Source organism: Tenrec ecaudatus, chromosome 9 (genome assembly GCF_050624435.1).
Source record: "Tenrec ecaudatus isolate mTenEca1 chromosome 9, mTenEca1.hap1, whole genome shotgun sequence".
Classification (NCBI taxonomy): domain Eukaryota; kingdom Metazoa; phylum Chordata; class Mammalia; order Afrosoricida; family Tenrecidae; genus Tenrec; species Tenrec ecaudatus.
In genome coordinates this window covers 127,420,672-127,492,760 of record NC_134538.1, presented here as the reverse complement: position 1 = coordinate 127,492,760, position 72,089 = coordinate 127,420,672, and the positions used below count along the sequence as shown (strand labels likewise).

Genomic DNA, 72,089 nt, shown 5'->3' with positions numbered 1-72,089 from the left:
GCAGGGGAATGAATCAGCAGGAAGCATTCTGGTACCATCGTCCCTTAGCCTTTACAACAGCCCGAAGCATTCAGAAATGTCCACGGGTGAAGGAGAAAGTAAACAAAGGAACTGTTGGGAGACACAAAGAAAGGAGGAGAAAGTGACTACAGCTGTATCTGCCAGAGACCGTGCCCTCATAGTAACTGTGATTCTCAATAACCTCGGGCCCGGAGTCACCCAGGCTGCTTGGCATCACTCAGATGAACTGTGCCAGGCTTTCCAGCTTGCACAACTTCCTACACTTGCTTAGCTCCTCCTAATTGCCAACACAAGGGCTCTGGGGATGACTGGCACTGGATTTCCTGCTCCGGGTTTGCGTAGTACACCAGTTGTGTAACCAATTGACTTGGCAAGGCAGGCCTCCTGTTGTGCTTAGTGTGAGCGAGTAAGACCATTTTCAAATGAGGAGGAAGATAACCATGTATTCTGTGCTTTCAGCTGCAATTGCAACCCCTTTGGGAGTCTGCCCTTCTCGCCCTGTGAGACGGATTCAGGACAATGCTTGTGCCAGGCATTTGCCACCAGACCACATGTGAAATGAGTACTGTATGCATTTGTCTGTGAGTCCTCTTTTCTCTCCAGGAATGTAGAGTTCTGCTGTCACTGCCCAGAAAATCCATGGTCTTGTTCATTGTTCTCCTTAACCTACTGTTCTATTTCGTCTCCAGCCTCAAGCTCCCTACACTGGACTGCGAGCAGTCTTGGTCTTGGTTGAGGTACGATGATGAGAGGAAAAGACTAATTAATTTCTCTTCTCATCAGCAGAAAGTACAGAAATTAGGGGACTGACATCTTACCTCCCAGGTCCTTTGGTCCAAGGAAGCCCATCATTCACAGCCCATTTCAATGGCCCCTCCTCACGGTACATTTTCTAATCTCTTGGCTGGGGTGTCATTGCTCTGTCCCTCCCTATAACATTTTGACAACTATCATATTCTACCTTACACAGCCTACTGCCATTATCCGTGTCAACAACATACCCCCCACTGTTGACCACATCACAAACTGCCTTCCATTTCTTTCTTAGTGGTGAATACAATGAAAACGTTGAATTAGAGAAGGTACACCTGTCAAAGAACATTGAGCATTATAAGGGTGTATATCTGTGTGTGTGTGTGTGTGTGTGTGTGTGTGTGTCAGAGAGAGAGAGAGAGAAAAAAAACACAAACAGTTAGCTCATACTGGCTTTCTAGAGCTGATGATCAAACTTTGAGTTATTTTGTAAATTCATTGTCAAAAGCAATCACCATTAGGAATTAAGTTGTAACCTTACAATTAAATGAAGTATGTTTTTAGAAGGTCCAAAGTGCTCACAACTGATCACTTCCAGGAGGCTTTGCATTGGACTGTCCTTTCTGGGCACGGATGTTCTCTTTGTCTGGTGTATCTCTTTGGTAGAACAACCCTGTAATGGCAAACTACTGCCTCATCTCCTCCGAAATTCTCATTCAGTGACATCATGTGGATTGCTTGAAACTCGCCACGATAGGATTGAAGAGAGAGTTGGTTGTTAAACATTGACCAGCATGCCATTGAATTGGATGTAACACCAGCTCAGACAGGAGATATCTGTAGGTTTAGTCATTGTTTTCTGAATGTATTAAGCAGTCGAATAAAAGGGCATTTATCTTCCTTTTTTTGTTTGTTTTTTTGGTTAGCCAGATGATGAGATCTTGCTGTTTATCTCTAGCACACAATCCTCTGACCACTCTTACCTTTCTCTGCTTAAAAGTATTTTGCATAAGACCTTTAAAAATAACAATGTAGATAGAATGTGGAGTCCTGTGGAAGACAAACATTTGAGCCTGTAAACTCTAAATTAGTAGATAAGCCACGTCTCACCCCTGGGAAATGTGTCCTGCGATGAGGGCATTCAAACCCCGTCTTTCCTTGGTTCTCCAGGCTTGGCGGCCCAACAGGACATTTCGGAAAGAGAATGGAAGCTTAGCCTAATAAAAGAACAGCGACCTCGATGCGCCTGAGGAAACGTAGCTGACAAATAAGAAACCCATGCCTCTTAGACAGCTTCAGAAAAGGAGGCCTGGTGGCATAGGGGGCTATGCACTGAGCTGCTACTCCCAAGGTCAGCAGTTCAAATTCACGAGCTGCTCTGAGGGGGAAAAGATACCTTTGTTTTAAAAAAAAGAACAAGCATCTAGTTCCACGCTAATATTTTAGTCAGTTTTACTGAAAACCTATTAGGAGAAAGCGGGGGAGAAAGGAAGAAAGGAAACATGAAAATGATGTTCCGTGGTACAGTGGGCAGAGCGCAGAACAGAGCATCTAGAACAGCGGTTCTCAACCTGGGGGTCGTGACCCCTTGGGAAGTCAAAGGACCCATTCACGAGGGTCACCTAAAACCATCGGAAAACACATAAATATTTCACAATATATAATTACATATTGTTTTGTGATTCATTCCTATGCTTTAATTATGTTCAATTTGTAACAATGAAAATGCACCCTACCTATCAGATATTTACAAGACGATTCATAACAGTAGCAAAACTACAGTTATGAAGTAGCAACAAAAATGATTTTATGGTTGGGGTTCACCACCACACGAGAAACTGTATGAAAGGGTTGCGGCGTGAGGAAGGTTGAGAACCACTGCTCTAGAAGTTTTACATAAAGAAGAGAGAGAGAGTGGGCTGGCTCTCCAAACAGCAGGGCAACCCTGGCAAGAGCTTGGACCTGTGCGCAGCTCCAAGAGGAATGCACAGGTAGGTGATTAACAGGATCGACGCAGACCCTGAAGCTGATCATTCCAGAGTCCAGGTTGTGTGTGTGTGTGTGTGTGTGTGTGTGTGTGTGTGTGTGTGTGTCAAAATATCTGGGATTTCAACAATCGTCACATACACAATTCAGTAACATTCCTTATGTTCATTGTGTTCAACCATCATCCTTATCCACCCCCAAATTATATCACCCTCCCTTATCAGCAGCTCACTATCCCCTAGTGAGCGTTGGTCTCCAACACATCTCTATTCTAGATATCTCTTCCCAGTGGGATCCTACTGTGGACCCTCTTGTGACTGGACTGACTTCTACTCTTCCGGAATTTTACTCATCCTCGTGATTTTCCCATCGGCATGTTAATTGTCCCGTGTGCAGTGTGCAGACTTGTTTGTGTTGGCAGGAGGAAATGAATGGGCTTGGGCAGCCCAAGGGGACTCTGTCCCTCCTGGCCGAGTTGAGAGCATCTGCCAGGACTGCCACATCCACATCAATCAGGGTGTCTCGAACCTGCCCCAACATGACCATGGCCTCCAGGGAGTTTTCTCAACCACATCCCGAATAAAAGAGTTCCTGTTACCTTTTTCCCACTCAAGTTTGGTTTTTGGAAAGGAGAAAGAAAAAAGGAATTCTTTATAACATTTGGTAACTGATTGCATCACATTTAAATGTTCAAAATGAATCATTGTGAGTAAAATTTTATGGAGATAACAAAAAAATGGATAATTTCATACAACAATCCCAAATAATAGTTTTGTGCCCATTAAAATCTAAATTTTATCTGGTTAACTTGAAATTTAAGGGGGGAAGTCTTTCTTGAGCATGTTATACTAAGTAATATCAAACTGGATTGGGAGGGAATAGTTGTTTATAGTCACCAGCTGTTCATATTGAATAAAGGTCAGGATGTTGCAATGATTGGAAAACATCTCCAACAACGGAGCTGATTCTCCAGCTGGGGCCCCATGATGTCAAAACAACTAGTTTAATAACAAAGAACTCTGCTATTCTGTGATATTCATATAAAATGTCAAAATCCGCTTAAGTGATTTTTCTCCCCAAAATTATTTCAGTGAAATCTCAGGGATTTTTGTGGTAAGAGAACCGGTCAGTTTTATAAAAGCAGTTGGAAACCCACTGGGAGAAGAACTTCCCGTCAGACAACCTTAAACAACCCTGCTTGAGGATATCATCGGCTCTGCCGGTGTGACATCTGCACAGACAGCTCTCCTGGCCCCTTCCGATCAGGTCCTGGGGGTGGGAGTCCATCACCATTAGTGGAGACCGGAAAAGCTCCCAAGTGATTGTTGAGCTGGTTTGGCTATTTGATGTGCGTCAGTTCAGGGGTGGTGACTTCGCTGTTGTCCTTCAGACCGACAAGCACTCACAGTACGTTCTCGTCACAGGTGGGATACTGGGGCCTGGGGGGTTCGCCCTGTGACTGTGACATGGGAGGGGCATATTCTAACCTGTAAGCCAGTCCAGTGAGTTCCGCATAGGAGCACTCTGAGTTGCCCTCTGCATGGGTGAGAGGTTTTGTTCCGCACCAAAGAGCACTGATAAGCAAAGATCTGGAGACAGTAACTACGCCCCGTGGGTTCATTTGACTTCAGCTCTTCCCAAGGCTGAGGCCAGCAATCCAAAGGTGAACTGTATCCCATAGGACTTTTAATGGCTGATCACCCCACCCCGCACCCCAAGTAGATCGTCAGGCCTCTCTTCCAAGAGGTGTCTGGGTAAATCAAAGCTCTAGCCTTCCAGTTAGTCACCAAACGTTTGCACCAGCCAGAGACACTGAAGTGTGTAGCTGCTGGAAAACACGTGACTCGCCTACCAAGGACTTCAGTCTGCTGCCATACCCTCACCAGTCCCGGTTTTTCAGAGCAGAGTCAGAGAGCTGCCGAGGGAAGTGGCTACGTCAGTTCCCAAAGCCGGCATTCCATTTCTCAATGGCAGACCTGTGTAGCCCAAGGCCTCTCAGCATCCTTTCGTAGAAAGATGGTCCTTCTGAGAATTGGTTCAGCCTCACTGAGCACTGAGGTCAGCACTCCACCTCCTCATCTTAACCCTTACCCCTTCTCCCTCCTGCCCAGGCCTGGATTAATTAATAAATAAGGTCAGCCTGGGTTTATTTGTGCTTACTTACTAATCTGTAGTGAACATGTTCACATGTGAAACTTGCTTACTGGGCACTCTGTCCCTGTCCAAACAAAAAAAAATCTCACTGCCATTGAGTGGACGCCAACCCACAGCAACCCTGTAAGACAGGGCAGCTTCTAAAATCGTGAGTAGTCCGTGTGAACTATAACTCTTTATAGGCGTAGGCAGCCTCAGCATTCAATCTCGGGGTGGGGTGAGGGGCGGGTGGGGAGCCGCCGGTGGTTGTGAACTGCTGACCTTGTGACTGGCAGCTGAATGCATGACCAGGATGCCACCAGGACACCTCAGTCCCTGTCAGCGATCGTTCAGCTGAAGGGGCTCTGATTCTGCAGGAAGATCCTGTGGGGTTGGCGGGGACGTGCCAGCCATAATAGAAGCAGAATGTCTGATGTGGTGGGAAACTGAAAGCGTTAGCCACAGGTGAGTAAGTAAGCCCATGCAGACCTTGTATCTTGAGTAGTCCACTCTTGTTTCTTCCTGGGTCCACAGTGGTTCTTTTGCTCCCTCAGGTGTTCCCCGGAGGATGGGCAGTGTGAATGTCCCCCCCGCCACATCACTGGCCGCTGCTGCAGGGAGCCAGCCCCTGGCTGCTTCTTTCCAGCCTTGAACATCTATCTCTATGAGGCCGAGGAAGCCACACCAGTCCCGGGGCTGGCATCGTTGGTTCGTATTTCACTCACTCTCCTTACAGACTTCGGTCGATACAGCCGCGGGAAACACAGATGGCACACTTGAGATCAGGGGCAAGAGACCTACTAATATCTTTGTTCCCACGCGTAGGTGCAAGGAGGGCTTATTACTTGGTGGAACCACAGATGGTACAGCTCCTTGAGCGCAGAATCTGGGTTGGGTCTCTCTTTGAATCCTCTTGAGACCAGCCCAGAGCCTGGGACCTGGTGCTGTAGGACAGAATTGCGGCCCGGATGGCATTGTGATAGGACAGACACCCCCCCACCCCGTTTGCCCTTGAAGGCATCAATCAGAGGAAATGTGTTTACTGGGGATTCATGGGTCTGTCTCCCCATGAACAGAAACCGGATGAGGGCAGGGTGCACAGGCTCACGACTGTTGCACTAGTGCCTAGCACAATTCCTGACACAGAGTAGGAACCTAGGGAGCAGAGCAGTGTAGACCGTGCGCCCCGGCCTCCTGGTGTAAGCCCCGCTCATCCCAGCACTTCTGAGTGGAGTCGGTGAGGGTCACAGGACTGGGTGATTGCAAATGCTACTGAACCCTCTCCTTCGTGTCCTACAAGCCACGAGGCCACGAGAGGTTTTGCCCGAAAAGGGTGTTTCTAAAGCTGTGAGAGGAGCAGGCAATCATCTAGGTAACAATTAGAGAAAATACTGAAATACTTGTTGAGATTTCTCTAAGGTTCCCAGGCTTAAGGCCTCCAGCCATGACAGGAACATGGAGAAAAATATGGTAAAATGGTGTGTGTGTGTGTGTGTGTGTGTGTGTGTGTGTGTGTGTGTGTGTGTGTGTGTCTCGGGAGTTCTTCAAAAAGAGAAGACGTGTGACGTTGCGTCTGCAGGTGGGCATTGCACAGATAAGGAAATGCATTCCAGGCTCGCTCTCATGACTGTTATGCGGGCGGCGGGAATGACCTTCTCTATCAGAGCCTGGAGCAGGAGGGGGCGGGGAGGGTTGTTTTGTTTTATTAGGGGCTCATACAACTCTTATCACAATCCATACATACATCAATTGTGTAAAGCACACCTGCACATTCATTCCCTCATCATTCTCAAAACATTTGCTGTCCATGTAAGCCCCTGGCATCAGCTCCTCATTTTCCCCCTCCCTCCCTGCTCCCCCCTCCCTCATGAACCCTTCATAATTTATAAATTATTATTTTTGTCATTTCTTACACTGTCTGACATCTCCCTTCACCCACTTTCCTGTTGTCCATCCCCCAGGGAGGAGGTTATATGTGGATCCCTATAATCAGTTCCCCCTTTCGACCCTACTTTCCCTCCACCCTCCTGGGAGCGGGCAGTATTTATGAGCCCCGTGAGGGTGCATGGAATTGAAATGAAACTAGTTTATGTCTAGAATATTGGTATTCATATCTAGGCCATACAGTAGTTAGTTGTTATTGTTTTAAGTAAGAAAACATGACAGTCAAAGGAGATCAAGCGTACTAGTCACTTAGAGACAGATGGGACTTCTAAGACTCTTAGGGGTCAACTCAGTACTTCACTGAATTACAGTCATCAAAAGGGCAAACCCCAGGGAGCAAGGTCGGAGGGCTAGGGAGGAAGGAGGAAGGGAAGGAGAAACACAGGGGACAGGGTGGGAACGAAATGTGTCTGAATCGTGTGACGGAAAACTGCTGTTCTGCTCTGTAAGCTCTGACCTGATTCACAAGAGAAAGTTTACAAAAACATGGGGGGAAAATGATGATCTAAAATCATCGGAGTCCCTGAGTGATGCAAACAGTTAATGAATTCAGCTGCTAAAGCTAAGGCTGGAGGTTCCCGTCTACCCGGACATGTCTCCAAGAGAGGACTGGCCATCTCCTCGCCAGGCTCCACCGTTGAAAACCGGTAGAGCCCGTTCTCCGCTGACATGCGCAGGGTCGCCAGGAGTCACAGTCAACCCCACTGCAATGTGTCTCACTCAATACTATCCCATGTGTCATGTAGGGTGAGTGGTGACGAGCCAGCCAGCCTGAGCGTCGGAAGAAAGAAGGCTGGTTTCAAAGGCGAGGGCATGGGGGGGGGGGGCTGCTGGCGTAAAGGTTGCCCTTTTTGGACACGCCACAGGGCAGGTCTGCTGTGTCTTGTAGGGTCACTACTGGGCGTCGGTTTGAGGTTTGATGATGTGAGTCCATGGGGGTGGGGGTGGGACGGGGAGGATGTCCAAGATAGGATTGAGATAAAGGAGGGATTGAAAAGGTAGATAAAGTGAATAACTTAACTCCCCTCCTCCCCTGACTTGATGGCCGCACAAGGGGCTTCTTTTGGTGAGCAATTCATCTAACAAATATTTATTGTGTTCTCACAAGGCTGCCGCTGCTATGAACAGGCATGAGCAGTGACTTCCGTTTAGTGATTGTCGGGTGCTTAGCACCTCACACACATGTTCTCCTTCCACTCTCCACATTTCATCTCTGCTTTCCCGCTGTGGGAAACCGTGAGGGGCGAGAGACTTGTCCAAAGTCATACAATTAGCAGGGGGTAAGGCTTGGTTTCAAACTCAAGGGCATCCAGCTTTGAAGCTCTTGCCCTTAGCCCATCAATGGTGCCCGCCCTTGTGTATAACACAGCCACGTGGGCATGCTAAGGTGATATCAGAAGAGAAACGTCAGTGTCCCGGCCCTCCAGCAATTTCATTATGGCTAATGTTTTTGCATAGACCACTCAGGATGAGAACTGTAGGGGGCAGTACTATCGGACATGGGCAGGCAGTACGTGTGTTAGGACTTCAGAACCATGAGTGATCCCAAAGGACAGGCTAGCCACAGATTAATGTTAATCAGGTTTGAAAAGAATAAAGATTCCCATTGGCAGATGAGGTGAAATGGAAGTGTAGCCAGAGGAAGTCAGAAGCAAAAGCTGAGGGGAGAAACAGGGCTGGTGTTTTCACAGTGGAGCTGGGAAGCAGGACCGGGAAAGAATATAGGGCCTCCTACTAAGAATACCAAGGGCTCCAGTAAGCACTGGACTGCTAACCCCAGGGTTTCTGGTTCAACCCCACCAGCTCTCCTCAGGAGAAAAACGAGGCTGTTTACTCTCATAAAGATTTATAAAGCTTTGGAGACCCTATATATGGTCCCTATGAGTTAGATCAATGTATCAGCCAGTTGGGCTTTTTTTAACTAAGGAAGTCATCTGTCAGTTTGTCATACTGTGATAGTTTGTATATTGTTGTGATACTGGAACTGGATACTGGGCCATTGGTAGTTTAAATACCACTAGGGTTATTTCTGGTGGACAAGTTTCAGCAGAGCTGAAGAAAGACTAGGAAGAAAGGCCTAGTAATCTACTTCTAAAAATTATCTGTGGAAACCTGACAGATCCTAGCAGAACACTGTTCTACTCACTTGCTTTGGACTCATTAGCAGGAGGGCTCTATTTAGGAGGAGGCCATTGTGTCTGGTGAATCTAAGGCCAGTGCGGGTGAGGGAGCTGGATTGGTACAATTGTTTCGCAATGTTCTATGATTGTGAGGGCAACTCAGGATTGTGCAACATCCCATTCTGTTATATGCAAAGTCACCATCAGTTGGAGTCAACTTGTTGGCAACTCCCTCTCTAGCTACTGCTGTTGTTGTTAGGTGTCACCGAGTCCGTTCTGGCCCCCCGGCAACCCTGTGCACATGCACAACAGAACGAAACTGTATGGTCCTTTGCCATCCTCACAAGTGTCCCTATGTCTGAATCCATGGATGCAGCCACTGTGTCAGTCCATCTCGTTGAAAGCATCTAAGAACATGGAATTTTATTCTTTGAGCAAGGAGAACTCTTATAAGTTTTCTTAGCAAGAGCAAGATGTGATAAAAACTGTCTTCAGGAAAGCTGATGTGCCCTGCTATTCAAAGATATAGTGCCTGGGGTCTTAAAGGCTTGCAGATAAACAAGTGGCCATCTAGCTGGGAAGCAACAAAGCCCCCATGGAAGAATTGACAGGGTCGGGTATCAGAAGACCCAAAACAATCATATCTGTTTGTCATCCGTAGACAATTGGACATCACCTCACAAGGAAGGGATGAGGTCGCAGGGTGCAGCGTAGCACTGAGGAAATGTACAGCATTCCTCTAGTTCTTTAATGCCTCCCCCCCTCTCCCTATCACGACCCCAGTTCTACCTTACAAATCCGGCTAGACCAGCGCATGTGCACTGGTACAGGTAAGAGGTCTCAACACACAGAATCCAGGACACATAAACCCCTCAGGAATAATAATGGGAGTAGTGATACTATGAGGGTAGGGGGAAAGTGGGGGAACAAAGGGGGAACTGATTACAATGATCAATGTATAACCCCCCCCCAACCCCACCTAGAGTGACAAGCAACAGAAACATGGGTGAAGGGAGAAAGCAGATGGTATAAGATATGAAAATAATAATAATTTATAATTTATCAAGAGTTCATGAGGGTGGGAGAGGGAGGTAAAAATGAGGAGCTGATATCAAGGGCTAAAGTAGAAAGAAAATGTTTTTAAAGGATGGTGATGACATATGTACAAATATGCTTGACATAATGGATGCATGGATTTAGACCCCAATAAAATGATCCCCCCAAAAAAGACTGTCTTCAGTAGTTCTTGTCACTTAATCTAGTAGGAGTGGAGCCTGATGGGTCCTTCTTCCTAGTCTGTTTTAATCTGGAAGCTCTGTTCTTCCCTGTCCACCAGGAATGACCCTACTAGTATTTGAGATCCCTGTGACACAGCTTCCAGCACCACAGTGACATACAAGCCACCACAGTGTGACAAACTGGTAGATGAATTCTGGGCAATAGGCCAGATAGAAATAACTAAGGCCCTATCCCTGGGGACACTGCCAGCTAAGCACTGGACTGCTAACCTCAACAGTTGTGAGTCCAAACCCATCAGCAACTTCTCAGAAGAAACTTCTCTGTTGGCACCCGTAAAGAATTACAGTCTTGGAAATCTACAGGGGCTGTGCTACCCTGTCCTATGAGTCAGTATAGACTAGATCTCAGTGAATTTGGTTTTTTGGTTGGATGGCAGAAATAGTTAAGCACTCAATATTGGTCAAAAAGTTGGCAATTCAAACCTTCCCAGAAGAACCGTGGAAAACAGGCCTGGCTATCTGCTTCTTGAAAACCACTCTGCACAGATGAGATCACCATGTGCCCGAATGGACGCAGTGGAAACTGACCACACACATGCTTGTATAGGAATATCTGAGGAGGAGACTAAGGAGATGATGTAAAGCAGAAGCCTTAAAGAAGCAAGGCTGTAAGGAACCTGGAGGTGCACGCTTGCCTGATTCCTGTGCTTGCTTTCTGGCTGGTGGAATTTGCATATCTTCGTTTAACCTTTTGTTGTTGCTGTTGTCTGATGGCACCACGTAGATTGGGACTCCACGTGACCTCATGTCACGGGTCGGATTTCTCTCCAGAGGGCTTTTTGGGGGCCTGAGGGGGCAATGAGTAAAGCTGAGTAGCGGCTAACCGAAAGGTCTGTGGTTCTAGCCCATCAGAGACTCTTGGGGAGAAAAAGCATGCTCATCATCCCCCTATAAATACTACAGTCTAGGAAACCGTGGGTTCCGCTCCGGTGTAGAAGAGAGCTATGAGGTGGAACTGACTCGCTCCCCAAACCAATAGAAATCATTACAGAAGCAGGTCTTCCTCTTGTGAATCCACTGGATGGATTCGAATTGCCAACCTTTTGTTAAGCTGTGGAGCTCTTACCCACTTGAACCAAAGAGGCTCAACGCAGCCTCTTGTGGGGACCTGGAGGCAAACTGTAGAACCCTACTGACCACTCAAGGTCAGCAATTCGAGACCACCAGCCACTCTACTCCATGGGAGAAAGATGAGGCTTTCTACTCTCCTGAAGAGTTACTGTTTCAGACACCCACAGGGCAGTCTATCCTATCCTGTAGGGGCTGCTGTGAGTCAGCATTGACTCAATGGCAATGAGTTTGTTTCTAAGAATGAAGAGCAACTGTTCTGGGTTATAATAGCTAACCCAATGGTAGTCTAGCCAAGAAAATTTGTAATCTCTCTGCAATGCTCACTATTGATTTCTCTTTAACTCTTCTCCAGAGAGTGCTCATTAAAACCTTACATTTAAACTCCAAAGCAACAGCACCATAAAACCAGTAGATAAGAATTCAGTTCAGTTAAGTATTTTCTCAGTATAAGCTTTCACTATTAAAACATCCCTTAAAAAAAAATCCCTTTGAAAGGCATTTGATGGTGTTAGGTCCACCAACATAGTCCCCTTTTCCCGGAGAACTAAATCATAAAAACTTCCTGCATTTCATCTTCCTGTAGCATGGTAAGATACCATGGCTGTTAAATATGCAAAATTATTCTCTTTCAAATCATAGTATAATCTGGCATGGTGCAAACTTTTGCTGATTACTGTTGTCCTGGCTCAAAAAAGCATCCGGGATTCCAGTCCAATATTGAAGGTCCCCACAGCAAATCAAAGAAGGAAATCGTTCCAATGAGAAGAGTCCACGGTGTGTCTGTCCTGATAAACTCCTGTGTGGCTCTGCCGGGTCATTCAGCAATGACAGTTTGACTCCTCTTACACCGTCAATCACTGTAAGCCAACACAATCCAAATCCAAAGGAGGACATTATATCAGAGCTTCAGTTGTGCACACCTGGGCTGCAGAAGACTATGGAAGAACTCCATCTGCAGGGCCCACACATGGACTAAGCCTCCCGCGAGTCCCCTCTGGTCGTGGTTGAGGGATGTGAAGAGCCCTGTTATTAGACAGAGCATTTCAAAGTTGATGGTGGCAGACGTACTGTGGTTAAAATGCAATATCTTATCATTTGATCTCCCTTTTGTTGCATTTGAGAATTGCTTCTGTTTTTTAAAAGGTGTGTGTGTGTGGGGGGGGTACACGTGGATTAAGCTCTGGTGGATCATCTCTGACCATGGACCCAGGATGTGAACAGCCTGGTTATCGTGCAGAATCCATTGGGAAGTAGATTGTTGCAGAGGCAGTTAAAATTTAACACCTCACTTTTGACCGATTTTCAGTCTGTTCTCCCTTTTCACTATTTTCTTTGCAATTGAGGCTTTTCTCTGTTTTACTTCGTTATTGTTGTTAGTTTTATGTTTGTTTTCTTTCATTGTTTTTCGGTATATGCAGCCCACAACAGGTAAATCTATAGAGACAGTAACTGGAGTAATGGCTCGTTGGGGCTATGGCAGGGGACGTTGGGGAAACGGGGAGCTAATGTTGATGAGTACGAGAACAAAGAAAATGTTCCACAATGGACTGAAGTGATGATTGTGCAGCTCCTCTTCATCAGATTGAACTACTGAATTGCATGGTTTGCAAATTGTATGCCAAGAAAACTGCTTTTAAGAAATAGACTTTTAGAACAGAAGAGATGGGCATTAGTCTGGAACAGGTCATTCACACTGGAAAGTCAAAGATGGGCATGAAGAGAGGACACGTGGACCCGCACACCGGTCCTCTGCGCTTCGGTTCCCACTGGGAGGGGCTCCACGTGGCCTGATAGGTAACCGTCGGGAAAGCTCTCTTGCTCTAGTTTTCCGTTTCATCGATTTTAAGAGAGTAAGTTGGCAAAGGGTTGTTTACCCTTCAGGCCCTGACGTGGAGGTCACAGCATGTTCACACGTTATCAGGAGCCTCCTGTGGAGGTTGCTCACAGATGGTATCGTGAGAAGCCAATTGTAGAGAAGCTTTGCTCCTTACTCACGCCCCCTCCAAGTGCCGGATCCACACTGCCTTAGTTCCCCTGTGCGGCTGTAACAAATGCCACATGTCGGTGGCTTCAAAAAACTAAATGGATTTGTGAGTTCTCTGGCTGGCGGGCAGTTCCCACAAGACCCCTCTCTCCTTCCCAGCCCATGCTTGCACCTCAGTGTCTACGCAGCTCAATAGATAGAACTCAGAAGGCATCTGTTCTTTGGTCTTCCTCGTGCGTTCTCCAGCTTTCCCCTGCTTTTTGAGGCAATTGAAAACCCCAGGGCTTTCGACAGGCACACCGGAGCCCTCAAAAGGATACTCTGTATCACTGAAAAAAAAATTTTTTTTTTTGCAGTAAATTTGCCCAATGCAGTGTGCATGGTTTCATTTCTGGGCATTGGTGGTGGTGCCAAGTAAAAGAAGCGTCTGTCTTTTCTCTGTTTGTCGTGATGTTGCTGACTAGCCCACGTAGGAGAGTTTTTGTTGTCTTTATGTCGAGATAGCATCCATACCAAAGCTGTGCTCTTCGATCCTCATCAATAAGTGTTCCAAGTCCCTTTTCCTTGCTGCAAGAAGGGAGTAGTGCCCGCAGGTGGCAAGTTGTCAGTACGTCTCTCTCCAAGACGGAGGCCACCTTTCTTTGCACGTAGCCCACTTTCGTCATCGCTTACTCAGTAGACAGTTGAGTTGAGCAAACATGGTGAACGGACACAACCTGCCTCATGTGAAGCCACACCGGATGCCTTTGTTCTGTCTGAGCCACGGCCTCTGGGTGGTCTGTGTCCAGGTGTCCAGTAAGCACAGGTAAGGGCATTCTCTTCTCCTTTACAGTGTGGCCCACAATTTGCTCTGACCTGAACACATGACTAGCTTTACCCAGTCAATGAAACGCAGGTCATCGCCTTAAACACATCTTTCCAGAGGACACAGTAAAATCCAGATCTATTTCTTCAACTGTCTTTCCCCTTCGTTTTCAGATATCAGCGACAGCCTGGCCTAAATGTGAGCTCTATTTCCAGCAACCAGTTAATGATTTCACAGGCGACAAAGGCAGTATAATCCTGAGGAGAAATCAGAAGCAGAGCCTGCACGCTGGCCTGGCGAGCAGCAAGAGGGAAGCCGTTTGCTGAGAGACCGCTGTCTGTGCGCCTGAGGGAATCACTGGAAGGACGCACGGAGCACTGACCTGGTCTGTGAAAGTGCTCTGTCATGTACGCTCCGATCACGCTCATAAACAAAAAGGTAACAAAGGAAGAGCCAGCTTCAAAGTAATTCGAGCCTGTGATGAACACTTCAATAGCTCTATTCCTTCTCAGAAGGAAACCCAGGAAAGCTGGAAAGTTAGAGAGTGGGACAGGAGAGAATTCAGGTCCCTGTGTTAGGAGTGTATGGTTCTGCATTAGGCTGATCCGCAGGGTCAGCAGTTCAAAACCACCAGCAGCTCCTTGGAGAAAGACTAGATTTTCTTACTCCCCTACACAGTTACAGTATCGGAAATGCACAGCGGGTTGCAATGAGTCAGCGTCGACTCGATGTCAGTGAGCTTGGCCATCAGTAAAGAGAGGTGCAGTATTTAGGAAGGGTCTCCTCCGGGTTGGAGAGGAAAGGAAAGGCGCTCATGTCCCCTGGAGATGGTGCCTTGAAGAAGCTGTAGGCGTGGTCCGTGTTCATGTGACGGCCAGAAAGACGCTGATGCTGGAAGTTCTGCTTTCAGTGGCTTCAGAAGCCCAAGGTGACCTGGAGGCCCATTGCCGTCCAAGAATTAGTCTTTCAGAGACTGGGTTACTTTAGGCCTTTTGGCTCATTCATCCATTTGTCCCCTCAGGAGCTCTCTACTGAGAATCCAAGGTACCCGTTTAGAAATGAATGCATCAAGAAGTGAACGAAAGCAGAGCCCGCCTCAGACTAGTTCATGAACCCAGTACTGGAAACAGTTCCTTACAACTAACCGAAGTCTGAGCGGGGCAAATGGCTAATACCGCAGGTTGTTATTGAAGAGGTGGTTCCAATCTACCCAGAGGCACCTCAGAAGAAAGACCTGATCATCTGTTTCCCCAAAAGCGGTCACCATGCGTCAGCGTCAACTCATTGGCAACCAGAGTTCAGACATGACATCTACCCTCAACACTGGTGGCGATGGCATCATAAGGACCGGCTCATAGTGTCGGCCCCCACTCCTCCCACACAGGACCACTCAGATTCTTCAGTAATGCTGATCGTCAGTCTCAGTCATAGAATGATATGTCATAAGCATGGTTGTAAGTTGCTGAGATTATGTGAAGCCTGACAGTAATGTGGCTCCATAAAATCATTCTCCATTGAAATATAACATTATTAATGACATTAATATATATTAATGAAAATAATTAAAATATAGCATTATTAATGACAATATATTAATGGCATTAATGTATGACATGACATTGATATATGACATAACATTAATATATGACAGGAAATATAACATTATTAATATATGACATGAATATAACATTAATGACTGAAGAGAAGCATTTTCTGATTTGTCTCCTTCCTTTTCCTTTACTTACTACTCATTCTCAAAGACAGTCATTGACATAGGTTCACAAACACCACTTGCCACAACATTGTAGCTGAAACACCAGAAAACTTGGCAAAATTGGAGACTGTGGAAGCACCAGCTTCTCTGAAAACAGCAGTTCTAGCCTGTAGCTGGTGAAGACAAACCGTGTGATTGTAACACCAGTGCAATTGGATGATCATCCCATGATTCAAACGGTAAATTGGCATAGCCCTGGCATGCCTATTGGTGCATGAAAATGGGACTTACAAAAGAAATGTCGCTATCCTAACTAACTGAAAAGATATTTTTATTTTAAAAATAATTAATGTCTGCTTAAAAGCTTCATCAAAATTATGGATTGCCATTCTGTTGTCAGGGTTCTGTATACAACGGGGTTTCGTGGTGAAAGGAAGGAGAAAAAATAATGGAATTTTCTTCTAACATTTTGAAGCCCCTCACATGTGTGCTAGTGTGTGTGTGTGTGTGCTAGTGTGTGTGTGTGTGTGTGTGTGTGTGCTAGTGTGTGTGTGTGTGTGTGTGTGCAGAGTGGCTGCCTTAGGTTGAGTTCCTCGAAGACCAGAGTACGATGGGTATTAAGATATATCTGCTGTCGTGAGTAGCATTCATCAGGGAAACCCATAAGGGAGTGAGGGGAGCAGGACAAGGAATTGGGAAGGGTGAGGTCTCCAGGAAAAGCTGGCCTCGGCCTGCGAGGGGAGCCCAGGAGCACACATTGCACTTGATGCACAAGAGTCGGCCTCTCAGCCAAGTGGCCCCATATCAGGCACTCATTAGTTGTGGCTGCCAGAGCAGAGGTGAGTAGCTTCCGAGATCACCTGCTCCCATCATCGAGGGCATGTTTCAAAAGATGGGACCTAGAATCCACGCAGAATGAAGCACTTCCCAGTCTGTCCCCTGTGAGCCCACGACCGCAGCTGCTGTGTTGATCCATGGCAACGGAGTACATAGAACATGCACTTGGACAAAGAAGAGAGCAGAGGGAACTGTCAAGAGGTTATTTGGAACAATCTGGGCAAAAAGTAACAAGGGTGGAGGCTGTGAGTGTGGAAAGGTGAAAGCCAAAGCCAGTAAAGAGGTCTTATCTGCAGGGGCCAGATGGCCGCAGGCTGATGTCCAGTCCTGGGGAGGCCATTCAATCGGCTGTGGTTTCGGAGATTCTTGCATGATAAACCTCAAGCAGATAGCTGGGAGACATGTGTCATGCTTGCTTGGGAGACGTCTCTAATGAATGAGTCCATGTGGGTTTTGTCAGGGGCGTGCACTATGAGGGAAAACCCGCGATGTAAGCACAGGAATGTTCTCTTTCCTTGTATTTTGACCAGGGCCCCACGGCCCCCTGGCTGCGAAAACCCAAGGTCATCCCTGTGGAATTTGCTCAGCTCACCACACGCGGGGTACTCAAAACTAACCTGCCTTGCTGGGGCGCTGCCGTCACGGCAAGCGTTCGACACCGTAACACATGGTCCAAAGCTGTGGTTTCAGTTCCCGATTCTCAGTGGGATTCTGGGCTGTAGCCCGAATGGAATCATTTATCCGTGGCCCAGATGGATCATGGACACATCAGGGAATACATTCTTCCCCCTGCACTCTTCCGGACTTCGACTATAAGCAAAATAACATTCATTCCTCTCCGATTTTAGGCCTCAGTGACTGGGGGGCAGGCGCCCTCCAGTCACGTTGTTCTCCTAGAGCCGGTTCCTGTGAAGCCTAGCACTTGGACTGGACCTGGATTTGCCAGGGTTCTCCCTGGGGCTGGCTTGCGATTCGCCGCCAACAACATTCCTTTCGCCATGGACTTCACCATAGCCATTCACCATGAAACCCAGGTACCCTTTCTCACTCCCCACCTTCTTCATGGGAAAAAGATGGACAGAAGGAGATCCGCATCCTAAGGGTTTCCGTGACGCCACTGCAAGATGCATTCATCATACAATGGTTGGTAAAAAGTAGAACACGTGGGCGACATCATAAACCGAAGAACTTCCTGATGCCATTAGCCACACGCATGCACGAGAAGCTGAACTTAGCCGTCTGTGTTGAAGGAAGTGCTGACGGAATGTTTTGGATGAGAACCATAAACCATGCAAATAACATCAGTCTTGTCCTCGTGGGACTTTTTATTCTCAAAGTTGAATATACCAACACACGTGCAGAGATGCAGATCTAGGCTTGGGAAGAGGCACATAGTTGGCATCTGGAGTGTATCCTGAGGCAAGGGGAAGAGAAAGAGTCAAAGCCGGGGGCCCCTCTTCCACTCTGCCATTGACTCCATCCCCATGCTGAGCGACCCCGTAGGACCGAGAAGAACTGCTCCCGGTGGCTTCCAAGACAGTGACTCTGTACCGGAGGAGAAAGCCTCATCTTTGGGCAGCCGAGCAGCTGGTGGTTCCAAACTGCTTTCGCAGCCTGACCATAACCCACGACAACACCGGGATCCCCCTGTGTCTTTCCCTACTGTGCAATCACCGTTCCCACCTTTTTACAAATACCTAAGACAGGGTAGAGTTAAAACTTGGAAAACATGGGATAGCTCCTAGCCTTCGCTCTGTCTGCTCCCCGTTTTGATCGTCTACAAAGTCATGTCTGCGCCACCTCCCCAGAAAATACTGTCTGGGACTTGGAAGTAGGAGACTTCGAGCCCCGCAGCCCCCCAGGTGCACATTCTGGAGGGGCTCGCTCTGCCATGGACGTTGACATGCTCGCTCTGACATCATCCTCTGGTTCTCACAAATGAAACGAGGAACTTCAATGAACTCAGACCTAGTCAGCAATTTTTTTAAAACAAATGAACATCTATGGAGAGAACAATAGGTTCAACAGTGGACTGCTACTCACTGACTTTCCCACGGGAGAAAGATGTGGCTGTCTGCGTCTGTAAAGATGTACAGTCTCAAAAACCCTGCGTGGCGGTTGGATGCTCTTCAGGATCACTGTGCTTCTCCGTGGGCTCGATGGCAGGGGAGTTTGCGTGTGTGTGTGTGTGTGTGTGTGTGTGTGTGTTGACAGAGAGAACACGCATTTGACAGCTCCAGAGGTTTTTCTAAATTGTGAGAGTCCAGAGTAGATGTATATCTCAGAGAAAATGAGAGGCCAAAATAGTATTCTTTCCAATCCAGGGAGCTGATGGATTCATTCACGCTCTGGGAGATTGGCCTCTCCGGGATGTCAAGGTTTGTCCATGACACTGAATTAGAGGGCTGGCCAGAAACGAGATGCTTCCCACCTGGATCGCAACTCAGAGACCAGAGAATTGGACTCAAGAGTGAATCTCTGAGACTTCGTTCAGCCCCCAAATGGTATTCTCCTCTAAATGGAACTCCATACACCATCCATTCTGTGTGTGTGTGTGTGTGTGTGTTTCTAATATGCCCCTACATCCTCACATGCTTTTATTAACAGTGACATGCTTCTTATTTGGTGTCTGCCCCTCTAGTCCACAGCTGATTGGGCTGGCCAGCTCCGAGTTGACCCTCCTGGAGGGAAGGAACGCTGCAAACACAGACCCCACAGCTGCCAGGTACGCTGGGACTTCTCCTTAAAACATGGAAGATCTCACCTGATGCAAGGGGCTTAAGTGGAGAGCAAATGCCTTGAGAATGATTGGGGCAGGGAATGTATGGATGTGCTTTATACAATTGATGTATGTATATGTATGGATTGTGGTAAGAGTTGTATGAGTCCCTAATAAAATGTAAAAGAAGAAAAGAGAAAAAAAAAACATGGAAGATCTCTTAGAATCTTACTTCAATTCTTTGTATCCTGGAACTAAGTGGAAGAAGGGTGTGGTATTACAAATGACTATATCATTTGTTGTTTACTGTATACTAAGGTATGCTTGCATTTTGTGTCCTATTTAACCAGCTTTATGGAGGAGGTACTGTATAATCTCTGTCTGGCGAGGGAGAAATTGAGGCAGAGATTGAAATAGCATGCCCGAGTCTCATCCTAGTGCTTAGCAGAACCAGAATCCCAACCCAGATTCCTGTTGTTAAATCTTGAAAGGCCCCTTTCCACAGCCCAGATGGCCCTAAACTGTAGCAAGTGAAATGCCACACAAATAAAAGCATACTGTTGAGCTTGCGTCATCTCCATCAGCTGAGAGACTAGGAGCTACAACACTAAAATAAAACACAAAGCACGTAGGAGGAAGGATGCCTGTCCCACCCCTGCCTCAGCATGGCCGTGACAACCCATGGTCCATCACTTCGAAGGCGCTGTTGCTTGGCACTGTCTTATGGAAGAGCCCTGGAAAGTCCGAGTGTGGTTGGCCATCCAGCCATCCACCATGTGCTGGTGTCCCCTGGCCCTGACCTCAGCCCCATGGCAGAGCCTCCTTCCCAGCCCAGGTGGAACCCTGTGAAATACCAGGACCAGTTAGCTTGTGTGACTTTACTTCTGATGGTACATTTTGGGTTAATTTGTCTTACTGCAGAGCCGTGATGCTTCCCACACCCATCTGTTTCAAACCAGATGTACGCTAGTCCATAGATGCCTATTTTTCTCAGCCTTTGGAAGGAGATTCCCGTGCTCATGTACACCTTCTGGTTGACTTTGTAAGTAACAGATCTTTGTGGTTGCTTCTTCCTATATTGAATTTGCGATGGTTCTCTCTGGAGAAATGTCTCTTGAGAAACACACATGCATCTGTTTAATTATAAACATGTGCTCAGTCGGTCGCCGTTCAAACCCAGAAGCCATTCCTCAAAAGAAAGATGCAGCATTCTGCTCCCATAGCGATTACAGACTTTGGGGAGTTCTACTGGGCCCTGTGGGTGCCTCTGGGCAGTCTGCAAAGAGTGAGGTTTGTCAATGGGCAGAGTTGGCTATCAAGAAAATTCACCTGTTTTACTTCCAGACTCCTAATTGAGGTCATGTAAATTGCTTCTAGCTTCAGAACAATGGATATTTGGTGCATAATTTTAAATATATCTTCTTATTTTATGTAAGCCTCAAAGGTTCATGACTCAAAATAAATTATTTTCTGGAAGGTTTTACCCAATTAATTTTCAGTAGTATGTTGTACCAGGTTCATCTCACCATTAGCAAAGTGATATCACACTGCATACAGTTTTTTTTAATTAATTCTGTGGATAAAAATAAAGTTGCTTTCTTAAATATATATCTTAATGCTTGTGGGATTCTCTTAAGACCATGATTCAATTGACACATGAAGCCCTACAACGTTCTATTGGAACCCAGTGGTGCCCATTCAATTTATGTATCACCTACGGCTGCTTGAGAAACCCTGCAGGCTACATGGTTATGCATTTGGCTGCTTACCACAAGGTTTGCAGCTCAAAACCACCAGCCGCTCTGCAGGAGAAAGAAGAAAGATGCTTTCTACTCCCGTAAAGAGTTACAGTTCTGCCCAGCTCCAGAGGTCACCATGAGCAGGAATCAGCTTGCTGGCCCTGAGTTTGGCTTGGTTTGGTATGACTGCTTTTGAGCTACAAAGGAGGTGTCAAGTGATTTCAACAGAATTTCCCAGGCCTGCAGAACTTAAAATATTTATTGGACCCCTAACAGAGGAAATTTGTCAATCCCTGATTTCGTTAGGGAAAGTCCATGTTGTGTGAGGTGTGTCTTCCAAACTTAAATTTTAACTGACATGTAATTTTTAACTCACCTGAGGCAGGTGCGCTTTTATTGATGGAGGTTCAACTATCAGAACATCTAAGGAAATATTGTTTCAAGGGTGGCTTCCAAAAGTTGAGTTGTGAGATTTATCAAAAGCAAAATGAAATAAAGTATGATATCCAGATAAATGTGAATGTAAGATAAAATATACATAATGTTTAATGAAAGGATTTCCATGTGTTGTTTCAAATATTTCTTGGGAAAGAAATACTGAAAAATCACTTGTTATTTATCTAAAATCCGAGCTTAACTGGGTGTTCTATATTTTATCGAATCAATTGTAGTCTCAACTCTGCAGTCTGTAGCTCTCTGTATTAGTTGTGGTGAGAATCTATCATATTAAATGAACTAGAAAACCAACTCTTAAATGGGAATATTAAGCTAATGTTATTTTCTTGTCCCTGCAATTTATTTCTGCAGAGAATTTTATATAGAACGATGCTTATTAAACAGCATATTTTGGCATCGGGGGGGGGGATATCTATGCCAATAGGTTGAATTTGTGGTAAAATTTTTACAAAACGTGCACTCAGGGAGAGTAGAGAAAGGGAAGAAGATGAAATAATTCTTCAAATATAGAGTGTTTCTATGAAATCTTCATAAGGCAAATTGGGGAAATTACATTTATATGGTAATTTTTAAATATTTCAAGACTTCCAAAATAACTTACCAAATCATACCAAGTAACACATAAAACCTAAGATAACACTAATGTATAGGCACCCTGGTGGCATGGTGGTTATACATTGGGCTGCTAACCCCGAGGTCAGCTGTTCAAAACCACCAGCCACTCTGCGGGAGAAAGATGAGGCTTTCTACTCCCATAGAGAGTTAAAGTCAAGGAAACCCACCTTCTACTCTGTCCTGTGAGGCCACTATGTGTCAGATTTGATGGCAGTGAGTTTGGACTTTGACAGTAAATGGGAGAATGATACACAGCCTACACAAAGATGCAAATGCATACACAGCCTACACAAAGTAGAAAAAGTATCTATGCAGTGTAGTTCCCAAGGCAGGAACTTAGCTATGTCACACCCCACTACTCAGGGTGCTGTGTCCTCCTTTTACCAGCCAGCTGTCAAACAAACACTGAGCACTGATTTGACGTCTTACTTTTGTGAAAATCCTCTTTGGATTTCTTTCAATGAGCCAAAACAGGTATTCTGTGTGGGTCTTTCCTAAGCAAAGTGGCGTAAAGAAGCTTTGGAAAAACAAGAAACACCTGTATATTCCTGGACGAGATGTATGTTATTCCAGACTGACTAGAGAAACAAATCCAGAGACACTCATATATGTGTAAGGAAGAGCTTTATATCAAAGAGTAATTGTGTATCAAGAAAGCATCCCAGTCTAGTCCAGATCAAGTCCACAAGTCTGATATTAGCTCATAAGTCCCATACTAGTCCATAAATCTTTCTTTAGACTCACGCAGCACATGCAATGGTGCAGAATGCAGGAAGAGCATAGGTCAGTGGGTGAAAAGTCTTGTGGATCCAATGGCAGCGGAAGCATCATAGGGCTGGTGCAGTCTCCACAGCATGGCTCGCTCAGGTCTCACTCAACAAGGCTCCACATGGCTTGTGAACAGGAAGGTGAAGTAGTGAGAGAGAGGCTCTCACAAGGCTTGCTCACCAAGTCTCTGTGTGGTTCATCAACAGGAAGACCAAGGCAGAGAGGAAGTTCCCAGACTCTTCATGAGAAGGCCATAGCCACAAAGAGGCATCACCAGGCTGACTTGATTGACAGGCTAGATTCCACCCCCTTCGCTCTTAATATCCGCAAGTTGACACAAGATTATGTAACTACCACAAGATGGCTGAGTGCCATTCTCGGGAGAAGGACACAGCTGTGAGCCTCGATCACTCAGCACCCATGGGAGGTACATCAATGTGCCAAAGGGCATCTGGACAGGTCACCAACGAGGTCCACTGTAACGCCCGCCAGCAGGGGTGTCTCGTCAGAGAACGTCACTGGACTTGTTGCTATTGCATATCAATGTGGCTAATTCTACAGCACCAATTTTTCAGATCTGGGAAGGCACTTGACTGCTTAGCATTTCTCCCTTTCAAGGTTTCCTCTTCTCTATAGCGTGGATGAATGCCAACATCTAAGATCCGGAGGAACAGCCAAGAAGACCGGATGAAACCTTTGCTCAACCTTGGCTGCGCCCTCTGCACACAGGCCGGTGTTTGGCAAGCACAGACAGTTTTAATCTGTTCTCATTCACCCTGATTAAACACCATGTGCTTCCATGAAAATGTCAGAGGTACATTTACTCTGGGATGGACACAGAAGCATGTTGTTATGGACACATAGAGCGTGTAACACGCTTTGTTAAACACATTTAGTTTTATATTCTCAAAAACTATCCTTCTTCTTTTAAACTGTGGAATGTACCACAGCTGGTAACATAACGTCTTTCCAACTTTCTCGAGGAGGAATGAGTCACGGGATCCCAAACTCTTATAGCTGATGAAGACGTTTGTCATCTAGTTCAGCTATGGGATTCCCGGCATGGTCAACTCCAAACCACCTCAGAGCAGGAGCTGGCTGGCTGTCCTCACCTCAGCCCTGTCCCCTCTGGCTTTGGTTGACACCTCCACCTCACTTGACTGGTGTTGGGAGAATGCAGGTTAATTTTAGTATTCACTTAAGATACCAAAGCAGGAATGTGTCCACTTCTTTATCAAACAAATTTTTATTAAGTATATTATTAGAACATGATTGCAGCAGTACATCAAGCTAGATTGGGACTAAGGCAGAGTGGAATAAGGGCTATCACTGCCCTTGTAAGATGTTTACCTGTGTTGGATTGACTATGCCAAGGCATTCAACTGTGCTGCTGCTGATAAGTCCTGTCAAGTCGGTTCTACCTCATTGCGACGTTGTGTACCACAGAATGACCCGATGGGCCTGCACCATCTTCTCAGTTACTCTCGTGCTTCAGCCCATTGTGACAGCCACTGTGTCCCTTCATCTTTTTGAAGGCCTTCCTATTTTTTCACTGACCCTCAACTTGACCAAGCATATGTCCTTCCTTCTCCAGCAGACTGGTCTCTCCTGGTAACAGGGCCACAGTACATGAGGCAAATGTGCCTCGAGGGGACTTTCTAACTGTTCTTCTTCCAAGGCAGCCTTGTTCCATGGCAGTCCATGGCACAGTCAACATTCTTTGACAGCACCACCATTCAAATGCATCTGATGTTCCTTATTTAACGTCCAACTGTCAACGCACATGAGGTGATGGAAAATACCATGACTCGGGTCAGGCACATCTTACTTCTCAAAGTAGAATCTTTGCTTTTCAGAGGTCTTATGCAGTCGATTTATTCAGTGCAGTGCATCTTAAGATCTCTTGACTGCTGCTTCCACGAGTATGGATTGTGGATCCAAGCAAGGAGAAATCCTTGACAACTCAATCTTTTCTCCATTTATCGTAATGTTACCTATGGACCCAGTGGTGAGGATTTTGGTTTTCTTTACATGAAGTTGTAATCCATACTGAAGTCTGGAATCCTTGCTCTTCATCAGCAAGCGCTTCAAGTTCTTACTTTCACCCAGCAAGATTGTGCCGTCTGCACATTGCAGGTTGTTAGAAAGTCTCCAATTCTGATGCTGCAGTCGTTTTCAGATAAGCCAGCCTTTCTGGTTATTTTGCATACAGATTGAACAAGTATGGGCAGAGGACGCAATCCTGATGCACACCTTGCCTGATTTTAAACCATGCATTATTTTCATGTTCTGTTTGAACAATTGCCACTTGATCTGTGTACAGGTGCCTCATGACCACAATTAAGTATTCTGGAATTCCTATGCTTCTCCCGATTATCCAGAGCTTGTTATGATCCACACCATTAAATGCCTTTGCACAGTCCCTAAGACACAAAGGAATATCTTTCTAGCATTCTATTTCCAGCTAACATCCATTTGGCATTCTCAATGATGTCCCTTATTCCACATCCACCCGGAACCTCTGGCAGCTCCCTCAATGTACTGCTGCAACTGTGGTTGGATGATCTTCATCCAAATTTAATTTGCATGTGATATTGACAATATGGTTGTATTATTTGAACATTCTGTTGAGTTACCTCTCTTTGGAATCTGTCCAAATATGAATTTCTCCCAGTCAGTTCGCCAAATAGCTGTCTTGCAGCTTTCTTGACAGAGATGAGCGAGTGCTTGCAGTGCTTCATCAGCTTGTTGAAACATTTCAATTGGCATTCCGTTCATTCCTGGAGCCTTGTTTTCAAGTAATGCTTTCGATGCAGATTAAACTTCTTCCTTAAGTACCATTGATTCTTGCTCTTTTGCTACCTGTTGAAATGGTTGAATATCAACTAGTTCTTTTTTGGTACAGTGATTCTGTGTATTCTTTCCGTGCTCCCTGCATTATTAAATATTTTTCCATAGAGTTTTTCGATTATTGCAACTCAAAGCTCGAAGTTTTCCTTAACCCAGTTTCAGATATGCTGAGCACATTCTTCATTGTTGGTGTTCTAATGATAGGTCTTTGCACATCTCATTATAGTAGTCAACTTTGTCTTCTCGAGCTGCCCTTTGAAATTTCCTATTCAGCAATTTTACGTCATCATTTCTCCCATTTGCCTTAGCTACTCTACAATTAAGAGCAAGTTTCAGAGTCTCTTCTGACCTCCATGCTGAGGTTTTATTTCCTTTCTGTCTTTCTTCTAATGACCGTTGGCGTTTTTCATTTGTGATGTTTTTGATGCCCTCCCACAGCTCCTCGGGTCTTCTGTCATTAGTGTTCAGTAAGTCAGACATGTTCTTGATGTCCTCTAAATGCAGATGTGAAAGACTCAGGGTCATATGTTGGCTCTTGTGAACTTGTTCCCATTTTCTTCAGCTTCAGCCTGAACTTACAGAGGAGCAATTGATGGTCTGTTCCATAGACAGCCCCTGGCCTGGTTATAGCTTCTGATATTGAGTTTCTCCATTATCTTTTCCCAGCAAACCCAAACCAAGCTCAGTGCCATGGAATTGATGCCAACTCTTAGCAACCCTATAGGACAGAGGATAATTGTTCCATGAGTTTTTGATACTGTAACTGTTCACTAGAGTAGAAATCTCTGTGTTCCCCAGAGTGGCTGGTGGTTTTGAACTGCTGACCTTTCAGATCGCAACCCAGCTCATAACCACTACACTACCAGGGCTGTGTCTCTTCCCAAAGATGTATGTATAGTTGCCATTTGTGTTGCTGGAAAAGGGTATTTGCTGCAGACAAGTTGTTGGTCTTACAAAATTTTATCACGTGGTCTCCAGCTTTGTTTCTATCACCAAGGCCATCTTTTCCATTTTCTGTTCCCTCAACTTTGTTTCTAACTTTTGCATTCCAATCACCACTATCAGTTCGTTCTGATTACATGTTTGATCAATTTCAGACTGAAGACATTGGTAGAGTTCTTTAATTTCTCCACTACTAGCATTGTTGGTTGGTGCATAAATTTATATAATAGTTGTGTTGACTGGATTTCCTTGTATGAGGATAGATCTAACCTATCACAGACAGTATTGTACTTGAGGATAGATCTTGAACTGTCCTTTTTGATGATGAATAAGACACCATCCCTCTTGAATTTGTCATTCCAAAAAGAGTCAACCATATGATTATCTGGTTCAAAATGGCCAATATCAGTCCATTTCAGCTCACTAACATCTAGAATGTTGATCATTATGCATCCTTTTTCATTTTTGACAAATTATAATTTTCCTACATTTGTATTTCACACATTCCAAGTTCAATTATTAATTGGAATTTGCAGCTGTTTCTTCTTATTTTGAATAATGCCCCGTCAACAAATGAAAGTCTCAAAGGCTTTACTCCATCTGCATCATTTTGGTCAACTTTACTTTAAGAAGGCAGCTCTTCCTCAGTCACTATCTCTGACAACGTCTGCTTCCATTCATGTGATATTCCGTATCTGGCTATGTTGTTGATGCTTTCCATAAGGTTTTCAGTGGCTAATTCCTCCGAAGAGAACATCTTCCTAGTCTGTCTTCAGTCTGGAAGCTGTGTTGAAACCTGTTCCCTTTGGGGACCCTGCTGGCATTTGAAATCCCAGTGACACAGCTTCCAGCATCACAGCAACACACACGCCACCACAGTGTGACAAGCTGACAGACAAGCGGCAGGCTTAATAAAGTAAGAATAACACTGTGAGGCAGATGACATCCAGAATATCTCATTTGCTCCTGTGGAAACTGTATGTACACCGCACACTTACATTCAAACAGAACAAAGGGATAGATGCCGTGTGGTTTCAGATGAGGAAAGGTGTATCAGGCTTGAATCTTTCACTGCACTTAAGCAATCTGTATGCACAGCAAATAATCTGAGAAACAAGACTAAGAGACAGAGCTGGAGTAAAGCCCATTAACAACCTGAACTACGCGGTTCACACAGCTAGGTTACCGTAAGCAAAGAGGACTTCACGTGCTTAACGGTGACAATCCAACCACGGCCTTCAGTGTGGATCCTTCTGCAGCCTAAGGAAAACAAAAATCCTCCCAGCTGGATCAGTAGACAAGATCATGAGAGTGGAGAAAAGATTGAAGTTTTCAAGGATTCATTTTACTTAGAACCATAGTCAATGCCCATGTAAACAGCAGACAAGAAATCAAATTACACTTTGAATTGCACAAATCGAATGGTGGGGGCGCCTCTGTAAAACTCAAACCATCACCTTGAGAACTAAGGTGTGCCTGACCACAGTCAGAAGTCACCTCGTAACCATGCAAAAGCTGGGAAATGAACAGGGAAGCCCCAAGAAGAGCGGATGTGTTTGAATTACGGTGTTGGCGAAAACTATTGACTAGATTGCCAGAGAATGACTAAATCTGTCATAAATGAAATTACAGCCAGAGTGTTCTGGAGAAGTAAAAAATGATGAGATTGCATCCCACATACTTGGGACATGTTTTCAGGAAGGACCCAGTCCCTGGAGCAAAACATCATTCTTGGGAAAGTAAGAAGACAGCAAGAAGAAGAAGAAGGAGACCCTCCGTGAGATGGGTGACGTGACTGCTGCCACCAAGAGCTCCAGCAGCCACGATGGTGACCTGGACCAGATGACAGTGTTTGTCCTGTTTCTCGTAAGGGCACTATGAGTTGGAACTAGCTGCACTGCACCACACAACAGTATAAAGGAGACAGTGTGGCAGGCCTTGGTGAAAATCAGACAAGCATCACCCCTATGTCCTGAGGTCTGCTCTCTAAAGGAGAGAAGCAGACAATGAAGCAGGTGAAGACAACCTGGTGCGGGAGGTGGTAGAGGCTCTGTAAGGGCTGTGCGCTGGGAGCAGGCATCACCGAAGGCCTCCTAGGGAAGATGACATCCAGGTTGGTCATCACCAAAGGAGAAGAGCGATACACAACACTAGCAAAAGCCCAGGGTAGGGGCAGAACCCTGGGCAGAGAAATGGTTGGTTCAATCAGCTGCTAATGCAAGGTGGGGGTTTTGAGTAACCTGAGGGACCTCAAAAGAGAGACCTGGTGATCTACTCTCCAGCCCTGGTGATCAACTCTCCAGCCCTGGTGATCTACTCTACAGAAGTCAGCCATTGAAAGCCTTTTGGAACACAGTGCTTCTCTGATGCCTATGAGGTCACATGAGTCAGATTTGATTCCACGAGAACTGCTTTTGTTGTTGCTTTGCTTGTTGGTGTGGAGACAGCACAATGGAGAACTGAAGAGTCCATGTGAATTGGATAATGAAATTCAACTTTATCTCACCCTTTTTATTACTAATGCTTCACAACACCCTTTGCTATTGTGAAATGGATTTCGTTTTCTCACGCATCTAACTTCTGGAAAATATCAATGCAATGCACTAATACCAAAAAGAAACAAAAGGAATGTATGAGGAAACCATGTAAACTTCAATATGCATATACAGAAACAAACACACCAGATGTATTAGAAGGTAGTAGGGAGACGATCATATGCATGTGAGACAGCCACAGAGCAGGGCAGGGTACTGGAAACTGAACTAACTTGAGCAACATCACCATTGGAGACACAGTTTTATGCATCACTGTACCTTGCCAACGGTCAAAACAAAGCAAGGTATAGTTGTCGCTTGGTCTATGCGGTGATTGCATCCCAGGAACGCTCGTTCTGTTCCTCTAAAAACGATGCACAAGTGCTTCACATTCATATGTTCAAAGAGTAGACAGTTAACCTCTCTACTCAGATAACTAAACAGAGATTTAGAGGCTTTGTTTTTCATTCAGGAATGCTTGAAGACTGTAAGGGGCATGGGGTGGTTTTCCATTTTGTGGCACTGCTCTGAGCATTAGATAATGTCTAGCATTTCTGGTCCTGGCCCACTAAATGCCAGGAACATGTCCCACCCAATCTCTGTGATACACAAAGCCATGCCTATAAATCTCCAAAATGCCCCATAGGGGGCAGTACCACCCTCCTGAGAATCACTGGGTCGAGAGGGGCAGTGGCACATTAAGATGAAGCTTAAATTGTACCCTGAGGCGATAGAAAACCATTGCAAAGCTTTAGGTAGGGGTTATATAAATAAACTGCATTTAAAAGGATTACTATGACTAGCTTCCATATTGAAAGAAATATGGGCCAAATGTTGAATGAAGTATCAAAAGAAGAAGAAAGAAATACACAGAAAATTCCTGACATATATACAAAATAATCCATTGACATTCTGACATATATACAAAATAATCCATTGACATTCTGACATATATACAAAATAATCCATTGACATTCAGCCATTCGGGGAGGTAGGGTAAAATGAAGAATTGGTAGTATTGAAGGAAGAAGTCCCCACTGCATTGAAGGCACTACTGCAAAGCAAGGCTCCAGGGGTGATGAAATATGAACTGCTTCAATTGATGGATGCGATATTGAAAGCTGTTTACTTGTCTATGCCAAGTCCTATGCAAGACAGCTACCTGGCTAACTGACTGGAAGAGATCTAGATGTGTGCCGATTTCCAAAGAAAGGTGCACCTGTGTAATGTAGAGTTTAGAGGAGAATATCATCCTTATCATACATGAGTAAAATATCTATGACAATAATTCAAAAATGTCCATAGGAATACCAAAGGGAACTGCCAGAAATATAAATTAGATTCAGAAGAGGATGAGAAATAAGAGACGTCATTGCTGATGTCACATCTGTCTTGGAAGCAGAACAGTCTGATGCTCCTGAAAAGCGAGAATGTTGCGACTCTTATCGCATTTACTTTGGGCTTGTCATCAGGAGGGACCAGATCCTGGAGGAGGTGACCATGCATGGCAAAGTAAAGGATCAGTGAAAGAGAGGAAAGCCCTCAATGAGGTGGCCCTCCTCAGTGGCTCCAGCAACAGGCTCAAACATCATGATGGACGAGCACTGGGCAGGTTCACGGGGTGGTGTGCGGGGTTGCTGCCAGAATTCCCTCATGGGTCCCTAGCAACAGCAGTAACGAGACTCTAATTTAGAAAACGTATTGGGTGAAAGTTGGGCTGTGCCTTGGGAAGTTGGGCTGTGACTAGAGTAATCTAGGTGGCCAAAATAGGGAAGTGGTAGGGAAATCGAGAGCAATGCATGTGCCTTAGACACATTGAAAGGGTAGAATTAAACAGATCTGTGATTGATTGATTGATTGATTGATTGATTGACTGATTGATTTAAAGGGGCCTTCATAACACTGTTGGGCTGCTAACCATACTGTTGCTGGTCCAAACCCATCAGCCTCTCTGAGGGAGAAAAACGAGGCTTACTGCTCTCATGAAGATGTGCAAGCTCAGAACCCCTATGAAAGGTCATTGAGAGTTGGAATCGACTGAACGATGATGGGTTGTTGATCTGACAGTGTGCGAGGTGCCAGAGGTAGGGAGTGTTGCTGACTAAGACAGGAGTCACTGACTGAGCTGCTCCATGAGAGCAGGATGAGGCTTTCTACTCCCATAACCAGCTACAGACTCCAAGGCGTGGCGACACAGAGGTGCCACCTGCTGCCATCACATCAAGTGCCCCTTTACCCAGCACCTCCCCAACCAGGGCAATCTCTGCACCTGGCACTCTGTAGCAAGCAGAGGTCTGTTTTCTATCAAAATGTGAAATTTTCGAGGCAAGTTCAGTGCGCTGGCACTCATGGATGCCAGATGGCAGACCGTGCGCAATGGAAGATGAGAAAATCAAGAGAAGGTAGCTGCTAGCTGGAGAGCCAGCACAGGCCAGAGACCTGGAGCAGGCCGGAGACCTGGAGCAGGTTGAAGACCTGGACCAGAGCTCACGTCTTCTCTTGGCCGTGGATACTCAGATGAGTCCGTTTCCAGGGACATCCTCAACTGATGGTCACGCTGCTCACCCTCATATCCCCTTGCAAACCCAAACATCCGAATGGCAGCGCAGAGGGTACGGGAAGGGTGGGGGCAGGGAGCGCTGATAGTATTGCTCACTACATAACCCCACTCAAGGGGAGTGAATAACAAAATTGTATGTGAATGGATATAGTGGATGGTGTGAGATGTGGCAAAAATAAATGAATCAGGGGTGTGGTAAGGGGGAGCTGATATCAAGGAAGGGGAGAAGAATAAAAAGTTTGAAACTGATTGTGGTGGCAATTGTACAATCCTGCTTGATGTGGTGAACTAAGGAATATTATGTTATCTGTAAGAACTCCCTATAAAATTATTAATTTTTTAAAGTTACAGTGTCCGAAACCCACAAGGGTAGTACTACTCTGACCTGTCGAGTCGCTATGAGTTGGAACGAGCTCAGTGGCAGTGTGGCTCGATTTGGGTGTGCAGTGCCTGGGGGACAGCCAGGAGGCACCTAGATCTGGGTGGAGCCCATGCTTGAGCACCGGGCAGGGAGCCCCGGGTTGGAGGGATGTGCTCAATTCATAGCCCAAGAGAGAGGTTCACATCCCCCAGGAGTTCCTTGGAAGACAGGCTTGACATTCGTCTCCCCAAAATGTCACAGTCTTGTAAAATCTACGGGGGAGTTTTCTGCCCACGTGGGAGCACATGCCACAGCACCCACGAGCAGCCCGATCAGCATCAGCACCGTGCGAGCGCAGCACTGCCTGAAGGCACCGGAAAAAGACAGCTCCGAGTAGGGCATCTCGTGCTAGCAGAGGCCCACAGTAATCATGCAGGGGGCCTGGCCAAAGTCCTCCTGTCTTCGTTGATCACTAACTACTTAGAAGACTTTCAAATCGAAGACAAATTTGCCAGGAAGTGAAAAGCTAATAATAATGCTGTGTGTGTGTGTGTGTGTGTGTGTGTCGGGGGGAGGGGGGGCGGTTAAAGACTTACTTTTACTTCCTTTCCTCTGTAGTCTATCAACGTAAATGTTAAGGTAAAGGCTGCTTACATCAACGGAAAGTCTTACCATCTGCCATCTCCCACCACTTGAAAGGGTTGGCTTGAGTCGCATTGGGACCGATGCTCTCAAGAGGCTCGATGTTATTTTTCGTTTGTTACTACAGCCTGGAACATCCGACAGTTATGACCACATGTCTTCTGTTCTCATTATTTTATAAGCTTGGTCTGATTCCTCAAATCAAGTCTTTGGAGAAGTTCTGCAGCAAGCCAGACTTAGATGAGTACCAGCTGCGTAGCCTTGCTGAGATTGGCTCGGACATGGGAACTCGGATGCTCCCCGACGCATGTGAAAGTCTTATCATCAGCATGTCTTCCAAGCTACACAACAGGGCTGTGGGTGAGTCCAGACCACTAGACTCTACGGAAGCACAGCTACCTGTGCAAATGCTCCTTTGAAAAGCAGAGGAATCTATTTCAGTTACTTTAAATACCGATCCCCAGTGATCACATGCACAGCTGCGGTGTTGGACTCATGATGCAAAACACATTAAGTGTGTCCGTGTCTACAAGAGGAAGCTTGAAATAGCTCTAGAAAGCCAGGCTGCTGGAACAACTCACCTTAAAAAAAAATGTAGAATTCTTCAACTCTGAACAATGTCCTTCCTCACCAAAAGTTGATTTAATAAATTATTAAATAAATTATTTAATAGATACATGCAAAGATAGGATGATTTGCCGTGTGGAATGGTAGAACACGATTCCTGAACTTTAAATAAATAACGATTTTTAAAAAACATTTCATTAACTTTTTTTCATTAATGTTTAAAGCAGTTTATTGGTATTGTTGGCTGGAAAATTATTTGTCCTGGGTGGGGATGGTCTTTCATATTTAAGTGTGTTTATCATTGTCCTTGCTCTCTGTGTACCTAATTCCTGCTGAACAAGGGAGCAAAATCACACGCCGACCCCAGTTGAGACAGAATGCCGGTTAAAATGAGACCCTGGGCTTCCTGAGTTTTAGGCAAATGTTTTTCTGTTTCATGCTGGGGTATGGATTAAGGGTGTTCATAATCTCATGACAGGTAGGGAAAAGGAGGAAATAAAGCCCCATAAGTGTTACAAATAACACGCCTTGGCTAGGATGTGAAGAAACCAGAACCCTGACATATTATAGGTGAGAATGTAAAATGGTACAACAGCTGTGGAAAACAAGTTGCAAGTTCTCCAAAAGCAAAATATTGACTTGCCACTTGACCCAGCAGTCCCCTTCCTCAGCATGCACCCAAGAGTCTAGAAGGCAAGGACTCAAACAGACACTTACACACCAATGATTTTTGCAGCCTCATTCACAAAAGTCCAAAGATGCAAACAACCCAAGTGTTCATCAACAGAAAATGGATAAGCTAACAGTGGTACGCCCATGGCATGGAATAGTACTCAGACATAAAGAGAAATGATGTTCTGGTACCTGTGACAACCTAGATGAACCTTGACAATATGACACTGAATAAAATAAATCAGACCAGAGGGAGAATTATTGTATGACACACACCCCAGTAGATGAAATGTCTACAGTAGGCAAAAGTTTATTTGTGATAACCAGTAAGTAGAAAAAGAGTGTGGTGGTGCAGTGAGCTACACATTGGGTTGTTAATCACATGATCAGCAGTTCAAATCTACCAGCTTCTCCTTGGGAGTAAGATGTAGCTTTCTACTCCCTTAATCAATTATAGTCTTGAAAGTTCACAAGGGCAGCTCTATCCTGTCCTAGAGGGTCACTATAAAGTGGGATCTACTCAATAGCAGTAAGTTTTGAGGAACTAGAGAAATGGAGGATGTGGAGCTATTGCTAAGGGGAATTGCGTTTCTCTGTAGGCTAATGAAAAGCATTTGAGAAAATAGATAGTGTTAATGATGCATAACATGGTGAATGCAATCAATATCATATTTCATACTTTTAAAATGTCCAAATAGTAAATACTTTGTTATATGTATTTTACAATAAAAAAGCAGTGGGCATACATCAGCATAGGAGGCTTCAATTAGAGCATCAAGATTTGAAGGGCAATAATGGAAATAATAATTGTTATATTAAAACAATTTATCTAAGCCTTTCATTAACCTTTAAATCAACGTTTATTGGCTGCTTAACTATGTGCCAAGCGCTGTTCTAGGCACTACAAAGGCATTATTCATTCTCTCCTCACACAATACCCTGAGGCAGGTCCTATTAGCATCTCCACTTAACAGATGAGAAAGTTTCAGAATGTGAGAGGTACCAAAGAAAAGAGAGATCAACTAAAGCCACCAACAGAATGAGGCTCCCCTATCTACTTCCTTCACCTCCTAACTGCTTGCTTTGTGCCCTGCAGCTTGCAAGTGTCACCCGCAGGGCTCAGCGGGGGCCCAACTGCAGCCTGATCGGAGGGCAGTGCCAGTGTAGGACCCCTGTCCAGGGGCGCTGCTGTGACAGGTGCTCCGCAGGAAGCTATGGTCTGGGCCAGCATGGATGTCACTGTACGTAGCCAAACATATATATATGCACACACACACACACACATACCAGAAAATGTGGGGGAAGGGAGCAGCAGTCAGTGTAAGATATGAAAATAATATATTTTTATAATTTATCAAGGGGTCACGAGGGTTGTTGGGGCTCAATAGAAAGTAAATGTCTGGAAAATAATGATAGCAACAAAGGTACAACTATGTTTGATACAATTGATGTATGGATTGTTATAAGAGCTGTATAATGATCATTTAATTAAAAATTAAATTGTCTAAAAAAACATATATTTATCTATATATGGAAAGAAAACATGCCCAAAGAGTTTGAATGCAGACAAAGGAATGTGTGTAGTTAAACAGGGAAGGCCTGTGGAAATTTGCCTACATTATTCAAAGAGTCGCTGTAGATAAAATGTACTAGGATTTTTTTTTCCTACTTTACATTAGTCCTCCTTTCAGCAGGCACCTACCAAAGGGGGAGCTCTATTAGATACCAAAAGTTAGGAGCAAAACACCACCTAACCCTTCTGAAAATTTACACTTAGTATTAGAAGCCCTGGTCACATAGTAGGTTACATGTTGATTGCTAGCCACAAGGTCAGCAGTTCAAAACCAGCTTGGGAAAAGTATGAGGCTTTCTACCCCTGTAATTCGAATGGGGTATCAGCTCACGGTGGAACTGTATTTGCATAGTCTCCCCACACCTACAGTCTCCAGAGTGATGCATCATTGCAAAATTTGATGACGTTACAAGTGCAATCACCTTATTCGCCAGTGGGATGCTTGACAATGATTTACTTTTCTGTTTCAATGAGTGTTTTGTTTCCCTGCCTTTAGTTTGCTTGCTTTTGAGTGTTTGTTTGTCTCTTGTTTTCTGCAATTTGGGTTGTTGCTGTTGTGGTGGTAGTTGGTCTTATGGGGCTTTGAATTTGTCATAATATGTCCACAAAAATAAACCAGAGTCATGCCGATGGATTATGGTCCCCCACTGAACTCTAGTCCCAATCCAAGAAGAGTTAGTTCCTATAACATGGCCTTGCTCGATACTGACCTTCATAAAATGATCACTGAAGATAAGGGTGCTACAGCAAAGTGTGGTGCAGAAAGCAGATGGTGTCCGGCTATCAATCGGAATAGCGCCTGGAGTCTGAGAAGCTTGTATTCAAACAAGCAGCCATCTAAGCATGGAGGCAACTAAGTCTACATGGAAGAAACACACCAGCTTGTGTAATCCAAAGACAACAACAACAAAATTCAAATATGATCAATGGAAAAGTATCAGAGCCTAAAATATGAACACCCAATTTTTAGAAGGCTATGGAGAACAGTGGGAGCCCAAACCCCTCTGCCGAGCATCTATAGCCTGATTAAGAAACCGGCAGATCCCCACAGGATTCTTCTAGGTGCAAGTATTTCTTGATTGTTCCATTACAAACATTTCTTCCCTGGCCTCTTAAATATTCACAGTGGTCTTTTCTTTCTTACCCACTATTTGTATTTTTATCTCTGTATTATTATTGTGTTATCCATACCACTTTATTTTTTTCTGTTGGGTTTTTTTTGCTGTTTCTGTTGGGTTTTCTAGTTTTCAAAACACAGAAGTTGTAGAGGCATAGAGACAAGAATGGGTGCAAGGGTTTATGGGGGAGGTATGGGGTTAGGGGGATATAGGGAGGGTGAGGGGGTTGAGGGATTGAACAATGTATGGGGGAGGGGGAGGAAGCACTCTCTAGAACTGATGATGATTACGCAACTCATTTTAAAATTGATTTAGCCATGAGGGAGAGGGGGGAGAAAATGTTCTAAAATTGATTTTGATAATGATTATACAACTCTTCTTGTTATGATTTAATTGTGTGATATGTGGCTTAAATGCCAATAAAAGTTTTGTTTTTAATTTACTGCCTTGAAAACACAAGGGCAGCTTTATTTTGTCCTTTAGGGTAATTATGAGTCAGAATTGACTCCCTGGCAGTGAGTTAGAGTGAGTTTATAGAATGCATTCGAATCCCAGCTAAGGAGCCCTGAGTAATGCAAACTATTAATGTGCTCAGCAACTAACCCAAAAGTTGGACATTCAAGTTCACTCCAAGGCACCTCGGAAGAAAGGCATGGTGATCTACGTGTGTGGGAAATCAGCCATTGAAAGCTCTGGGAAGCAATGTGCTCGTCCTAGGGGTTGCCAGGAGTCAGAGTCAGTAAGTGTGGGAAGGCAGGGAAAGGAGCCCTGGCGATGGAGAGGTTAAAACAAGGAGCCTGGGAGAATGAGAAAGAGGACAACATTCTCCCACAGGAAGCGCTGGCCGGATGCTGGGCTTGCAAACAACTTGGGACTCATCTCTTAAGCCACCCATTCAAGAGGATACAGTTGGGGCTTTGGTTCAGGATTGATCATTTAGGCCTCCCGGCAGTCGGGTTCTCTGTTTGCAGTGTAAAACAACTCGTTGTGAAGCCTGTCCCCACTGAAGCGGAAACTCAGCCACCAAGGTGGGGGGGGGGGGTGTCCCAGGAGGCGGCGCATCCTGCTGGTCATTCCTGGACACAGTGACCAGGTCCATCACTAGCTTTTCCTAGTTTTTCTGTCTTCAAAGGGTTGTGACCTGCCTGAGCTACACAGAGTCATGTGCAAACGCTCAAACATGGCAGCTGTACACAACCCTGCCTGCCAGACACGCGGGCGGTTCACAGGACTCTGCCATGGACCAGAGAGAAGGGTTGAGCCTTTGCTATCTTATCTAAGAAAGAGAGAGAGAGATCGATCTGACCACTTTTTAAAGGATACATATATATATATTATATACATATATATATAGTTGGGTTTTTTGTCGCTTTTGTTTTTAATCTAAGAATTTGAATCCTAATATCAGTGGAAGTTGAACTCATTGGAAACATGTTCATTGATTGAGGACAAAATATATGTAAGGCTATTTTTTTCCCCGTTGCTGTCCTGCAGCAGTGTATTGAATGGTTTAATGGATTGTTATTTCGAAGACATCTGCCTGATACTGTATATGGCGTTGTCTCTTTTACGCACATCCTGGCTCACTTGGTTCACTCTGCTGGAGATGGTACCAAAGTTGATTCCGACTCACGGAACCCCAGGTGCGTCAAGAGTGGCACTGAGCCCCATATGGTTTTCAATAACTGGTTTGTGAAGGTAGATCACCAAGTCTTTCTCCTGACATGCCTCCGGGTAGACTCGACCCTCCCACCTTTCAATGAGCCACCTCGCGATGCAGTGTTAACCATCTGCACCACCCAGAGACCCCTGCAATAAGTTAACCAACTGCCATCTGGTTGAGCCTGACTCACAGTGACCCAATAGGACTGAGTAGAACTGCTCCCTAGTTTCCAAGTTTGCACATCTTTATGGGAGCAGACAGATTCCTTTTTCTCCTGAGGGTATGGTGAATTCGCATGCTGGTTGTGCTGTTTGAAGCCCAACAAGTAACCCACGATGCCACCAGGGTTCCTTATGGCAAGTGAAAACCAAAACACACTGCCATCAACTCGATGCAGACTCCTAGGACAAGGTAGAACTGCCCCTGTGCGTTTGCAAGACTGCCATTTTTCCAGAGTAGAAAGCCCCTTCTTTCTTCCGGGCAGCTGCCAGTGGTTTCGAACCACTAACCTTGAGGCTAGTAGCTCAACACATAACCGCTACCCGCCCTGGGCTCCTCCATGGCAGGTTAGAGAATGTGCAAAATCATACCTGTAGCCCTTTCATCCCCACACTGCTCAGGACCTGCACCCCAACACAGCTTCTCTCCGCCTCACCCAGCATGTCAGTGCCATCCTCAGGGAGCATCAACCTCTTTATGTGACCAAGTCACCGGACAGTGCTCCTGCCGCAGGAGGTGACTGGTCGCGCTGCGATCGCTGCCTGGCCGGATAGTTTGGATTTCCGGAGAGCCGCCCTTGCCCTTGTAATGGGTTTGCGGAGCTCTGTGACCCCGAGACGGGGTCATGCTTTAACTGTGGAGGCTTTACAATCGTGACAGGTAAGGAGGGGATTGATATGCACGTCCACTTTTTGCTTTTCTTTGGTTCTAATCCCGAGACATTCTCTGCAGGGTCACCGAGTAGAAACGCAATAATAGTTCAGTGTGAAATGAACATGATCGGGGGCGCAGGGTAGAATATTGTTCCATGTCCTCCAAAATCATTTTATGAGCCAGAAAATATCTGACTACATTCATAGCCCACGTGTTACTGTATTTTTCTCCTTACGGTCCTGAGCTGTAATCTATAAATCAGGTGCGACTGGAGTAAAGGCGAGGACTTTCTAAATTGTCCTCGATTTTCATGATTTTTTTTTAAAGGAAAGTTTTTACAGAGAATGTGACCATTCCTGAAATATTCCCAAAGGGTCATCAGTCCGTCCTGGCTCGCCTCTGAGCCTGTCCTGGGTACATTTGGAAAAGGGAAATTGCCTTGACAGGTGCGTCGATGGTTACTATGGAGATCCTGCTTCGGGGAGAGCCTGCCGCCGTGCCTGTGCCCAGATGCTCCCACCAGCAAGTGGTTTCTTGCCCATCCCTGTTATCAGACTGCTCAGAGCTCAGGCGTCATCTGCAACTGCCGCCCAGGTTATTCAGGTGTGCAGCATCGCGAGTTCTTCTGTACGGCCGCCTGAAACGTGTCCCCGGGTTCATGGAAACGTGTTGGACTAATGAGTGACCTAGGATAGGGGATAAGCAAACCGTTAGAAGACAGAGTGCGGTAAATTGCTGCACTGCTGAACAATTGCGATGATTTAAAAAGAAAGAGCTCGTTCCACGGAGCTGTAATTGTTTCTAAATGAGGCTCTGGAAAACCAGCTCACCACATAAGATCAAGTGAGTTGATCATTTATAATTTTACTTCTTTTCTTCATTTACTATTTATTGTCAAGTTATTAATATTTAAGTAAATCTATGTTTGGTATAATCAAGCACTCAAATGTTTGGGGGGGGATATAAATACCAAGTAATCAGTTTGACTGATATTGCAAAGGTTTCACTCATGTCTTGCGATCGAGAACTTAAGTCAGTGTTTTCAGGCCTTCATTTGGCCCTGGGGACTTTGTGGCTTAGACAGAAGGTCAATTGCCTTGAACCAAAATGTGGGCAGTTTGAACTCACTCAGAGGTGGCCCCGCAAAAAGGCCTGGCGATCCGTTTTAGAGAGTCAACATCATGAAAACCCTCCACAGTGCAGAACTCTGCGCACATGCAATCGCGACGAGTTGATTGGACAACACCTGGTTTGGGGGGGCTTGTTGTTACAGACATTCTAAATGTCCCCATTCGGAAGTTGCATCTGTCACCCAGGCAACAGCAACAATAACAAAATGTTGTTTTGAATAATTTTAGCATAAATATGACTTAAAGCACAAACAGGAGAAGTGGATGAAGTCTACCTGGTTTAATCATGTTTAGAAAAGATAACGGTTTCCCTTTCCCCAGTGGTGACTATGACCCTGCTAATAAATCACCGTCGCTAATATTTTTCCTTGCTTGTCTTTAGATAATGCTTACCTCCTCAGCCCCTCCCCCACGCAGAGTTTGGCTTGGTTGATCAGTTTTGAGGAAATGAGGCCATGTTTTTGACAACAGAGCGTCTGTCCCAGTGGGCTGAACCAAAATGGGGGAAGTACCACAGTTCAGGCAGCTGCAGTTGCGTCATCGGTGGGAAAATCAATGGCCTGGCTGGACAGAAGGAATGGCCCTTCCACCAAGTGCTTACTGAAAACACCCTCAGGGGCTTGTCCATTGAGGAAATAGGAATCAACTCACCCATCTTCACTTCCAAATGCCTGTTTCAGGCTGTTGACATTTTTTCTTCGTCTTCAAGGCAGCTTCCTGGTGCTTCTTTTAACCATGTCTCACCTCCAGAAGCAGGTGAGCAGAGAGCGCAGGTGCTGCGATGGACGTGTGCTTTTGGCACTCCCTAGAGCTCTCAGTATTCTTTCCCAGCGCCCTATCTCAAGTGTATGGGCTCCTTCCTTATTCAATGTCCACCTGCCACATGGATGGGAGCTGATTGAAAACACCATGCCTTGGTCAGGTGCGCCTTAGTCTTAGTGTTGGTCAAGACGAATGTAAAGAGGTCTTGGGCAGTGTTGTGCTCAATGTCAGGCCTCACTGGATCTCTTGTCTGCAGCTTCCATGAGTATTGATGGTGCCTAGAGAAGCCCGATGTGTCTCTATTTAAAGCAACAGTCCCTGTCCCTGCACCCACCCCGCCTCTCAACTCTTTCCCTCTCCTCCCTTCTATAGGGATTCAGTGTGGAGAATGCTCTGCGCGTTTCTATGGAAATCCAGCTATTTCAGGAACACCTTGCTGGCCGTGCGCCTGCAATAACAACATCAACGTCATGGACCCGGAGGCCTGCAGCCGGGACACTGGGGAGTGCTTGAGATGTCTGCACCATACTTGGGGCCCGAGCTGCCAGCTCTGCAAACCGGGCCACTTTGGATCAGCACTCAATCAGACCTGCAGAAGTAAGTCTACAAGGCTCCCCATAGAAAATGCCACGCGGCAGACCCACTTACAGAGGGCTCACTTACGCGGGCCCAGTTGCAGCAGGTGTCAGCAGCCTACTCTGTGTGGGCAGGCAGCTGCCCTGACCTCAGTAGCGGAATCACTGGGTGGAATGCTGCCACTGAAGCAAGGCACCCCCTTGGGTTATCCATTTGCCGTTCGTGACTTTTGCCTTGGACACCTGGCACCACATGCCCCTGTGCCAGAATCCCCTGGGGGTAGGGAAGAGGTGTGGAACATGAAGATTCCTGGCTGGGGAATCTCTGAGCGTGGGGCCCAGAAATCTGCATGATGCCTAGTTCATCTGATAGTTTTAATAGAAAATCTGAGAATCACTGATTTAGAAGACAAGGGCTTGGGCCTTGCAAGGAGAGGCAGGCCATAAACTGCATGCTTTTAGGGAGACCTTGAGTAGTTTCCTTCTCCCAAGTAATGTCGTACCCCATGGCTTCTGGGTCACTTATATGGGTGGTGAATGGACAAAAGGTGAAGAGTGGGTGATCCTAATTGTGAGCCTTAGAACATAGCAGGTTAAACCATATGAAACCAAAAGCCACTGGCGAGGCCCCGTCTTCTGAGATTCATCCATAAAGCCTGCACGATGACATCATTACGTACGAGTGGGGTTAACGACTCCACTGCCAAACAGAAGGTTTTTGGTTTGGTTAGAACCCACTCAGAGGCACCTCTGAAGACAGTCCTGGCGATCTGCTGCCACAAGGTCATGACCTTGAAAACCCTCTGGAGCACAGGTCTGTGCTGCATGTGTGGGGTCACCAGATGGGAATGGAGAAGTGATACCTGCAGGCCCGGAAAGCTGTCCAAATCTAGTTGTTTAACTGCGGGCATGGTTGTTGGTTGTACCCTGAGCATCACTTTATGGTCCTAGGATGCTCCTGCCACTCTTCCGGTGTGGATCCCGCTAAGTGTCCCTCTGGTCAGGGACCTTGCCTCTGTCACCCCACCACTGGCTCCTGCCCCTGCCTGCCGAACGTCACCAGCCAGACCTGCGACCGCTGTGCTAACGGATTCTGGAATCTGGTCCCTGGCAGAGGATGCCAGGTATGTGACTGTGATCCCCAAACTTCGTGGACCAGGCAAGACACTTAAACTCTACCAGGAGGATTCCTCCCGAGGCATCCATCAGCCAGGCCTCCAACTTCCTTTACGCCATTTTGGCACCCACCAGACTTCTCTGTTGGGTTACAGAATCCCTTGCCGTGGCCACCTAGAACTCCCAGACCATCTGCATGGTTGTGGGGTTCAGTAGAGAAGCGAACAGCCTACAGGTGTGAATGATGCAGTCCTTTCTCCCAGCGCCTCGCCTCAGCCATGCTGGCAAACAAGCCTCTGGTCCTCTGGCTCCCTGCCACGTGCTCCATTGGCCTCTGCCACAGTGGACCAGGAAGCCTGCCTGCCACTCGGCTTCCTGGCCTCCTCAGCTCTGTCTTGGGGCCTCAGTGCTGTCTCCTCCAGGGCCACCTCAAGCAGTCGTGGCTCTTCTGTCTTGATGGCCGTGGGAGTCTGCTCCCTGCTTTGGAGGTGGCTCACTCTTCGATACCTAGTGGAAGGCAAAGCTGACCAATGCCCTCAATTAGTGGTTCACACACCCTAATTGCATGGTCCCATCTAACGAGTTGGTGAGAGTTACAACAACGTGGGTAGGAAAGCCTTTCCAAATCATTTCACTTCAGCACTGGTGCTCAGTATACGCACTGAGAGTGAGACATTGTTCCGAAGAGGGAAAGAGCAACTTCTTTAGCTATCATTGTTAACCAGTGTTTAGACAGGCTCAGCCCAATACAGGCAGAGACTCCGGAGTGAAACTCACCGGAAAAAGAGAACGTGAGTCTCAGTAAGGAGCTTTGTCTACCTCAGTTACCTCTCGGCTTCTCTGTGGCTGAGAGAGTCAGGACAGAATGGCAGGGAGGAACAGAACAGCACGGAGGAACTTCCCTGATCCTACTGCACACACAGGGAAGACTCAGCAGCTGAATGGTTAAGCAGACTTACTAAGCAGAATGAAAGTAAGCAGGTGCCTTCAGCACCCATTGCTGTTGTTGTTGTTGTTGTTGTTGTTGTTGTTGTTGTTGTTGTTAGGTGCCACTGGGTCAGGTTCCACCCTCAGTGAGTCTATGGACAACAGAAGGAAACAGGCCTGGTCCTGCTCGGTCCCCACCATTGTTCTGCTTGAGCCCATTGTTGCAGCTCCTGGGCCATCCATTGTGTCCACAGGCTTCCTCTTCTTCCTGCTTCTCTACTTTTCCAAGCAGGATGTCCTTTGCCAGGGCCTGCCCTCCCCTGACTGCATGTCCAAAGCGGGTGAGACTAAGGCTCTCCATCCTTGCTTCGAAGGAGCATACTTTTTCTGAGAGAGATCTGTTTGTTCGGTGGGCAGCCATGGACACTTTCAGCCTCCCTCTCCAGCACCGCAATTCAAATGCATCTTCTGCTTTTAATTACCAGCCGAGTGCTTTCCGTGTTACTGTAAGCCCAACACCCACTGCTCTAAAGAATACAGCTGGCAGTAACTCCACCTTGTTGGATACGTAACTCATGCTACTTAACTGCACGTGTGATTTTGGTCAATAAAATAATGTACACAGAATGTTTGAAATGAGTATTATATCATTTGTGAGAAAAAATTATTTTCTGATGCTATGACTAGAGCTTTTTGTTGTTTGATGAATATACGCTTTTAAATTCTTTTCAGATTCATAGAAATCAAAGGGGAGAGGAGGATAAGGCCACTGAAAATATGTATATATGACATTTTACAAAGAGTCAAATTTGGAATACCAGAATCAAATTTGGAATCAAAACACTGGCCTAAGAAGCCAGAGTCTTTCCAAATAAAGAGCAGCCTCACCTCTCATTTCAGCTCTCATTTTCCACTTCTTACTCAAAGGTCAATTCTTCAACACAGATGTGTGCCCTTCTCTCTACCTTTCTCCCCTCCCCTACATATACCCACTACCCCCCTTTTTAAAAAAAATGACCTTTTCAATTGAGAATAGATTCAGATTTACAGGAAAGTCATCAAAATTGCGCTGCTCCGTGTACCCCACACAGAGTTCCTCTATTAGGAACATTGTGCCTTCCTGTGGTGCCTTTGTCACGATGCATGAACCGACACTGGTACGGCAGTACGGGGTCCTCCACACAGCATGCAGACTCTGAGCTTTTTAACGAATGTCCTTCTGGCCCAGGCTCCCATTCAGGAAGTCACAGGACATTTCGTTATTGTGTCTCCTGCACGCCTCTGGGCTGTGATGGTCTTCAGCACTTTCCTGGTCTTGAATAGCCTTGACAAGGTTTTAAGAAATACTAGGATCCTCCCATGCTGCTTTCTTTTGTGGTGCGAATGGTCCCTGGCTTTCACTAGTGGGAGTAAGTGAGCGTGACTCTTGTGTTCCCTTGACATTTCCCCATTCGTATGTCAAGTATTGGAACATCCCTCGGATGAAACTTGCCAGATGTTTGCCTTACAGTTAAACCAGAGCAATGTGTTTGGGGAGGAAGGCCACAGAGGTAAGGGGCATTTTCATACGTTATATCGGGGTACATAATATCAACATGGATCACTGTAAAGGGAAAGTGGGTCAAGCATCGGGCTGCTAGCCACAAGATTGATCACACAAACCCACCAGCCACTCTGGGCGAAAAAGGTGAGCCTCTGCTGCCGTAAAGATGTCGTCTCAGAAACCCAAAGAAGCAGTTCTGCTCTGTCCTGTAGGGTCAATTTAAGTCAAAATCAACTCAACAGCAATTGGTTTGTTTTCTGTGAGTCTTGGGGTACTGTAGTATTCTCCATCGCCTCCTAAGCATATGACCGTTGGACCGTGAATAGGGAAGACCATGGTCGAATTGATGCATTTGAATTGTGGTACCAGAGAAGACTATTGAAAGTGTCACGGACTGCTGAATGGACAGCTCAATCTATCCTGGAAGTAGTACAGCCAGAATGCTCCCTAGAGGCAAGGATGGCAAGACTTCGTCCTACATGCTTTGGACATGTTGTCAGGAGAGACCAGTCCCTGGAGCAGGGCATTATGCTTGGTAAAGTGGAGGGGCGGTGGAAACCAGGAAGGCCCTCAACAAGATGGACTGACGCTGTGGCGGCATCAGTGGTCCCTGCAAAGGACCGTGATGAGGATGACGTGGGACCTGGCAGTGTTTCCTTCTGGTGTGCACAGGTTGTTATGGCTCAGAGCCGACGCCAGGGCACCTACCAACAGCAAGTTGATTTCGTTGTTCACATGGTTTCTGTCTTCAGCTAGTGGGAGCCATTTAGAGTGACTCTTGTGTCCCTTTGACATATCAGCCCCTTATTATAGACATTTTTGTTTATGTCTTCGGGGCCCATTTTCTGCGATTGGAACCCAGAGGCACCATGGAGATTCACAGCTCCCGCAGCTGAAACAACCATCGATAAGGGCCTCGGTCCGCCAGGAGGTGGCCCCGGGGGCAGGCCCATAGAGATATCCAAGCATGCCATCCAATATGTTCATCAGCAGTTCAGCTGGTGTTAGAGAAAAAAATTATCAGATTGAAAGGCGTTTCAAAGTTGTAAGCTAATATACTAAAGTCAGAATACGATTCAAAATGTCCCAACCTGCTAAGGTGTAGGCTGGAAGCAAGAAGATGACAGGTGAACCGGGTGAAAGGAAGGGTTTGCAGTTGTTTTCCAGAAGCCATTGCAGAAGCACAGGGTAGGAGGAGTAACTTGCACCAACTCCTGTGGAAACCATCAGGAGTTTAGTTGTGCACAGACTTTAGGTGAGCCAGTAACACAACAGGGCTGCCAATGGGGTGATGCCAGTTCAGGCCAGAGGAGGGGGTTTCTTGCTCATGCCCGAGGAAGCCATCGTCCCACGGTCCATTGTACTGCCCAGGCAACTCCAGGAGCACTGCCGCCATTTCTGAGGACGGTATTTTAATAGACTGAGAGCTACTGTTGACAATATGTTGACAAGCTCGTGCGTGTCCAAAGGAAGACAACCAGGAAGGAGACTAGGACGGTGGCTAGAGCTACGATGGAGGTTTGAAGGAATGGGCGGTGGTTGATCTGTGGAAAAGGCGCAAGGACACATTGAGATGGCTCTGTCCAGTTGAGAAAAGAACTATAGAGAAGAAGAAGAGAGGGGCTGTCGGTTTGGTGCCGTTTTGAAGGTAGGACTCTGAGCAGTGAGAACGGGATACAAGGAAGGAGGTTCTGCACGTGTAGAAGAACGCGTGGCCCAGGAATCAAGCACAACCCACCGCCCATGACTCCCCCACCCATGAGCAGAAAGAAGTCTTTGTGAAAGGAGCACCCACGATGGGTGGGAGCTAGGTAGGCTGAAGCAGTTTTTACTTTAGTCAAGTTATTTATTCACTAGAAGCATAATTATAAAGTTGTAGTTTAAGCAGGCATGGCCACGTACACTTTGGAATTGCAAGATTACAATAATAGTAATCTGCTTCACATTTTTCTTCTGTTAATTATTTAACCTTCTTGGTTTTCAGAAACGCTGGTCGCAAAGCCCAGTCGAGAAGGTGCAGGAAATTCAGTTTTTTCCCCAACATACAGTTAAATAACTGATGTTAAACAAATAAGCCCCAACCATAAAAAAGAATATTTTTAATGCTGTTTTGTCAAACAACAAAAACCCAACAAACCAGTCAATTGATGAAAGAAACCACCTTACATTCCGTATTTGGAGGGGGCAAAAAATGAGTGGTCAAATGAATCGATGTGACACCAGGCCTTTGGCCCTTCGGGCTCCCTCCTGGGAAAACTCTCATAACTGTGGAAGGAAAGAATGTGGCTCCTTTCCCGGCTGTTTTGTTTTCATTTACAGCTGTGTATGTTTCCCCATTGGGGACCACCTGTCCTTGACCGGCTGGAAGCAGGCGGTAGATTCAAGAGCCCTAAGCCAAAAAACATTCACTTGTGGTCGTTGGTGTTGTCGGGGGTGGTTGCTGGCTGTGGGAATCATCCTGCCTCTGCCTCTGCACAGCTGTATGCTCTCAGTCACTGGAGGGGGCCCGGGAGGAGGGGCGGGAATGGCTCCTATTAAAATGCCTTTTTGTTAGATCATCCAGCTTGACCCTTTCCCACTCCTGCCTCTTCTCATGCTCTCCCAGGTGACAGGCCGGTGGCTGTGTCAGTTAGGCAATGGTGGGAAACGCTGCGCCGAAAGCCAGGACAACTGCTACGGGAGTCCCCAGGACCGTGCCTGCGAAAGTACTGGTAATTCAGAAAACCACTGAGCCACCACCAGCCTGGCCCCAGCCCGGGTGGGCCTCAAGCCTTCTGAATCGTGAAACATTTTACTTGGTGGGTGCTTTTAACGAACTAGAAAATCCACAAAATTGTATCTGCTATTTCTGGAGTCCTAGAAGAGGGATTATTTTGGCCTTTGTGAAAAATCTTTAGCTGATATTAAAATGGGTGGCGTATATGTGAATTTCTCAGAGTCATGGCCACGGGACGGAACTCTGGGCGCATGGCTTGGCCCGAGGATGGTGGGACGCCAGTGAAGGGTCATTTCCTCCAGTGACTCACATGACTCCGACTCTCCTATGGACTCGCTTACTCAGAGAGCCTCCGGGGCGTGTCTGCTGAGTGTTCCACGTGAGCGAGTAAGGCCAGGCGCTGTCCTTGTGGAATTGGAGTCCCAGGATTGTCATCCCATGATTAGCTCTCACAGGATTTAGCTAAGATGGGAATGTTCTGAATCTGTGTTGTCCAAAATGGTAGCCGCTGGCCAGTGTGGCTGCTACAACTGAGAATGGAAATGTTTGTGTCTGTGTCGTGTTCACGCGTCTCAATTTCAATCACCACACGTGCTGGGGTCGAACAGCTTCGATTGAGAGGCAGGGGTGGGTCGTAGGCATTTTGAATCTCTGCTTTACACCCACTTCCAGAGGAAGTGCATCCCAGATTCCCTCAGACGTGATGGTCTTTTACACCCGTGCACATAATGTACGGTCCCGTCTCAGTTCATTCACAAGCATATGTTGGGGAGAAACAGCCACGACTTTCTGGCTTCGTTCAGCTACGCAGGCTCGGTGCTTCTCCCTGGACTCTCTCCCACTTGGTGCTTTAAGTGGAACTGCTGCTTTAAGAAGACAGGGAGGAATTCTGGCTCTCAGAGAAACAGGCCTTAGAGAGCCACTTCCTCTGTGTCCCTCTAGCATTCCAGGGCCTTGCTTTGTCACAGTGCTTCATCCCCACGGCTGACTCGGAGAGGAAGCATGGCAGATGGTCAGCCCGGGCCACAGACCTCAGTTCAGCTCCTGGGAAAGGAGGCTGACGAGCCAGCGACTTGGGCTCCGGCCAGGGAGATGACCTCATACCGTCCCCTCATGGCTCCTGTGAGGCCTCTGGACCAAAGCTGACGGTGCCAGACACAGACGGCACCTGGCTGGGGGGCCTGGTGTGCTAATCCAGTCTTGCTTGTAACTGGCATTCTCGTTCTCCCGTGGGCGGGGGCGTGACGAGTGAAGCTTTGGCAAGCTACGGATGCCTTCCCATTCGTCTGCAGCACTGCGCCAGCGGTTCGCTCCTAGAAATTGCTACCGTGTCAAATACCCGTCCTGCCTTTCCAGGATAAGTCAGAAAGCAAGCCTCTTCGAATGTGGCCATTTTTGAAAGGATGATTAGGACAAAGGGAATGGGCCTTTGATTTGCGGACAGAAGGTTTCCCCTTCAAGTAGGAAAGGCGATGTGGACAGGATTTTACTAGGGGGAACAAGGTGGTCATGAGAATTCTTAGAGGCTGCCTGCATCGCCCCCGAGGCACAAGAGCAGACTCACTAGGGCAGTAGCCCCCTTCACTGGGCTGGGTGAACCCGCACCGGCACATCACAGGCGCGCACTCAAAGTGACAGCTAGCGCTGCCCACCTGTAAGCCACGCGCCGACTGGTTGGAGGATGCTGAGAGGGATGCTGCCCGTGGGTGGCCAGTGCGCAGACGGCTGGGAGGATTCTAGTTCACGATGTTCACCCAAGAAATGCGAGAAGGAAGGGCTCTTGGGACAGGGGCGAGGACTTTGTTCGTGCTTTCGTGGTAAACAAAAAGGCCAGATAACATTCTCTGCTCCGCCTGTCTTCCTTTGTAGCATGTGACTGCAACCCAGAAGGTACCCAGATGCCCGCCTGTGACCGGGACACGGCCACGTGCCTCTGCCGGGAGGGCATTGGTGGCTGCTGTGTCCAGGGTCACAGCCAGGAATTCCCAGCTTGTCTGCAGTGTCACCCATGCTTTGATCTATGGGACCACACCATTGCTTCCCTCTCCCAAGCAGTGCAAGGGTTAATGAGGCTGGCTGTCACCATGGAAGATAAAAGAGGGACCCTGCCTGTCTGTGAGGCTGACTTCAAAGACCTCGGAGAGAAAGGATTTTGAAACATCCTGTTTTCTCATCTGGGACTTCTTAAGGGTCCAAGGTTATGGAGACTGTTGGGTGAGAGCTGTGCTCCAGCAGGCAGATGAGGGTCTGACTCACCTTCACAGTTGCTTGCAGTCTGCACCTTACAGAAGTGTCTGTGTTGACCGTAGGCAATTGGCAAGTGACTCGGTTTAATGACCAGGCTGGGTATCTTGCTGGTCTGGCTTTTTCTTCCCCAGCGAGGGTTTCATGTGATTTTTCCAGATGCCGACGATAATGACCAGAATAGGATCACTAGGATATCCCAATAAAAATAAAATCATCATCATCATATGAACCACTGAGCAGGGTCATGGGGCCCAAGCCCCGAGCATCTGGAAGACATGAAATGGGAAATCTGGTCATCTTGAATACAAATAACATATCTTTCAACCGCACACAGAAAACTTGGTAAATCTCCCCAAGTTCTTCCATTGTTTCGAAGGCCATGCATGGATGTGAAGTCTTGTGACAAGAATCACAATTCCTTCAAAATGTAAGCGTATTTAGGTTACACGTCACTGAGTCTTCTCTTTGTGCTCGTGACAACATCTTGTGACTAAGTTGGCTGCTATGGGACAAGAGTTAGAAAACCACGGCTCAGTGGCCAAATCCAACCCATCTATGAAAAGTGAGTTTCTTAAATACCCATCTATTTACGTATTGTCTGTTGCGGCTGCCCTCCCCAGACAGGGACACATAGTTGCAACCGTGGTCATATGGTCTTCAATGTGCAAAATGTTTCCTGACAGGCCCTTTACAGAGCTGATCAGGATGAGCTGGGTGTCGTTTCCATCCTCGCAGAAAGTAGCAGTGACTACTATCCAGCGCGTTTCAGCCACTGGTGACTTGTGTGTCTCAGGGTAGAACTGTGCTTCGCGGGTTTCCAATAGCTGTGGGCTTTGGGCAGGAGACAGCCAGACCTTTCCCCCGAGGGCCCTCGGGGAAGATTTGAACTGCCAGCCTTCCACTATGTGTGCCACCCAAGGACTCCGCAGAGCAAAATCGCGCCTGCATTAAAGGAAGCTGAAGCCGTGGAGTTTTGTGCTATGTGTACCACGTATGTAAATATAAGCCTATTCATCATCAGTAACCATATATCCCAAGAGCTACATGGTAATTGCCTAGAAGGTCCACAGCAAGGAAGAGAGAGGCCAGCTGGTGGCTCAAAGGGAGGTGACCTGCATCCTTAACGTACCAACAGGGTCAGGCAGTCCGGTGTGGACAGATTGTCCAATGTCTCCAAGCTTCCAGTTCTTCAGAAAAGAGGGTCTCTTTGCAGTGAGATTCTTGTGAGAACGACGCAGGGCAAGCCAGTTAGCGTGGTGTGTGGTACATAGTAAGTGCTCGCGGAGTGTCAACTGTGATAAACGTTATCATTCACCTAAAGAACTGTAACTGGGACCATTGGAGCCTGAAAGACCAGTCTCATGGAGAGAAGGGAGAGTTTGAGCAGAAAGGCCAAGAAGCAATAGTTAATGTTTTGTACTTGTTCCAAGATACATTAGCCCCATAAAAATAAAAAATAAATTATATATATTCAGCAGAACCAACTCTAGGCTGGGCCAAGCAAAGCCAAAGCAGGACAAAGCTGTGTACCATCCAAAAAGAGTTTGCTGAAAAAAGACCACGCCCAAGGGTACATCCTCCAACCAGGAGGTCTCCTTGTCACGTGTGGGAATTATAATTAAAACCCCGTGCAGCAGTAGCGGTGAAGGAATTGTGCTGAGAGCAGAGTCAGTCTATGAAAGAACCGATTTTTACCTAGAGGCTGGGTGAAGGGTTTGAGGTAGTTGGCACGTGTTGAATGCCGGATACAGACTGAGACCGCTTAGGTTCATCTAAGTGAACCAGCTCCGAACCCATGTTTGAAACCCCACGCAAAAGGAAGCAAAGCACACACAGTTGAAGCAGATAAATTTACCTTGCACTCCGATCCCACTTAAATACATGAGTGTTAGAAGTTTTAGCACAGCCTGATGGCAGTGGTGGGTGGTAGTGGTGAGGGCTATTTCCCCCTCCCAACTGTCAAATATGATAGAAGTGTGACCACATCCGCCTTCCTTGTTTCCTCATAGGGAACTAATCAGGCAGCTAAGTGAGCCACTGACCACAGTGCATGGATGTCAAGATCTGAACAAAACCATGAGTGAAAAATGAAACTGACCTCTTACTTGAAGTCTTTCAGGAGGAAATTGATTTGCTAGACTATCTCAGGAAGCTGAATGAACTGGAAAGAGGTGGGCCAAAGCAGAATTTAAAATGGTCAAATGAAAATCTGGAAGAAAGACTCTCTTCTAATTGAGATCCTTGATAATGAGGGTGGAGCCCTGGTGACGCAGTGGGTTACATGTTGGACTGCTACCCACAAGATCAGCAGTTCAAACCCACTAGCTGCTCCAAGGGAGCAAGATGAGACGCTCCCATAAAGAGCAGGTTGGAAACCCAGACAAGCAGTTGAACTCCGAAATCAGCTGGTTGGCTGGGTTGCTGTGAGTCAGAATTGAAGCAGTGATGGTGGGTGGGTACGATGGGGCTATTTGCCCCACAAACCTATCAAATATCATACAAGTTTAATCACACTTACCTTCCTTGTTTCCCCAAAGGGAACAAATCATGCAGGTAAGTGAGCCACTGAAAACTGCATGAATTTCAAGATCGGAACAAAACCATACTAAGGCTGAGGAATGAAGCTGACCTCTTACTTGAAAACCTTCAGGAGGAAATTGATTTGCAATCCGGTTCCCAGAATGGTAAGAGAGAAAGTGCACTTCTGCTGTCAGCGTCTGCACAAAATCTGATGAACTCGACAGCATAGTCCGTTAGAGAGTCGCCCTGTGCTCCCCACTGCAGTCCCTGAGCGCTGCAGGGGTGAAAATGTACCCGGAAAAGGCATGATTCGTCCATACATGTTGCAACTTTTCAGAGTCTATATACCATTTTCGCAAAATCTGAAGGAAGCTAACAATGTCTGATACTAAACAAATACTAAGACCTAAAATAGCCTTCTGGAGCCAAACCCTTCAGGGATCTTAAGTAATAGGCAACGCAGTCATTCTAATACGGGAACATCCCTACCTGGGGATAAGCCATCTGTTTTCAGCAAGCACGGGTACTGGAATACGAAGTGAAAAGGCAACAAACATGTTCCTCCGAAGAACTTTGTAGAGAGGGAAAGTTCTGTCCTGCCCTGTAGGGTCCTGAGAGTCGGCATTGACTAGATGGCAGTGGCAAAGATGACTCGGGGATGATTGATACTGTCCTCCAACATGAAATGACAATGGTCTTTCTAAGGTGAACCAGATACCTATATAACCACAGCTCTATGAACGGAATTGGGGATTGCACTAATTCTAGCCCCAATGCAAGAACAATTAGTTCTGTGGCATGGCTCTTCTTGATGCTCACCCTTCTGAAGAGTTCACTGAAGGTACGTGTGGTATGGCACAGCATGGTGAAGAAACTAGATGGTTCCCAAAGCAATAGCATCTGGGGTCTTTATGGCTTGTCTTCAGACAAGCAACCATTTAAGTGGGGTGTCCACTAAGTCCCCATGGAAGAAACCCACCAGCCTGTGTGATCCAAGTGTTGTAAATAATAAAATCCAAATCCGAAGGAGAGAATAGTATCAGAGCTGAAATTGTCAACACCCAGTTTACAGAAGGTTCTGGATGACAGTAGAAGTTCAAACCTCCTGCGCAGGATCCACACATGAACTAAACCTCTGGTAAATCCCCTCTGATCATAGTTGAGGGCTGTACGTAGCCCTGTTATCAGAGAAGACTGTAAAGTGCAGTGTGGCAGATACGGTTTGGTTAAAATAGAATGTTCTATCTGACCTCCCTTGGGGCCCATTTTAAAGTTGTTTTAGCTAAAAAACAAAACAAAACAAAAAAACAAATGAAGGGGAAATCACTTGGATTAAGCCTGTTGTGAATCCCCTCTGACCGCAGACCAGAGATATGAATAGTCTTGCTATCATGCAGAATGTATTGAAAATGGATTTTTGTAGATGCAGCTAGGTTAAAATGTAACAACTTTTAGAGCCCCCAATAAAATGATCTTTTAATGAATAAATTAACACTTTTCATTTAATTTTCTTTTGATCCATTTTAAAATTTGTTCTAGTTAATGTTTTCTACTTTCTTTCCCATTGAGAGTTTTAAAATCTGTTTTACTGTTTTGTTGTTAGATTTTGGGGGGGGGAGGTTCTGGGTTGGGTTTTTTTTCATGTTTTTTATGTATATGAAATCCAGGATAGATAAATGTGGATTAAGTGTTCTTTTTTTTTGCATCTTTTTAAAAAATAAAAGATTATTGGGGGCTCTTACAGCTCTTATAACAATCCACACCTCAATTATATCTAGCATATATATGTTGTACATATGTTGCCATCATTATTTTCTAAATATTTGCTTTCTATTGAGCCCTTGTATCAGCTCCTTTTTTCCCCCCTCTCTTCCCCCTCCCTGCTTGTGACTCCTTGATACATTATAAATTATTATTATTTCCATATCTTACTCTGACCACTGCCTCCCTCCCCCCACGGTGTCTGTTGTTCCATCATGGGGTATGTGTCCATCTTTGCGATCAGTTCCCCCTTCCTCCCCTTTTCTCCACACCTTCCCTCTCCCCTCCTGATATCACTACTCCCATTCCTGTTCCTGGATTCCGAGTGTCATGAGCTCTTATCTCTTACCTGTACCTGTGCACATGCTTCGAGCTAGCCTGCAGTAAAAGGCGGGACTGCGGTCATGATAGTGGGGGGTGAGGAAGCCTCAAGTAACTGTGGAATAGTGTGCGTTACATCAGTGCTTGACTGAGCCCTGATCGACTCATCCCTTCCTGGTGTTCCCTAGGGGTACAACAGGGGGCATTGAGAGGGGATGGGGAGCTAATAACAGTGAGTATAAGAATGAAGAAAATATTCTAAAATGTATTGTGATTATGATTGTACACCTTTTTTTTGGTGATTGAACTAATGAACAGCATGATATGTGAATTATATGCCAATAAAATATTTTGGGTTTTTTTAAAAAAGAATCTCTCTAAATATAAAAGGAGGGAGTAAAAGAGCTCTGTAGGGATTCGAGTCATGCACCATTCTAAACTAGTCACCATCAAGTCCATTCTGACTCAGCGAATGTATGTGGGGTTTCTGACAGTGCAGACTTGTACAGGAACAGATACCCTCCTCTTTATCCCATGGAGTGGCCAGTCGGCTTGAACCACAGACCTTGTGGTTAGTAGCCCAACATCTAACCCACACCACCACTGCATACTCGAAGCCCTTGTAGGTGTCCATACCAAACCCACTGCCATCAAGTCCTAGAACTGTCCCGTAGGGTTTCCAAGGTTGTAAACCTTTACACAAGCAGATGGCTACATTTTTCTCATGCGGAGTGGCTGGTGGATTTCAACGGCTGACCTGTCAGATAGCAGATGAGCATTTACCCACAGTGCCAGCAGGTGCCCTTTAGATGGCATAGTTCTTACAAATGAATTGAGTCATGCCAAACGCAAGACTGCCGCAGCGGAGAAATGAAACCATAGAGTAAGATATAGGCCAGGGCAGTGGTCCTCAGCCTTCCTAATGCCATGACCCTTTCACATAGTTCCTCATGTTCAGGGGACCTCCCAACCATAACATTATTTTTGTTGCTACTTCATCACTGTAATTTTGCTGCTGTTATGTATCAGGTGGCCCCTGTGAAAGGGTCATTCAACCCCCAAAGGGGTCACGACCCACAGGTTGAGAACCTGCTGGGCTAGCACATCTTCTAAGCTGAGATCCGTTTTACATTAGGAAATGTTATCAAGAGAAGCAGCACCAGCTGAGAGGCAAAGGGAAAACACACAGGAAAACAATCGCTGAGCAAAAACCTTGGCTGTTTTTCTGTATCCTTGTGTATGTTTCTTGGTTTCAACTAATATTTAACCTAGAAAAGAAATTTTAAAAAAATCAGATCAGTGAAGTACCTTCTTAGACAGACCAGGCATCCGTGAGAGCTACAAACAGCTAATGTGCTCGGCTGCAAACAGGATGTTTGAAGTTAGTTCCCATCCACTTCAGCCACCAGCCATCTGTCAGTGGAGGCCTGTCGGTTGCTATGCTATTGATTAGGTTCAACAGAGCTTCCAGACTGAGCCAGACTAGGAAGAGAGACCTGGCAATCGACTTCTGAAAACCAGCCAATGGATACCGGGAGGGTGGAGGGGAGGTGGGAAACCGATTACAAGGATCTACATATAACCTCTTCCCTGGGAAACAGGCAACAGAAAAGTGGTGAAGGGAGATGTTGGACAGTGTAAGATATGACAAAATAATAATAATTTATAAATTATCAAGGGTTCATGAGGGAAAGGGGCAGGGAGGGAGGGGGAAAATGAGGAGCCGATAGCAAGGGCTCAAGTAGAAAGCAAATGTTTTGAGAATGATGATGGCAACAAATATACAAATGTGCTTGACACAATGGATGGATGTATGGATTGTGATAAGAGTTGTACAAGTCCCCACTAAAAATATTTTTTAAAAAGGAAGAAAATCAGCCAATGAAAAGCCTATGGCTCATAACCATTGGACCCTCAAGTGACTCATGATCTGGCAGAAGGTACCCATGGAAAGAACTGAAAAGCCATCCGAGGTGACCCCAAGGCCGGCAGACTAAATGTAGCGAGCTGGCTCCAGGCGCATGTCTCACACTGGAAACCTCCAGCAGTCCTGGCATTTCGCCAGATGCCTGACCCTGCACTGGGGGGTAGAGGCAAGGAGGTGAATATAGCAAGCCCCTGCCTGTGAGTGACTGCAGTCTGTGGGGGATGACAGGCCCAGAGCACCCCAAACAACAGAGAGCTGTATTAGGACAGCTTCAAGCGGCTTCAGGACCTCGCGGGATGGGAGGAACGGAATTCTTCCTGAGTTTTTAGGAGAGCCTTCAGGGACTCATGAAAAATCCACTGCTGTCAAGTCGATTCTGACTCATAATGACCCACATAAGGCAAAGCAGAATGGCCCCATAGGCTTCCCAAGGCTGTATATCTTTACAGAAGCCGACTGTCTCACCTTCCCCAGCAGAGAGCCGGTGGATTTCAACTGTAGACCGAGGCTTTACCCACTGGGCTTTCAGGCTTCACTTGCTACAGCGACTCGGTAACGATGGCAATGGACTTCACAGCATAAAGACAAAGGTGCAGCTGAATAAAGACAGAACCATTGCAAGCAATCAGAATATGGTTTTTTCATGATATATGAGAAACGACATGTGTATTCAAAGTTGAAGAGAGACCAGGTGGCTGTACATGCCTGGATTATGGCAATATAGGGAGTTAAACTGTGGTTTCGAAAACATGGAGGTGTCGCTTCAAGACTTCCTGTGGCATCCGGTATGTTACAGGATGCCCTGTTACTTTTAGGAATTTTTATATGGAAATACAGAGATTGCCTTATGAACACAAACTCTAGAGTCACGTTATCTGGGTTCAAACCTGGGCTCCAGCTCGTGTCATGAATGAGACCTCAGACAAGCCACTTCCCTCATCAGAGCCTGAATGTCCGTGGGGGTAAAAGAAGGGTTCTCTGACCGCTGCTCACCTCACACACTTTGGTGAGGAAAACGATGGAAAACTCGGATACAGAGGACACGCCGCAAATGTTAGCTATGGTCATCAGCCTCAGCGTCTGGGTCAGCAATCACAGACGAAAGTCCATGCTGGACCAAAGCTTTTGTAAATCAAGTTTCATTTAAACGCAGTCATGCCTGCTGATTCATTGATGGAGTGTTGCCGCTTTCCTTTACAATAGCAGAGGGCAGATGAAGTCTAAAGCATCTGGTCTTTTGCAGAAAGAACCGCCAGCTCCTGATATACGTAGCCCAGAAAACTTAACCGGCTTGCCACGCTACTATTCCTATGGGCATTCCTAATATTCTACATTTCTGAAGGCGTTTTCATATACCTCACCTTTTAAAAATTATTAAGAATTGTATACAGTTGATCCTGATTCATGCTGATCACGTGTGTGTCTGAGTAGCACTGTGCTACTACAGAGGAATTTTGCTTTTTATTAAAAGATCATTTTATTGGGGACACGTACAGCTCTTATAACAATCCATACATGAATTGTATCACGCATATTTGTACATATGTTGCCATCATTCTTTTCTAGACATTTACTTTTTGTTTCCTTTTTTATCATTTTATTGGGGGCTCATACAACTCTTACCACAATCCATACATACATATCCATTGTGTCAGCACATTTGTACATTCGTTGCCCTCTTCATTTTCAAAACATTTGCTCTCCACTTAAGCCCCTGACATCAGCTCCTCATTTTTCCTCTTCCCTCCCTACTCCCTCATCCCTCATGAACCCTTGATAATTTATAAATTATTATTTTTGTCATATCTTACACTGTCCAACATCCCCCTTCACCCACTTTTCTGTTGTCTGTCCCCCAGGGAGGAGATTATATGTAGATCCTTGTAATCGGTTCCCCCTTTCCACCCTACCCTCCCTCCATCCTCCCAGTATCACCACTCTCACCACTGGTCCTGAAGGCATCATCCGTCTTGGATTCCCTGTGTTTCCAGTTCCTATCTGTATCAGTGTACATCCTCTGTTCTAGCCACATTTGTAAGATAGACTTGGGATCATAACAATGGGTGGGGGGGAGGTGGGGAGGAAGCATTTAGGAACTAGAGGAAAGTTGTTTGTTTCATTGTTGCTACACTGCACCCTGACTGGCTCATCTCCTCACCACGACCCTTCCATAGGGAATGTCCAGTTGCCTACAGATGGGCTTTGGGTCCCCACTCCGCACTCCCCCTCGTTCACAATGATATGATTTTTTGTTCTTTGATACCTGATCCCTTCCACACCTCATGATCACACAGGCTGGTGTGCTTCTCCCATGTGGGCTTTGTTGCTTCTGAGCTAGATGGCTGCTTGTTTACCTTCAGGCCTTTAAGACCCCAGAGGCTATATCTTTTGATAGCCGGGCACCATCAGCTTTCTTCACCACATTTGCTTATGTACCCATTTGTCTTCAGTGATTGTGTCGGGAAGGTGAGCATCATGGAATGCCAGTTTAATAGAACAAAATATTCTTGCTTTGAGGGAGTACTTGAGTAGAGGCCCAATGTCCATCTGCTACATTAATACCAAACCTATAAATATATATACATATATATAGATCTATTTCCCCATCATCATATATAAATAGATTTACATATGTACGTGCCTGTATTTAGACCTCTATAAATATCCTTTGCCTCCTAGTTCTTTCCTGTATTTCCTTTGACTTTACTCTTGTCCCACTATCATGCTCAGCCTTTGTTGGGGTTTCAGTAATTCCTCTCGGTTACATTGCCCTTGATCAAGCCCTTCCAGGCCGCCTACACCCTCCTCACCATCTATTTTGGATCACTCATTGTTCCCTTGTCCCTGGGTTTGTTAACACTCCTTCCTTTCACCCACCTCCCCCACTACAGAGAATTTTATGGCTGATCCCACCCCCAATGATTTTATTGACATATAATTCACAAATCATACAATTCAATCATTCGATCAATTATACAACTATGGTTGTGTAATCATCACCACAATCAGTTTTAGAACATTGTCTTCATCTTGTACTCATTATTCTTAGCTACTACCCATTTGCCCCCCACATACCCTGCCATACCCTCAAGAAACCATTAATCTAGTTACTGTCTCTAAATTTATCTATCCTGGATTTCATATGCAGAAAAATATTTTAGAACAAATAAAAAACTAATAAGAATAGCCAAGTAAAACATGAAGAACTTCAATCACAAAGAAAGCAGAAAATACTAAAAACTAGAACAAATTTAAATGGATCATAAGGAAAATTGCATGATAGGGTGCTAAGTTTTAACCTAACTGCACCTTCAACAATCCACTTACTGATTTTCTCAAGAACCCACCCAAGGAGTAAGACATGAAACCAGGTCTCAAACCCACATCTGTGAACTTAAATCTCAGTCTTCTCTATATATTGTATTTCTGTTAGACTACATTGAATTTATTTTACCTAAATGCGAGATCAAGGAAGAGGAGATTGAGTCTTTTCATTGATAGCTGAGACCAAGACAGCAGTCAAGCTATGGAATGATTATTATCTTTGATAAGCAGATTATAATTTCATTTGTTTCCACAAAAGCTATCTTACTTCTGTTTGGATTGTTGTGGAATCAAGAAGTACTTTCAGATGTCATTCTCTGCTGAAAAGAAATCTAACGAGACGTCTTCCACCTTAAGTAACTCTGAAAACACCAGAAATGACTCACTTAGAATCTTAGATGCAGTAACCGCCGCAGGAAACTTGTTGGAAAAACTAAAGCAGATAAAGATACCAGATATCCAAACACTGAATGAAAAGGTAAACAACTGAGAGGTTGTAGTCAAAGTGTTTGTGATTTCCACTTGGTATACCAGTATCTTCCATTGTGTTTCTCTACCTTACATTTTATTATTTACCATAAAGACTCAAGGTCTGATCACAATCCAAGAGTAAAAAGTATAGCTTAATTGTATTAACTTATTTTTACTTTGCTTTTTACTGTCTCCAAGGTGATGTCGATTGTGGGCATTTTCTCCTCTTGGAAAGCACCATTTCTCATTCAAAGGATAAAAAAAACAAGGAAACTCTAACATTTGTCTGTTTTATGCAAAAATGTACAAGTACAAGGTCATTTCTCTTTTTAAAAGATAAACAAGATATACCTAAATCTTTGGCTATTTTCAATTTTAAAAGATCACTTCTATGTACAGATGTGCTTTATACAATTGCATGGATTGTGATAAGAGTTGTATGAGTCCCTAATAAAATGTTTTTTAAAAATTAATTAATTAATTAAATAGATCCCCAGGGTGATTAAAAAAATCACTTCTATTCTAAAAAATAAGCAACGGGCCCTAGAGGTTGGACTACTTCTCCCAAAATTACAATGATAAAAGATGACATGGATTGAAACAACACCAGTAACAAATAATATTGATATGTATTCATAAGCCTCAGAAACACTTCATGGGTGACCTCTGGGTCAAGCATAGACACATGTCAAGCAAGAGGCACATATGATTGCAGCGGTGCCTTGCCTCAGTAGGAGAACCCACATGTACACGCTATTGTCATGAGCTAAGAGGGCTGCGTACATGCGGTGGTGTGAATCCATGAGAATGCCAGGCATAATCAATCCTGGGATTGAGTCTAAAACTACAGCATGCGCCAATGTCAGAGCATAGAGTTTATAGCTACACTATATAGTTTAGTCATGATTTAATGGGATGGTTAACATGCTATATTGTGACATAGCCTGACAGGTGTTAGAAGGTAGCTCCAGGAACATGATGCTTTTTAACTTCCATGCTTTCTTTTTTGCAAGGTCTGTGGGAAGCCGGGGCAGCTGCCCCGTGCGCTGGCTCCCTGTAGCGCCCCTCTCTGCAAGGACCCCGAGGGATACAGACGCTGTGGGGGACCCTGCTGCCAGGGCTCCCTGGCCCATTCCTGGAACACCCTCCAAAAAGCCCAGGAAACAGAAACCGTGATTCATAATTTGGACAGCCAAGTTCAAGGGTTTAAGAATCAGATAAATACTGTCTTTTCTAGTCCTTCTTGGTAGGTATAGCAGTGATGAAGCAAACCTGTGAGAAATCTTAAAATACTGCCCTTTAATTTCCGAGTTAAATAGGAGAGAACTGAGCTCTTAGGTCTCCTCTGACTAGAAATATAGCCTGAACGTGTAAGTATGGAGATAGTAGACTTCGATGTGGATGTGCATATTTTTAAGGAGCCCTGATGGCACTGCTGAGTAAGCATTGGGCTGCGAACTGCAAGGTTGGTGGTTTGAACCCCGCAGCCACTTCAAGAGAGAAAGCTGAGGCTATCTGCTCCCATAAGGATTTATAGCCTCGGAGACCCTATAGAGTGTTGATATGAGTCAGAACTGCTTGATGGCAGTAGGTGTGGGGTGACTGTTACTATATCACATATATTACATAATGTGTCCTGGTGCTGTAGTGGGTTATGTTGAGCTACTGAACACACGGTCGACAGTTTGACTCTACCTATCAGCCTTTCTGCAGGAGAAAGATGAGGCTTTCTGCTCTGGTAAACATTTATACCTTCTGAAACTCACAGAGGCAGCTCTTACCTAGCCTATAGGATGCCTATGAGTCTAAAGTGACTCAATGGCATTGAGTTTTTATATAGATTATGTTGTCATATATGTGAGAAATATCTGAGGCTGTAGCTATCTCTCTATATGTGAATATGCAGAATATATACACACACAGAATATGTATAGCACATGTGTGGTTTTGTGTATGTGGAGATAAAGGAAGAAAAAGAACTCAAAGGGTATACTGTAGGTCACAGGCTTATGTTGACATGATTTTCACAGAACATGTTTCAGAGAAGTGTCAAAATCCTAGCCCTTAAAGTTTAGAAATGACCAATAAATCTCCAGTAAAGAATAGTAGTCCATCGATTCAATAGAATATTTGAAGTTCAATTAAATACAAAGTTTAGTCTTATCTAATTGATTAGAAAATACTTAAGTGGGAATATAATTATCATTAGTTCCCACCAATGTTGGTAGACATGATAAAGTTGTTCTCATACTTGAAGTGCCTGTGGATTGAAATCGGAATCGTTTTAAATGACTTTAGTCTCTCTTCTGATGAGTTCCTGATCTCTCCTTCCCAATGAGGATGATTTTTGCTGAGCCAGCAGCAGATGGCTCCCTCAGTCTCTTAGCTTTGAGCTCCCACCGTGGCTGGAAACACCCAAGTCTTTAACCCACGGCACCAGGGGCCCCTTTTGTTTCAGATGCCAATCTCACCCAGACTCCCTGGTAGTTACAATGAAATTTGAAGCGATTCTATTGTCCTGGCTCAAAAAGTGGAATGTCCACCTTACTTAACTAGCCCTGGTGGCCACTGTCCTAAGCCACTCGTCCTCGAAGGTGTGTGTCTTAGCAGAATCTGGCGTCATCGGCACACCATCGAGGAACTGGACAATGATGGGGGAGTTGTCGTGTTGATAAAATAGAGCACGATTTTTCTCTTGAGTAGAAAAGGTGAGAGAATTCTCAGTGGCCACTGATGACAGAAGGTGATTGCAGCGAGATGCTTTTATTGATTTATTTTTAATCATTTTATTGGGAGCTCATACAGCTCTTATCACACTACATACATTGTGTCAAGCACATTTGTACATTTGTTGCCATCATCATTTTAAAAAAAATTTCTCTCTACTTGAACCCTGTTATCAGCTCCTCATTTTTCACCCTCCCTCATGAACCCTTGATAATTTATCGATGATTATTATTTTTTATGTCTTACCCTGACCTATATCTCCCTTTACCCACTTTTCTATTGTCCGGCCCCCAGGGAGGGGGTTATATGTTGATTATTGTCATCAGTTCCCCCTTCCTCACCACACCTTCCTGAGATGCTTTTTTTATTATTTTTCTACTTAATATTTTAAAAATTTTTTTTAATTTTAACAATTTATTGGGGCTGATACAATTCTTTTCACAGTTCATACATATACATACATCAATTGTATAAAGCACATCTGTACATTCTTTGCCCTAATCATTTTTTTCTCTTTTCTTCTTTTACATTTTATTAGGGACTCAAACAACTCTTACCACAATCCATACATATACATACATCAGTTGTATAAAGCACATCCATACATTCCCTGCCCCAATCATTCTCAAGGCATTTGCTCTCCACTTAAACCCCTTGCATCAGGTCCTCTCCCCCCCCTCCCCTCCTGAGATGCTTTTAAAGGTGAAGTAATTTAGCAATCTCTCTCTCTATCTTTTTCCCTAAATGTGGCATCCACTCGTGCACATGGAATTCCTGCCATGCCACTTGGTACTTTCCAGCGCAGAGTATTTATTCCTGCAAATTGTCCTGTCACCGCAGTCCTTACTTACCAGGTTATCCCTTTTAAAGGGAAGGAGGCCCTTGATGAGCAAGGGGAGAAAGACGCACAACTTGAAGGACATAATCCGTGTCACTGAATTCCACTGGTAGACATCGGGGCATGTGCCGTCTTGAGTACAAGTATATTCTCAGCAAAACAAAAATAAATTATATTTAAGAAAGAGAACTCTCGAAAATTAAGAAACCAATCTAGCAGAAGAAAGCCAGATGTAAGATACAGGTGTATTTTTAAGTGATGTCAATATTTCTTTTTAGTTTTTTCTTCTGCTGTTTTTTATAATCAAATCCTTTTTTCACAAATCCTGTACGGGTCAAATAAACCAGGCTCCTCTTTTTGTAGGAAAAGAGGGCAATGTTTTTCCTAATGATTTTTTCATTCCTAATTAGCCCTGCTTCTGTCACAATGAATTTATTCAATTCGGCTCAACTTGTTGGCGATGTTGTCTTATTGGGGCATTCTCCCCCTGTTCTCTCTGTGTTGTTGGAGTTCAAAGAAAAGTCCTGGACCTTTCTCAAATCCCACCATGAAGAATCTGCACCTCTGAGTTACCAGAGTGTGCATCCTGTCATTCCTCCACCAAAGGCATGAAGTGCCTGGACTGTATCCCCATAGCCTTACTCTCCCTTCACACTCAGTTATTAAAAGGTGGAATGCTTTCTTGTTAGCTTTCAAAGAATGCACACTACTTGAAGTTGAGGAATGCTTAGGGGGAAACTATCTTAGCTTATGTAAAAAGAAATGCTTGAGAAAATGCTCTTCAGCGTGGTGATCACTGTGGGTACGGGGCCCTCACTAGTTTCTGTGAAAATTGCTTGTGTTGAAAATGCAAAAATTTCATGAAGACAGAGAGTGTGTTGTGGATGTGTATGAGGATAAGTCATTAATGGTAGATCAATATGATCTCCAAATATTAATGTTGATCATTGACAATGTTCTGAAAGATTCGTTTGCATTAAGAAAACTTTATGATAATGAAAATAGGTAATGAACACCTTTTAAAAGAACCTTTTAAAATGAATCTATGATTTTATTATCTAGACTCCGATTTAGTTTTTTAGTCACAATTTTACTTGGATGGGCTAAACAATTAACCTTTACAGATGATGTTCATTTTTTTATTTGTTTATTTGTTATTTCCCCCTATCTCAGATAAAAAATATCACTAAGCTGGTGGGAGTCTTCAAGTCCAATGCCTTACAGTTAACTGAGAAGATGGAGAGCATAAAAAACCAAAGTGAATCTGAAAAAGAGAAAACAAATCTTTTAGTGGAAAAATGAAAACCTTTTTGTTAGGTAAAGTCTTTTTAATATTAGGGTTGATTTTTGTTTCTTATTTTCTTTATACTCAAACATCATAACCAATCCTAAATTATTTTCATTGAACCTTACGTAGCTAAGTCAGAAACGTCATGTATGCCTGGGTGTGAAATGTCTTCATGTCCTCAGATTCCTAAAATAAGAATCCTGGGCAAGCAAGGTTAGCTCTTTAGTGAATTTTAAAAATCCAAACAAATAAACTTGGGGTTTAAGGTTACTCCCTTTTGGTTTTTAAAAAAAGAAATAAAGAAAAACCCAATATAGTAATTTTATCAATTTCTCCAGTGTCACAATTCTGTCACTTTTGCTGTTGAGAGAGAATGATATGACATCAAGCTTTGGTTAGTGGGGGGCAGGCACTCCATACTGTTTGTGATGAGATGGGATGAAAAGATCAGAGTTGCCCACGGACTTTGTGAAGTCGTCTCAGATCAAATACTACAGTGAAGTGGCCTCTAGGGAGTTGATAAATAACTCTTACTGCTATTGACTATTTTCCAAGCTTCTTGTGGGCCTTCTGGGCCTGGCTGAAAGGGAGCTGTTGATTCGTTATGCATTGTGCCTTATTTAGGGAATATTTTAAACTCTGATAACCATTCAAAGAAAAATCAGATACTATCCCTAGGCACTGATCTGAAAATGTATGCTCTCTACAGCTTGGGTACCACGTGATCTGAAAATAAATCCTAAAAGCATTTCCCAAATTCAATAGTTTAACACTCCCCACATGACTTAACTGACCAGTGGAACATGTAATCATGTCATCTGCCTGACTTAGAGTTTATCATGCTTTTATTTATAAGAGATCATGTTTGCTCAAATAAGACATGATTACCTAAACCCCCGCCTTCATGAACTCTCAAGGTGAAATAAATGAATAAGGTGATAGCTTATCCAATCTGATATGCCAATATCTTACTTTAGGAATGGGACCCATAAGCTGCTACTCAATCTTGACAAAACCTTGAGCACGCTGCAACAGGTCCCAATCACTCAAGGACGGGCAAATGCTACCCTCACGGAGCTGACTGCTGAGACACCGAAAATAAAGATGGATCTACTGCAGGTATTTCTCTGCCTTCTTGGAACTCTCCCGAAGTAGATTCAGAGTGCAGAAGCAAGAGAGCAGTTTGTATAGATGCCACGGTCATGGTCACCTCAACTACCTGATGGCATGATTGCGAGAGTAAAATTTTGCTCTCGTTACACAGGCATCACTCATTTAATTAATATCCAACAGGGCTCTCACAACACCCTCTCTTGTAACTATCTACCAGTCCTGGGCGTCAGAGCAAATGGTACAATGATTCTGTAGAAACAAAGGAAACTAAGACTGTAGAGAAGTTACCTGACCCAGGCCATGGTACTTTTAATTGTTCGTATGTATGTAAAAGTTAAGGCATTAAATAAGGAAGACTGAAGAAGAATCAATGCATTTGAGTATCAGTGGAGAATGTTGAAAATGCCACCAACTGCCAAAAGAGCAAACAAGTGTGGGAAGTAGTACATCCAGAATGCTCCTTGGAGGCAAGGATGATGACGAGACTTTGAGTCACATCCTTTGGACATGTTGTCCACAGATACCAGTCCCTGGAGAAGGACATCATGTTTGGTAAAGTGGAAGGGCAGCTAAAAAAGGGGAAAGCCCCTGACAACCTAGATTGACACGGTGGCTGCAGCAATGGGCTCAAACAGAAGACAATTGTGAGCATGGCGCGGGCGCGGGCCGTGTTGTGCGCAGGGTCATTAGCAGTCAGAGCGATTCAACATTCGCTAACAAAACAAGGAAGTCAAGTGACTTGACCGAGTCATACAGCTAGTGAATGGGAGATTTGAGTCCGAAGTCCATTCTGGTTTCCTAGGGATACCATAGCAACAAACATGGTGGGGTGAGATGATAAATATGCTTTCTCTCACCTTTTTAGAAGTTAAAAGTGTGAAAGCAAGCTGTTGGCAGGGCCATGTTCCTTCCAAAGGAAGTCAAGAATTCTTCCTTGACTCTTCCAGGTTCTGGCAACCGCAGGTGTTCATGGACTTGTGACAGCCTATCTGCAATTTCTGCCCACATCTTTGCATGGGCTTCTTTTTAGCATTTCTGTGTCTCTGAGTCTGTATCCCCTTCTCTTGGGTTTAGGGCCTGCCCCAATCTCATGTGCCCTCATCTTAAATTGATGACATCTTCAAAGACCCCATTTAGACACTCCAGGTGTTGATCTTCAACATCGCTTCCTGGAGGACACAATTCTATACGCGACACCAGGAAATAAAATCCGTCTTTCAAAACGCCCTCACTAAAGAGTTGACTATTGCAATATTTTGGTAACTAAATCTGCAAGAAATGTCATCAACCTATTTTAAAACAGAAAGAATTTTCTACTCTAAAGGAAGTGTTGCATACCGAGTTTTGTGGGCTCCAGGCCATGGTTTAAGCCATGTGATGGAGCTAGGATGGGCATGGGGAAGCTTGCAGATGGAGGATCCGATAGGACCCAGCCCTACAGCTCAGCATCTTGGTATGAAGTCTTCTTCCTCCACAGTTCCATCCTCTCTGACATATCCCCTTCTGAATACGTGGGGAGTTATTCAGCTGACAACAGATGTTATATTCCCAACTACATCTGACCTTGAGAACAAAAGCAAAAAACAACAGAACAGGAAGTAGAGTAGGGGGGAGGGGAGTTAAGATATGAAGGAGTTGAGTGTATGGAATAGGAAAAAAGGGGAGCCCTTGTCTTTTCCCTTTCTTGGCATATAATATAGAGCAGGATGCCACAAACCATAGTCCATGAGTCACATGGGTCCATGTGTGTTTTTGTAAACAGAGTAATAAAGTTTTGTTGAAATAAGCTATGTTCTTTCAATCATACATTATCAATGGCTGCTTTTGCATTACAATAGTACACTATTGTGGAGTTTCAACAGACACTATACAAACAAACAAACAAACACGAGTCCTCTGGTCAAATCCTAGCCCCCCTGGGCTCACCCTCGTAGTCCAGGTGCCATCCGGGTCTAATGGGCTAGCCGATGAATTTTTCCTGAACTGCCAAATTTCAGGATGGATGGCACTTGCCCATATTGTCTTTCTTTGCCCTTTATGTAATTAAATCACATAGCATGCCCCGCCAAAGAACAGAGTTCAAATTACAAAAATCAGAGAATGTTCATTAAACAGTCGTGGAAAGTGGCCCGTGGATTTAGGTTACAGAAGGAACTTATTGACTCATGTTCTTTACAGGAAATCATTGGTTTGTCACATTATCACAGTAGCCTCAACAAAAGGAGGACGTGTTAAAGTGTTTGTACACTTGTCCTGTGGCTTTGGATTCCTAATGGGCTGGGTAAATCTCCCAGCGACTTAGGGGTTCAGAACAGTTTCTATGGGACAGAGGTGGATAAAAATACTTCCTGCCCTCCCCTCCCCCCCCCCACCGCACCTGTACATTTCTGTCCTCTCGTCCTGGCTCAGGCCTTTATTCATCTGCTTAATATTCAAAATTGGCATTCACCCAGGGACTAGCTTCATGCCCAACATTTCCATCCCCATCCTGCCTCCCTACCTACCTCATCTCTCCCACACCTTTACCAGCCAAAGGATGTAGCTCTGGGACCTCCAACTCTTCACCACCATGCCTGCCTTAATGGTGTATGCTCACCCTAACAGATTTGCCATTTGTATGGCTCGGGTCATTTCTACTTTAATATAGCAGTGCCCCAGCAAAGATTGCCTTCACAGGGAATAATGCAGTGGTTCTCAACCTGTGGGTCACGACCCCTTTGGGGGGGTTGAACCACCTTTACACAGGGGCCACCGATTCATAACAGTAGCAAGATTATAGTTATGAAATAGCAACAAGAACAGTTTAATGGTTGGGGAGGGCACCACAATATGAGGAACTATATTAAAGGGTCAAGGTGTTAGGAAGGTTGAGAACCACTGGAATAATGGAATCGTTTGCAACAGATGTTTTAATTAACTGTTTAATTAACCGAAGCTGAGATTTGTTTAACCTGAAACACTAACATGCCTCATAAGAAATATGAGTGATGAGGCATAGGGATTGGATTATGGTTTATTCTATATCCTCTTATGATAGTTGCAGAAGAATCATCATGTGTATGTGCTTTATAAATATTTTCTGATCATGCAAGTGTTGATCTGTTGCAGGAGTTCGTTGAGTTGAAAAAACACTATGCTCTTCTGCAATGTAAGACAAGCACTAAGGACTGACAAAGGAAACACTGGAAAAACTGGAATGACTAAAAGATGCAGCAGAAAAACTGGATGGAGATAGAGAAGACAAGATGACAAGGATAAAAGGTAACTGTTTTTTTTGTAAGTGGTGGACTTCTCACCACAAGGTCAGTGGTTCAAACCCACCAGCCACTCCATGAGCGAAAGATAAGGCTGTCTGTTCCTATAAAGATTTACAAAGCCTCAGAAACTCTATAGAGGGTGGCAATGAGTTGGAATCAACACAATGGCAGTGGGTTTTTTTTTTTAATATTCTTCCCTTGGGAGCCATGGTGGCCATATTGCTAGGTTGGACTGCAAACAGCAAGGTCAGTGGTTCAAACCCACCAGTAGATCCTTGGCTATCTGCTTGTAAAGATTTAAAAAGCCAATAAATAAATAAATAATAATAATAAATAAATAAAAATTTTTAAAAAGTTTTAAAAAGTCTCAGATACTCTATATAGGGTTTCTGCACATCAGAAACAACTTGATGACAGTATTCTTTTACCCACAGCACTAATTCTCTATACTTCCTGATAGAATTTACTGCAATTACAATTTGACATTGATCTGATTTTGCCATTTATGAGTCACCTAAATATAAGGGCACCCATCAGAATCGGCCTTGTTTTTCGGCTTTTTGCATGGTTTTCCCTACCCATTGCTGTCAAGTTGATCACGACTCATAAAAACCATAGAGGAAAGAGTGGGCCTGCTCCATTCAGTTTATGAGACTATAACTATTTACTGGAGCAGCCAGCCTCATCTGTCTCCCTTGGAGCAGCTGGTGTGTTTTGAACTTGGCAGTTAGTAGCCCAACACTTAAAACCCACCAGGGTTCCCTGCGGTTTACTTGGAAGAGTATTGAGTTCATCTGCATCTACCACCAACCATCTGCGTTTGCCTTTGGTCACCTTGACATATACTCTTATCCCAAGCCAAGGGCTCTCAACTAGGAGTGATTTTATCCCCCAGGAAATATTTGGCAATCTCTAAATACATTTCTGATCGTCACATCTAGAGGGCGGGGTGAGGGTCCAGCTACTGGCATTAGGTAGAGGCCAAGGACAAATGAAATAGACAATCCTACAATTCACAGGACAGCATCCCACAGGAAAGAATCAGCTAGCCCAGAGGTCAGCAAACTTGAGAGGGAAGAGCCGATCCTGTCCCTCACAACAATTTAAAAATTACACTAGAGCCAAAACATCTTTTCAAACTAACGAAATCACCATTATCTGAACAATATCCTTTAAGTGAAACTAGAGTAGTTTTATTTTCATAGTCAATGTTAGTCAACCTCCAACCTAGCCCCAAACGTCATTGGTATCAAAGTTGAGAAACCTGCCCCAACCCATGCTGCGGGTGTTTCCTCTCACACAAATACCTTTGTTTGGGGTCGGTGTGATCTGGTGCCTGGGTCGGCCAACGGTGGCTCTTGGGCCCTCTGTGGCTCGTTTGGTAGGGGCATGTGGCTCTGAAATAAAAGCGAAACTTGGTGAAAAAAGCTAGCATGGTGACGTGTCATCTCAAGTCCTTTGACGTGTCCTCAGGAGAGAGAGGTTGCTGGGAAAGGGCCTCGGGCTGGGTGGTCAACAAAGAAGAGGAGCATCCTCAACCAGATGGGCTGACAGCATGGCTGCAACCATGGGCTCGACCAGACAATGATGGGAGGCTGGGACACGACTGGGGAGGGCTTGGGTGTGTTGCACGCAGGGTCACCGGGAGTCAGAAGTGACTCGGTGGCATCTCCCCACAGCACCTTCTTGAGGGCAGAAAGCAGAAAGATTGTGAGGATGTCGCTCACCTAGCGCTTGGGGGTGGAGGGGGAACACGGTAACAACAAGCAACCTCTCTAACCAAGCATGGGCACTACTGGCTCGTCCAAACTCGGGGCCCTTCCCACACTCTCTCCTGGGGACACGTGAAGGAGAGCCAGAGGGCAAGGGCAAGGGGTGATGCCTGTCGGCTTTCCAAGGCACAGGACAGGACGAGGCCGGGAGTGGAGCTGGCACAGGCGGCAGAGAGCAAGCTGCACAACGATAGGGACGTAGCTGGTGGAAACATAAGGGTTCTTTTTCTTTCTATCCTTTCCCCTTTTTTTGGTCCTGTTTTGTTATTTTTCAATTCTAATGTCATGTGCCGCCGCTGTAGAATCTCCTTTTCAGTTCCAAATAACCTCTATCTAAACTTTTCCAGGGGCAGAAACCTTACCGAGGTTTATGAGAATTCTGTAGCAGCCATTTGAACAGTAGAAACTACTAGCGAGTTCTTTCATCTGATCAGAC

The 72,089-nt window shown here is 45.2% G+C and overlaps 1 protein-coding gene and 1 pseudogene across 1 annotated transcript; both read left to right on the top strand.

The window, feature by feature from the left end:
• Nucleotides 1–28,537: 28,537 nt before the first annotated feature.
• Nucleotides 28,538–54,235, top strand: LOC142456147 (laminin subunit beta-4-like; annotated as a pseudogene).
• A 3,377-nt stretch (nucleotides 54,236–57,612) lies between these two features.
• Nucleotides 57,613–65,525, top strand: LOC142456146 (laminin subunit beta-4-like). Its single transcript, XM_075557368.1, has 4 exons — nucleotides 57,613–57,648; nucleotides 60,483–60,665; nucleotides 61,672–61,884; nucleotides 65,397–65,525. The coding sequence occupies exons 1-4, from the start codon at nucleotides 57,613–57,615 to the stop codon at nucleotides 65,523–65,525; spliced, it is 561 nt and encodes a 186-aa protein (XP_075413483.1).
• The last annotated feature ends 6,564 nt before the right edge of the window (nucleotides 65,526–72,089 follow it).

Coding starts and splice junctions, on each gene's coding strand:
- LOC142456146 (XM_075557368.1), top strand. CDS start 57,613: ATGGAGGTGTCGCTTCAAGACTTCCTGTGGCATCCG. Junction 57,649..60,482: donor AAGACTTCCTGTGGCATCCG/GTATGTTACAGG, acceptor TGTGGAATCAAG/AAGTACTTTCAGATGTCATT. Junction 60,666..61,671: donor TCCAAACACTGAATGAAAAG/GTAAACAACTGA, acceptor CTTTTTTGCAAG/GTCTGTGGGAAGCCGGGGCA.